Here is a 72,089-nt window from a genome sequence, read left to right on the forward strand (position 1 = left end):
TTGGGCACTCTCTCAACTTCTACAATTTTTTTCTTTTTTCTCTTTTAAGAAAAAAGTATTCTAACTTTTGTCTCTCCTTTTCTATGGTGAAATCGGTTCCTTCTCCGATTAGGTTTCACCGGCTCACGAAATTCGTGTCGAAGCTCACTAAACCCCAATTACCCACCGGAACGACACTGCAAAGAGAGTGAGCAGTTAGAGATGGAGAGAAGCAATAACAACAATAGTAGCAACTTGGTTGATGATGATGGAGCTTTTGGGTTTGTTGGTGTTACTGGTGGTGGGGTGTTGGTGCTGAGAAAGGAAGGAAGAAAGGAAAAGCAAAGGGGCGAAATGCAATGTGTAGTTTTGAAAGTTTTTGGTCTGATCCGACTGTTGCGGGTCGGTGATCAGCTTAAAATTTTGTCTTCCAAGCATAGAAGCTGTCAAAGTAATACAAGGATAAGCCCAGAATCGTATTCCACAGGGACAAAGGGTTATCAAAGTGTTTGTGAAATTTTCTTTGTGTAAACGATGTATCGATTATGAAAGGTGAAAATAAATGTGAATCTATGTTTCTGAAATTACCAAAACTAAGAAACTTAGAAAAAGTGTGTAGCAAATGAATTAAACTTGTAAGAAATAAAAGAACAAACACTTGGGATGCAAAAGAAGTCGCGAGGGACACAAACTAGAGAGAGAAGCTCTGCCCCCTCTCTAGAGAGAAAACAAATCGGTTCTCGCCCTTGAGAGAGGTGGGAGCCTCGGCTCCTCCCTCCCTCCCTCCCTCTTCCCTTTAGTTTTGTTCTTTAGTTTTTCTGTTTCTTTTCCCTGTTTTGTCTGTTGTTTTTTGGTTTTGTTTGGTTTTATCTCATTCGGCTCTTGCGGTTATGGTGGCTTAGCTCTTGGCCCCTAGTTATAGCGGCATCCTGAAGCGAGGACCACCTGTAAGGGTCCCGAGCAACCCTGCATGGTGGCTCTTTGCAGAGGAGACGTGCGGCGAGGGCATAACAGATAGGTGGATCTAGACGGGTAAGAAGCTAGCTACCCTATTTTGTTGATGCAAGGTTGACGACAATGGACTAAGGTGAGGCGAGGATACGGCGAGGTGGCTTGACGGCAAGAGGCTCGATGCTCTGTTTCGTAATAGAGCGATGGGGCTGCTGGTTTTTCTCTATTTGGTTTTGGCCGACGGTTTGACGGGCTTATCTAGGCATCGTGGGGCTTCCCATGCCTTGTGGTGTTGTTTGGCAGCGCAGCAGTTCACGCTATACAGTAACAGAGAAGGAAGAAGGGGGCAGCGGGTTGTAGAGAAGAAACCCTAGCCCGATCCAAGCCTAACCTAGTTTAGGCGCCTCCTTTTGTAATGGTTTGGGCCCCCACGAGAATGTTGGGTCCTTGGCTTGGGCTGGGCCTTTTGTTTGTACAGCCCATTTTTTTTTTTTTCTATATTTGTTTTTTTGTTTTGTTTTAGCTTTTATAAATAAAAAATTGTCTAGTGCCCCACTCCTTTTTTAAAGGAAGGTGGGTTTTTGTCCTACTCCTCTTTTGGAGGAAGGTAGGTGTTAGTACTCTTCCTCCTTAGGAGGAGAGAGTGTGGTTGTACTCCTCCTCCTTGGGAGGACGGAGCGTGGCTGTACCTCTCTTCTTCAGAAGAAAGGTCATTTTATCTCTGTTTTAATAGAGAGTTTTTTCTTTTGACTGCTGTCAAGAGAGGAGGTATAGAAGTTTAGACAATGTCTGTCACAAAGAAATTTGTTGACGGGGAAGCTTCTGAGCAGTTGCGTTAGTTGGCTTATAGTCTGGTTTTCCAGTATTGATAAGTCACAGTTGTAACTTCGTTTATGAATGAATGCAGTGAAGCATTTTCCTAAAAAAAAAAAAAAAAAAAAAAGACTTGGGATGCAATTTTCACCCACTGATTTGAAGATGGATTTGCTTCTCTTTTCACATTCTCTCAACCATAATTCTATTCCTAGAAGTCATGGTCGGATAATATAGCAATGAACCACCATTTTTGGCCTAATAAAACTACTTGACAGATTATATAACAATTGTAAAATAGTGAAAGAAAACCATCAAAGTCTTGTTACTTGTTCAAGTATTAATTGTGCCTTTACGTCTACAACTAATCTAAACCAAGAACAAAGAACTTCGATCCTTTCTAGATGTAAACTGAAATATCATCCAACAAGCTAATCCTTGAAATCAAATAACATTGAATAAAATCTACTCCAAAACAGTCATAGGTTACTCATTGAATCCCAAGCTCAAAATCTAGCCTATCACTAAATTAGTAAAATGTTAAAAAATGATGAATCCTAACATTTCAAGTTACTATATGAAAATAAATACAGAAGAACAAATAAAACAAGCTGAATGAACAACTAAGAAATAAAGCTAGAAAAACAAAAGAAAGGAAAATAAAATAAAATGAGAACCGACCGACCAAGTTCTAAACGACAAGAAATCTGAGAATTGAAAACTCCAAAAAAATAAAACAAGTCGATAGCAACTAATCCGGAGAACCCAAGAAAAAATAAATCCAGCACTAGCCGAAAAGTAAGAAACGCCGAAATCCCACGGCCTGCAAACAGAAACCAACACAAGCAGAAAAGAAAAGAAAAACTAAAAACAAGTTATTAAAAAAAAACAAACGACCAAAGTCTGGAAAGAAAACCACTGAAAAAGATAAATTAATCTGGCCAACTTCACTCAGGTTCCTTCAGCGAAAATGGAAAACGTAAAAGCAACAAATTCCAACTGACCGACTAAATGAAAACTAAAAGAAATGGAAAAAAAAAAAAAAAGTCCCAACCAAGAGAGAGAGTTCCCCCTCTTCTCCGTCTGTATGAAAAAAAAATAAAAAAATAAAACTCTGGATTCTGCTACCCCAATGAAAACAAAAAGTGAAAAAAAAGATATAACAAGTCGCCCCCGTCAGAACGAAAAGTAAGAAATAAAACTAAGGATTCTGCTATCGGTGAACGAAAATGAAACAACAAGAAGAAAAAAATAAAATCTGCCGCCCAGCGGTCTGAACGAAAGAAAATATCCTCTAAAAAAAACAAAACTCTACTCTCTACTCTGTTGCGCCTGTCTGTCTATGCGTGATGCTATCCTGTGAGGCCACAATCTGCTGTGCGTGAACTATTGTGAGGCCTTCTGCCAGCTGTGTTGAGTGAGTGCTTTGCTGCTTTTTGGCCTGGTCTGTGTGTGTGAATTCACACTTTTCATCTTTTGGATGATGTCTTTGCTGTGTATTGCCCAAACTACCCCTGTTATGAGAGGAATAAAATTGAAATATTTATTTTCATGTGAAACAATTACATTATAAATCTTTTTAAATACAAAAATACTAGAATTTATCAATTGATTCAAGTATTAGAATTTACCATATAATTAAGTACTTAAATCATTTTTGGTTAAACAATTTATTCACTTAAGTAACTTAATCATATAGTTTTAGCACTTCATCACACCCGCCAACTAGCTTATTGCTAGTTTCTAGCAAATAATGCGAATGAATTCATGCAAAGGTGAAATTACCAACTACAATTTCAAAAGAAAATCCAAGAAGCACATGCCATGAAATAGACTTGTTGAGTTTAAAAATACTAAAGATAGATTAATCTAAATTTTGTATCAACTGAAAGATTTATACACCATTTAGTTAATCAACCAATGGAATTACATGTAACAAAGCTTACTTCTTCAAATGCATGGGAATGATGTTAGAGTTCCAAGATCGACTACCAAGAGGCATTAACAATTTCAATCACAGCAGCTAATATGAGATAACCATAGGTCTTACTCTAGTCAAAACCATTGTAGTTACGGCTTTCATGCTATTACACTTTAAAAGGTGTCTACTTTCTTATTTAGTAAGGACCCCAGTAATAGGCAGCATTTTCCAATACACAAATGTAAATCTCTCTCTCTTTTTTTTTTAATTATTATTTTTATTTTGGTTATCCTAGTGGGGGAGTCAATTAAATGAATGTGCACCTACCCACACTTTCACAAGTCAGCCCTTACCACTAGTCTACCAAAAGAGATTTTTTTTTTTTCTTTGATCCCTGGCTTGTCCCTTTTCTCATTTAATTCATTCCAGATTTCTTCTTAAGCAATTAGGATATGGTTCATTAGAGTCCTAAACAACCGAAGTGTAGATCAACAAACAATAACCCAATGTAGTCTCTCTAGGCATTCTGGGCATGTGTTGTGTGTGTTTTAGCAAAACTTTTAACATTTTTCCCTTGGTTTAACAACTAAATAAAATGGATAAGTCCCTCTTTTGACATATACTCATATTTGCATTACATTCTACATGTTCTATGATCTCAACAAATCATTTTTTCAGTTCACTTTCTAGCATGTAAATTCAAGAATAAGGAATTTAATCTGCTTTCAACTCATTACCATCACTCCCCCAAGGTGGACCAAAATATGTCTAAGGCATGCAAACAGAAAAATAATTTCTCTTCCACCCCACAACTAGATTGTAGCATTGTCCTCAATGATGCAAGAGAAACGAAAGAATTTACACAAAGAGAGCAGTGAAGGAGCAAAACAGTTATAAGAAAAAACAAATAGGAAAAAAAAAATTGAAGGCAAAAGGAAGAGGAATTACCTGGGAAGCTTTGCAAGGAATGCAGCCAAAGTAAAAATAAAAACTGAAGAACAAAAGAAAACAATGAAAAGAAATGGATGGATCAAGAACCATCAATTAGGATCAAGCAAATGCCAAGTAGGTTCTTCAGGTGCAAAATTAGAAATAAAAGGCTTGAGCCTTTGACTATTAACCTTAAAAGCATTTCCATTTTGAGGATTGACAACCTCAAAAGCACCATGAGGGAAAATTGTTTTAACCAAATAAAACCCACTCCACCGAGATCTTAACTTACCAGGATCAAAAATCTTACTTTGGAGGTGTTTGTTGGGTATACATCTTTGAAAAATTTGATCAGAACAATATTTAAACAAGTAAAGGTCATCATAAAAAAAATAATTTAACCTTAGATTAGAACTTTCGAATGTCTCGAATGCTCCAATGAGATGGTGTTTGTCATCTGAAGATGGCTTTATGGGTGCTACCCAAGGTCGCAACTCATCAAACATTTGTTGGCAAAGCACCCCATGCCCAGTTCCTGCAAAAGAAACCTTAGAAGTATCATCAAGTATATTTACATCTATTAGAGCACTATCTAATGACAATTGTAAATTAGTGGAAGGAAGATTCAATTGAAAGTCCTCATCAAGGATATTTTCCAACAAATTAACTTCCTTGACTTCTTCTAAATCCTGAGGTTGCCTGCAAGTATTAAAGATATTCAGCTCCAATGTCATGTTTCCAAAACTCAATTTCAAAATTTCACTTCTACAATTAATTAATGCATTAGATGTAGCAAGAAATGGTCTACCAAGAATCACAGGAGTTTGAAAAGTAGATGGAATCGACAAGTTCATATCAAGCACCACAAAATCCACAGGATAGTAAAATTTATCAACTTGAACCAAAACATCCTCAACTATACCCCTAGGCATTTTTATAGATCTATCAGCAAGTTGCAAAATGATAGGTGTGGATTTCAGTTCACCTAAACCAAGTTGTTCATACACCGTGTAAGGTAATAAATTGACACTTGAACCAAGATCCAACAAAGCATGACCAATTTTTTAATTTCCTATCACACAAGGAATTGTAGGTGCTCCAGGGTCCTTGTATTTAGGTGGTGTATTACTTTGAATGATAGCATTAACCTGCTCAGTAAGAAAAGCTTTCTTATGCACATTTAATTTTCTTTTCACAGTGCATAATTCCTTTAAAAATTTTGCATAGGCAGGAATTTGCTGAATAGCATCTAACAAAGGGATGTTAATCCTAACTTGCCTAAAAACCTCAAGAATTTCAACAAGATGCTTATCTTTATGCAACGGAACTAATCGTTGAGGAAAAGGAGCAAGTATAGGACAATCAATTTTCTCATGCTCATCAGACACATGCTCTCCATCTTTATTAGAAGGGTTAGAAACCTTACCAGAATTGTATGGCTCATGTGCTGGAATATCTACCACCTTACCGCTTCTTAAAGTAGTCACCGCTTTGGCCGACTTTAAGTTAGGATCCTCACTTATTGCTTGCAATCGATGAGGCTGCCCTTGCGGATTTGGTTGTGACTGTGTAGGAAATTTACCCTTCTCTTGGGTACTTAAAGATGTAGTCAGCCTTGTGAGGGAACTCCTTATGTCATTAATTGCCAATGAATTCTGGTTGTTGAGTGCTGCTTGACCTTGCATGAATTGTTGAAGTGTCACACTCAGCTGCTGAACCATATCTTCAAGTCCCTTCTTTTGCATTGGAGGTGCTTGAATTGCGAGTTGAGAGGGCCCCAGAGCCAAGGTTGCTGGAGCTACATGCTGGTCACACCTCTCCAACTGAAATTTGGGTGAATCCTCCATCCTGGATGATAAGAATTAGAGTTAGGACCAGAATATGGTTTATGTATCATGTTTACACCATTAGATTGGTCCAACAATACTTATTTGAAAGCAGGGATCATGGGACATTCATTAGTTGAATGCCCATGATCCTCACATATGCCACACTTCTCAGAAAATTTAGTGATAGCATGCACTTCATTTACTTTCTTCAATTCCATGGCTTCCACTTTTCTAGACAGCAAGGTTAATTTAGCACGCAAATCATCATCTTCATTGATGTGAACCCCAATCGACTCGCTTTGAGACCCAACAACAATATTGGAAAAACAAACCCAAGAACGCCAAACTCAAGTCTATGGATGGAGAATTTAGACCTGTTAAGATCTCGTTTCAAGAACCTAGATTATATGAAAATCTAGACCCAATGAAATCCCGTCTCAAGAACCTAAATTACAAGGAGGAACGCCACAAAGGTTGTAATTTACCTTTGATAAGTTCAAGGGTTCAATTAAGAACAAGAGGAGAAAACTCACTGAATGAAAATTCAATAAAAAATGTTTTATCCTCTCAAATGAGGCTACAAGTAGTTTAAATAAAATCCCCAAAACCCTAAGCGAGCCGTGGGTACTGTAGCATGAACAGTGCCCAGGTTACAGTACTTCTAAAACCCTAGTTTACTTTAAATAATAACTTTCTAAATATGCCCTTGGTCAAAATACAAGGCCTTACCAAAAATCATAATTCATTAGAAATAAGACATATGTGTGGGCTGACATTCTTAAGCCCACTTATTCTAAACTAATAAAATAAGCTCTTTTAATGAAATAAATAAGTCCAAAACCTTCAAGAACAATAAGCCCAAGTCGTGTCTTTTGTAGTGTATCACGTGGATGAAAACTAGATCTCCTCCTCTCAAGCCCATCTTGAATGTTGGGCTCTTGCTAAACACTTCTCAAGTGGATTTCACCAATCCTTGCATAACTTTCTTCATCTTCCTAGCTCTTAATCTTGTAATTGCCCATTCTGAAAGTTGCAAAGGATCTTTACGACTTGGTCCACCTTGGGGCCAATCATTCCCCCTCTCCTCAAAAGGATTCATCCTCGAATCCCCACCTGGATCAAAGGGAAAAAGATCAGTAACATTAAAAATAGCAAATACATGATACTTACCTGGAAGATCCACTAGATATGAAGTATCATTAATTGTATCAAGAATTTGAAAATGTCCATCCAAGCTACTTCTATCATCAACAGGTAAAGGCATTAAATCAAAAGGAATAAGTGGATTAAAGCCAAAAACAACTTCAAAAGATGAATGAGAAATAGTAGTATGCATGGTCTTATTATATGAAAGCTCTAATAATGACAAATGATACTCTCGCAAACGTTCATGCAACAATTCAATGAATGGAAAATAATACTCGCACAAACATTCATGAAACACATCTAAAGTCTTCCTTACACCAAAATGATCACTCAAATTATATGCGACCTCAATGAAAGGTAAACCGTACTCCCAAAAGTGTTCATACAGTACGCCTAAACTCTTCTTTACACCAAAGTGACCACTCCAACTATATGCAAACTCAATGAATGAGAAACAATACTCCCACCATTGTTCATGCAATATGCCTAAAATATTCTTTATACCAAAGTGACCGCTCCAACCATATGCAAACTTAATGAATGGTAAGAAGTACTCCCACTAATAGTCATGCAACACGTTTAAAGTCCTCTTTATATCAAAATTTCCCAACAGACCACATCCATGTACAAGCAACTCACGCATAAGTCTAGTAGGCACACAAAATCTTTTCTCTCTAAACAAGTACCAATCTAGTCTATAGAAGTTACCAAACAATGTTTTCTCACATACTCTATATGCACTAGCCAAGCCATCATCAATGACATACAATTTCTTATCATATTCAAGTCTTAATAATTTTGTATCTAAAATGATGACAAGGACATACCTTCTTGCTAAAGCATCGAACACAAAATTTTTCTTATCATATTTGTACTGAATTACATGAGGAAAGGTCTCAATGAATTGAACCCACTTGGCATGATTTCTATTCAACTTACCTTGTCCCTTCAAGTGCATCAAGGACTTATGTTCTTCAAACAAAGGTCGGGTAGGGATTGTCGCACCTGGCACAAGATCAATGTATTGCTCTATCTCTCTAATAGGTGGTAATCCACTAAACATACCACTAGGAATCATGACCTCATATCCCTGTAATAAAGAGATAACAATATTAGGCAAAAATTCATTAAATCCATTAATAGTAAAATTCGCCTTAGCATAAAAACTCACTTCTCTCTTTGTTTTTCTCTCACTTTCTTCACTCCTGCTTTTCTTTTCACTCTCCTTTTTCTTTTCACTCTCTTTTTTTCTTTCACTCTCTTTTTCCTTTTCACTCTCTTTTTTTCTTTTCACTCTCTCTCTTTTCTTTAGTCTCTTTATTCTTTTCACTCTCTATTTTTTCTTCACTCTCTTTGTTCTTTTCACTCTCTCCTTCTCTTGAGGTTTTGGCCTCACTATTTCTTTTTTTCTCAATCTCACTTTCACTCTTTCTTTTTTGATCAATCTCACTTTCTCCCTCTCTTTTTTGATCAATCTCCCTTTCTCTCTTTCTTTTTTATCAACCTCACTTTTCAACTTTAGTTGGTCCTCCTGGACCTGTGTTGGAGTTAAAGGAGCAAGTTTCATTGTTTTTCCATCCTTTTCAAAACTTTACATGTTCCTAAACCCATCATAGATCATTCTCCTATCACACTGCCACGGCCTCCCCAACAAAATATGGCCAGCATGCATAGGCACTACATCACAAAGTACCTCATCCTTGTACCTCACAATTGAAAAAGAAACTAGCACTTGCTTATTTATCCTAACTTCCCCACAATCATTCAACCACTGCAACTTGTATGGTCTAGGGTGTTTCAAAGTAGGTAAATTCAATTTCTCAACTAAAGTAGTGCTAGCAACATTAGTACAACTCCCTCCATCAATAATCATACTACATACCTTGTTGTTGATGTGGCATCTAGTACGAAAAATGTTCTCTCTTTGCTGCTCTATACCATCCATCTTAAATTCTGTATTGGGAGCACGCCCAACAATAAGAGACTCGCCATACTCTTCATTCTTATGATACTTATTCTCAATACTAGGCTCATGTCTCTTCCTATCTCTCCCACTTTGCAAATTTCTAATCAATGCACCTTGTTGTTTCATCTTATCCATCACTTCACCCAACTTCAAATTTAACCTTTCAAACTTTTGTTGCATGGACTGCAACAAAAAGAATGAATTTTCTGACATCCCCTTTGGTTATGAGTCACTTTAATGAGACATCGTATGTGCTACACAAAAAAGAATGTTAGTGAAAAAAGACCTCACACGCTCTCCGTCACGTGTTTACACTCAAATAATGACACTCCACTCGTGTTTCACTCTTAATTGGCTTTTTCCCAATAATGATCTCACACTCTCTTACCTTTTACCACAAGAGTTTTCCCACTCAAGTTCTTTCAAAACTAATTGAACTCAATCAATACAAAGCAACCTTGTTTAATCCCAACTAGTAATTAGATCCAAGAAACAAGAACAAGAGAAACACGGAAGGAACAACAATGACACGAAAATCAAGGAAATTATACGAGGGAAAGAGTAATTACAAAACAAGACACCAACTAGAAAAAATGTATTCAGCCCCTTTAAAGATAACGCTCAATCAATGCCAAACCACTCAATTTCATATGGCAAAGTATTTCAAACAACTATACCCAAAATTATTTTCTTTCTCTTCTTCTTGTTTTTTTTTTTTTTTTTGGATTTTTTTTGCCTTTTTTTTCGATTTTTTTTCTTTCTTTTCCTTTCTTTTCTTTTCCTTTCTTTTCTTTTCTTTTCTTTTCCTTTTTTTTTTCTTTTCTTTTCTCAACAATTCAACCACTAACAGAAATATTCAATTGTGATAATCAAACAATTGAATTTAAACACATACAAATTGATAAGGAAATAGAAGGGAATCAATGAAACCCTAAAAATTTCAAACCCTAGATGGTGCAAATTTTGGCAGCTCTCAAACAAGGAAGTTAGCCACCATATGATGATGAACATGAAACCCAAAAGATAGAATAATTTGGTAGCCCTAGGAAATTCAAATTTCTGCACTTTTTTTTTTTTTTGTGCAACCCTAGAACAATGAAACTCTTGAATTAACGATACAATAAATAAAGATAGAATCAGACCTGATTAGAAACTTTGCTTTGATTACCAAATGATGTGAACCTCAATCGACTCGCTTTGAGACCCAACAACAATATTGGAAAAACAAATCTAAGAACGATAAACTCAAGTCTATGAATGGAGAATTTAGACCCGTTGAGATCTCATTTCAAGAATCTAGATTATATGAAAATCTAGACCCAATGAAATCCCGTCTCAAGAACCTAAATTACAAGGAGGAACGCAACAAAAGTTGTGATTTACCTTTGATAAGTTCAAGAGTTCAATTAAGAACAAGAGGAGAAACCTCACTCAATGAAAATTCAATAAAAAATGTCTTACCCTCTCAAATGAGGCTACAAGTGGTTTAAATAAAATCCCCAAAACCCTAAGTGAGCCGTGGGTACTGTAGCATGAACAGTGTCCAAGCTACAGTACTTCTAAAACCCTAGTTTACTTTAAATAATAACTTTTCAAATATGCCCTTCGTCAAAATACAAGGCATTCCCAAAAACCCTAGTTCATTAGAAATAAGACATATGTGTGGGCTGACATCCTCAAGCCCACTTATTCTAAACTAATAAAATAAGTTCTTTTAATGAAATAAATAAGTCCAAAACCTTCAATAACAATAAGCCCAAGTCGTGTCTTTTGTAGTGTATCACGTGGATGAAAACTAAATCTCCTCCTCTCAAGCCCATCTTGAATGTGGGCTCTTGCTAAATACGTCTCAATTGGATTTCACCAATCCTTGCATAACTTTCTTCATCTTCCTAGGTCTTGATTTTGTAATTGCCCATTCTGAAACTTGCAAAAGATCTTTACGACTTGGTCCACCTTGGGGCCCATCATGCATTTACAGTATATTTCCCATGACTAGACTCAACTTGCCTAGACCTATCATACACATTAGTTGTGTCCCAAGATTGGGCATTTTCAGCAAGATAATCAAAATATTCAAATGCCTCATCAGGCTCTTTGTCAAAAAATTCTCCATTACACATGGTTTGTTCAAATTGGCACATTTTAGGTGTCAAACTTTTATGAAAAAAAAACTAATCACACGCCAATGTTCATAACCATGGTGTGGGCATGAATCAAATAGATCTTTGAACCTTTCCCAGCATTGATAAAAAGTTTCAGAATCCTTGTGAGAATAATTCATGAATGTCTTTTCAAAGCATTTGTCCTATGTATTGGGAAGATTTTTTTCAAAAATCCTATTTGCATCTCTTGCCAAGTGCCTATGGTTTTGGGTCTTAATGAATTCAACCATGTTTTTGCAGGTCCGGTCCATGAATGTAGAACAAACCTCTTCAAACTCTTTGATATGCAAATAAGGGTTTTCAGATTCCACGCCATAAAAATGTGAAATTAATGGTATCATTCTAGGTTTACAATTGAAATTATGAGCATTCAAAGGTGTAATGATGCATGATGGAGTGGTGGTCCTAACAGGATACAAATATTCTCTAAGTGTCCTGTTGGGATTTGCCATTTTCCTATCATTGTGTCCTTCTTCTTCAGCCATGTTACTATGAGTATCAAATGATGATTCAAATGATGAATTAAGAAAAACAGATGATGCACTCGATGATGAGGTTGATGATTCAGTCCTAGCAAGTCTATATGTGCTATCTCTAGCCCAACCAGACATGCAAGTTCAGCACAAAACAAAATAAAAGTAAACAAGTAAAATGAGAGGTAAAGATATCACCCAGGCTGTGAAGAGGTTCATAACTCCACAAACGTCCTCTCATAAAAAAGAGAATGCTTTGAAAAATACCAATTGTCTCTGGCAACGGCGCCAAAAACTTGATCAGCTTAAAATTTTGTCTTCCAAGCGTAGAAGCTGTCAAAGTAATACAAGGATAAGTCCAGGATCGTATTCCACAGGGACAAATGGTTATCAAAGCGTTTGTGAAATTTTCTTTGCGTAAAAGATGTATCGATTATGAAAGATGAAAATAAATGTGAATCTATGTTTCTAAAATTACCAAAACTAAGAAACTTAGAGAAAGTGTGTAGTAAATGAATTAAACTTGTAAGAAATAAAAGAACAAACACTTGGGATGCAATTTTCACCCACTGATTTGGAGATGGATTTACTTCTCTTTTCACATTCTCTCAACCATGACCCTATTCCTAGAAGTCATGGTCACATAATATAGCAATGAACCACATTCTTGGCCTAATAAAACTACTTGACAGATTATATAACAATTGTAAAATAGTGAAAGAAAACCATCAAAGTCTTGTTACTTGTTCAAGTATTAATTGTGCCTTTACTTCTACAACTAATCTAAACCAAGAACAAAGAACTTCGATCCTTTCTAGATGTAAACTAAAGTATCATCCAACAAGCTAATCCTTGAAATCAAATAACATTGAAGAAAATCTAAAATAGTCATAGGTTACTCATTGAATCCCAAACTCAAAATCTAGTCTATCATCTCTAAATTAGTAAAATGCTAAAAAATGATGAATCCTAACATTTCAAGTTACTGTATGAAAATAAATACAGAAGAATAAATAAAACAAGCTGAATGAACAACTAAGAAATAAAGCTAGAAAAACAAAAGAAAGGAAAATAAAATAAAATGAGAACCGACCGACCAAGTTCTAAACGACAATAAATCTGAGAATTGAAAACCCCAAAAAAATAAAACAAGTCGACAGCAACTAATTGAGAGAACCCAAGAAAAAATAAATCTAGCACCAGCTGAAAAGTAAGAAACGCCGAAATCCCACGGTCTGTAAATAGAAAACCAACACAAGTAGAAAAGAAAAGAAAAACTAAAAACAAGTTATTAATAAAAAACAAACGACCAAAGTCTGGAAAGAAACCGACGAAAAAGATAAAATAATCTAGCCGACTTCACTCAGGTTCCTTTAGCAAAAATGGAAAACGTAAAAGCAACAAATTCCATCTGACCGACTAAATGAAAGCTAAAAGAAACGAAAAAAAAAAAAAAAAAAAAAAAAAAGTCCCAACCAAGAGAGAGAGTTCCCCATCTTCTCCGTCCGTACGAAAAAAAAAGAAAATAAAACTCTGGATTCTGCTACCCCAATGAAAACAAAAAGTGAAAAAAAAAGATATAACAAGCCGCCCCCGTTTGAACGAAAAGTAAGAAATAAAACTAAGGATTCTGCTACCGGCAAACGAAAATGAAACAACAAGAAGAAAAAAAATAAAATCTGCCACCCAGCGGTCTGAACGAAAGAAAATACTCTCTAAAAAAAACAAAACTCTGCTCTCTACTCTGCTGCGCCCATCTGTCTATGCGTGATGCTATCCTGTGAGGCCACGATCTGCTGTGCGTGAACTATTGTGAGGCCTTCTGCCAGCTGCGATGAGTGAGTGCTCTACTACTTTTTGGCCTGGTCTGCGTGTGTGAATTCACACTTTTGATCTTTTGGATGATGTCTTTGTTGTGTATTGCCCAAACTACCCCTATTATGAGAGGAATAAAATTGAAATATTTATTTTCATGTGAAACAATTACATTATAAATCTTTTTAACCACAAAAATACTAGAATTTATCAATTGATTCAAATATTATAATTTACCATATAATTTAGTACTTAAATCATTTTTGGTTAAACAATTTATTCACTTAAGTAACTTAATCATGTAGTTTTAGCACTTCATCAGTCGGGTCAGGTCAATTTCATTTTGGGTGCATTTTGGGTTTGGGTCGGGTCAGCCCCAAATATTCCTTCGGTGGATCGGGTTGCAAGCCTAGTACCCGCGGTACTATTCACTTTGGATTTTTTGGAATTGTTTATTTAAACCACTTGTAGCCTCATTTGAGAAGGGTCAAGGCCTAAGGTGATTTAAAGTGGAATGTTAGAAAATATATGATTTATTTAGGCTTTAAAAGTTCACATGTTAAAGAGAAGCTAGATACATTACGCTAATACCCGGTTTGGAGGTTTTGTGATGTTTTGGCATTAATCAATGCTTGAATGTTCATAGAAAATCATGTGAACTGAATCTAAGTTGTTAACTCATCCTTAGGACCAGATTTATTGTTTGCTACATGATGAAATTCGGTCACCCATGAATCCATAGAAGTTATATAGACTCGAAATCACATATGTCACAATGCATTGCCACAGTTTGGATGAAATTCACGTAGTAGCCATTTAATTCTTGTAATTCTAAGATCATATATGGATTTAGAACATGCAAAATATGAGGTTTGTGAAATTTAATGAAATTTAGGGTCAAAATGTAAATAGTGAAAGTTTAAGGCTTAAGTGGCAATTTTGGAGAAATATAGGGGCCATTTTGTAAACTGTTGATTCCCCCAGGTCACCTTAGAGCATCGGGACATGCAAGATATGGTTACATATCCCGTTCATGATAGTTAATATGCAATGCATCCTAGTATGCAATTAGCAGTATGTAATAATCACGGTGGAAAATAGGATGACTTATAAAAATTTATGCCAGAATGAACTAAAAATCCCAAGCATATAAATAACCATAAATAGATTGCCCAACATAATAAGGAATAGGTTCAAACAAAAGGATAGAATCTCTTTAATAGAAAAATACTAAATCCAAGTTCAATAGTTAGATCAACTCTCTCATACACTATAGTATGTAGAGTCAATGCTATAAATATTAACATTTAATCCAGCCTTTGCTCAAGATCTAGCTCCTCTTCAACCATCTATATCCAACGGTCCATCTTGATAGTCCTCTACGAGTCCGTACACAACTTCTACCATTCCTGAAGGGAATAGTAGTGAGACTACGACCATAGTAGATTCCTTGAAATTTCAGTAAGTTAAACAACCAACTTGGATAAAGATAAGTTATGCATGATAAACATAAGATGCATGCTATGCAGATAAGATTTTCGTATTTATCTCCAATCGAGATTTCCCAACACTTTTCAGAAAAATTTTGATGAACATTCTTTTATCGAGAATATTTCTCACATCATCTTTTCAAAACATAACATTTCAACATTTTTAAAGCCATTATTAAAACAAACATAAAAAGAAAAAAAAAAGAACATATTGTATGGTATCATCACAACTCCCCATTATGCATTGTGAGTACCTGCCAGTGATTGTAGTACAACTCATGTTGAAACTACATTGTTTACAGACTCATTCTCAATTTACTAATAACATAACATTTCATCATAACATTGCATCATAGTTCATTATATTTTTTTTAATTTCGAGTTATTGGTCCTAAACTGCAAGAAACATTTAGTCAAAATCAAGATTTAATTTTATTATTGTTACGAAAAGAATTAGAAGTGCATACAATTTTCTTACTCAAATATTTTCTATAATTTGGAGAAAAAAACTCTAACTAGGCTACAGTAGAAAATATTAAATTTATAAATTAAAGTCTCTTATACAAAACGTTGTACCTAGGCTTTCATGCTTTTTCCCTTGAGTCATGTTTGTCCTGACACGTCATGCTCATCTTATCCTTGGGAGGGCACATATAAAAACTAAAATGGGTCGATAACTCGTAAGTATTACTTTATACAGTTAAAATATAACAACATAGGTTTTTAGTCATACATTCATCACTCTCTACATATCATACATAGACATTCAATTCATTTTAAAATGTTGCGAGATGGAGTTTTCTTTAAAAAGGATTTTCTTCTCGTAAACAGTTTCTTATGGTTTGCTGCCTTCATTTCTTAATAAGTCTTAGCATACATGCATTCTTTTTGAATATGCATACATTCTTTCTTATCGCTTTCATTGGCCATTGCACACTATTAAGCTCTGTGTGTGAGGGTTAGCGGTCTTTTGGATCTAATTCCGCTCATGGCCACGAGTTAAGAATCCACTCCATTAGGGTGCAGCACTGGGTGTACTACCAGTACTACTTATTTGGTATTGCATTCTGCCTAGTCCAGTCCTTCGATACCATCATTTGCTCATTCAGTCATGGTCGTTACGTGTTTTCATTCATTAAACATTCAGTCCATTCAGCCATTTCAGTTCTTTACAGTTCTTTCAGTCATTCAATCCATTCATTCATAAAAGTCATTTAAAAAGTATGGGCTTAAACATTATCTTTCATATCATTTAAAACATCAATTCATTCATCCTTTAAAACATTAGTTCATAGGGGCATTTTAAAACACTTTCTTCATGTCGTTTAAAGTATAAGACATAAACATTGACATTTCTTTTCATTTCTTTTCGTGAAAACACATCCAGTACTTACTACGTATAACATCCATTCACATGCATACATTTACATACTTGGGGTGCATAAAAAAGAGGCTTTCAAGAAGGGTCGTTACATACTTATACCTGAAAACTTATACTTAGCGTTCTTTCGTAAAGTGATTTTCGTGTCATTTTGTAAAGCATCGTAAGGGAAAAGCATTTCGTTTTCATTTTTGTTTATTTAGAAAATTCTAGAAGAGTATGAACATAATACTTACCTGGACTCCATGCCATACTCATTTCACAGTCCCTTCATGTGCGTGTCAGATGGAAACCTACATGCATACAAAACCTCAATGTCATTCTCTATATAGTACATAAGCAACTATACTAGAAATAGACTACGATTCACTTGGAATGCTCTCCTCCATCCATCACTGAGTTCTTACGTGTTGTTTACTATGCTAAAACCTTTGGGGTCCATTTACCGTCACTGCCTCCATCATCTATGTCTTCCTCATCACGTTTCCTCTTTCTAGGACCCACTTAGGTCACTTAATTATGCCCAAAGAATAACGCGGTAATTGTAACACAGTTTTTAGGTATCAATTCCACAGGGAGACAATTTAAAAGAATAGCAGAAGGAACAAAGAAACTAAAAGAAAAGTATTAAATAAGTTATGGAGAACAAAGATTAATTTCAACTGCAAAATAATAGTGAAGCAAATTGATTAACGGAAAAAATACTCAAATTTAATGAATAGTAGAGTGTCACGAATCCATTGTACAAATCAAGTATTTTAATTATTAATAATTCATTAGATAACTCAATTAGGAACTTAATTTACCAAATTTCCAATCGGAAGGTATAAATTTATAAACCAAAATTAAATTAAATGTAACACTTTGAAAAATTATTCACCACTTTCAAAATACGTAAATTACTATCCCTATTAAAAAAATCCAATGACGACAATATACTAAGGGAGCGATATTGCAACAAAAAATTAAATCAATATAGATAAATAATTGATCCAAATATAATCAAAGAACTAATCCATTCAATAAAAAAAGCATGACTGAATCCATAAACAATATAAATTCTATAATTATTCGGAGAAAAAAAATCAACGATAAATTGAGAATGATAAAACAAAAGAATTTTAGCAATTGAAAATCAAATACATGAATTAAAAATAAATTAGAAATACCATCTAATGTGCAAGTTCATCCCTAACCATACTTGAGAATTTAGTTACCCATAAACATAATGGACGACAAAAATTTCCAGAGAAAACTGAAGTGAACGGCGGTCATGGAAGTGATTTTCTCATTTCTTCAAATCTACCTCTTATGACTCCTCCCCAGCTCCATTTCATGCTAATGATATGCTTATGTAGGGTAGGAAAGAAACCCTAATGTCTTCTTAATTTTCGCATAAAAAAACCGTCTGAATTTTAGGACTTATCTTGGCAGCTATGTACGCCCTTTAGGATTTCAAATTTGGAAATCCTTATTAGAGACAAAGTTATATCCCTTTAAGATAGCTTTCTAATGCATCAAGAACCGCATCTATCCGATATGTGAGTAAAGAGATACAGTCAAAAGACTAAAGTATGTCCAGACTGTCTCCTAGCGAATTTCAAACTTCTTGTGCTTTCATTTTGTGATTTTTTTTCTTTTTTTTTTTCTTCCAAATTTCTCTCGAACCCTATGAATTTCCTCTTTGAATTTGACTGGGCTTGACTTGCTCTTTTATAAAATCTGAAATTAAACATAAAAAACTACTTAGGAGTATCCCAACGTAAATAGAAACTCAATTTAAGAATTCACATTAATTCCTATGATTTCTATTCACATTTTATCATTTTAGTCTAATAATAGGGTATTTAGAGTGCATTTTCGCACACTCATCATCACCTTTTCTAAATCTAACATTCTATTTTGTGGTTTTATCTTTTAAAATGAACCTCCGGGATTCATCTTAGAGTCAAGACATTAAGACCTTCATCTTACTCTCCTAATAACCACATTCGTAAACATTTGAACAATTGATGTATATATGATTACAATTTGTGTAATATTTGTATGTTCTTTTTAATTAAATTTTGATCTATTTGACCAATACCATTCGAACGTTAAATAACCCATTCGAATGGTGAATTACCATTTATGCATCTATTGGAACAAAAATAGACTCATTTGAACAAAAACAACCCATTCAAACATATCGAGAAATATATTCTGTACGTTTGTTTGAACAATTAAATATTTATTCAAATTACGTTATTTTTCAAAACTCCGTTCGAAGAGAAGATTTCTGAAAATAGATTTTCTGTTCAAACGGTTAATATTTATCTTCAAACAAAAGTCATTTGAAAAATGTGTTGGTTTGAACGAACAGGATCAAATATGGTTATTGGTTTGAATTAACATTTTATATTGTTCGAACAAAAGTATAAGTTCGAGCAGAATTTTTTTCATTCGAACTTGATTTTGAGACGACATTTTTTTGTCTAAAAAAAATCCGTTCGAATGGTTTCGATTGGTTCCATCCAATTTTGTCCCTGAAAGTACTTTTTAGAGACAAAAATCAATTTGTATCTCCAAATACTTTCTAGGGAGGTCTTTCTGAGACAAAATAAAGACAAAAATTTTTTGTCTCTAAAAACTTTTAGGACCAAAATTTGGATTTTTTGAGACAAAATTTCCAATTCTTTTGTAGTGCCTAAAGCTTAAATAAATTGACCGGTCAAACTTCTGGCGGGATATTAATCCCTAACCAAGGAGGCAAAGCTCACCTTTTGATTTCAAGAACAAGTGCATCTTTCCAATCGACGCGAATGCGGTTATTGGTGTAATGCGGCTATTGGTGTACGAAACACCAAGATAACAATATGCATAAGTCGTCTTTAATTGGAACAAAGCCAGAACATCTTAGTAGAGGGAGCCACTAAAAACCAAAAGACGGAAAAATAGTGCCATATATAGTTTTTGATAAAAAAAATTCATCTTTTTTCAGATGAAACTATTATTTAGTTTTTCTTTACAATTTTCTGACCAAATGTAACCAAAATTTACATTTCATTAAAGAAAACATATAATGTGTGTATAAACATTTAATTATACGAAGATAACTTTTTATTTTAAGATCAGCACAAACCTAATATTGTTCTCGATTATAACAATATTTAATTATATCTAAAAATCATTTTATTTAAAAACTTAAATACCAGGGAAGGGCTACTGAGTCACTGACCCCCTTGGATTCATCGTTGCCTCTGCCCCTGTCCATGCTGGAAACCAAACTCAAGTTATCGATCATGAATGCCTAATATAAGAGAAATGCTACTATGCCGCCATAGTTATACTGTTCATGCCGCCATAGTTACAATATAAGAGATTGTAACAGCCCGCTAGAAATTCAATTGTGAAATTTCTATTAACTTTAGGAATCTCGTGAAAAACCCATAAGTTTTCACGAATCCATTAATCGTATAGGTTTTTGTCTAACTACATAGTTAATGTTATTATTTACTATGGTATTAGAAGTGTATTTTTGATTATTGGAGATAGTTAGAAGTGTCAAAATGTATTATGGTTTGTGCCATTAGACTCGGAGGGTTATTTAAAGTCTTATGGCGCAATAACATTTTTTCATATTTTCGGACAAAACGTCTGTTCAAAACTGTAAATATTATTGGATAAAAAGAAATATCTTGAGGTAATTTTCGTGAATATTATTGGGTAAAAATATTTTGAGTTGATTTTTATAGATATTATTAGATAAAAATATCTTAAGTTGATTTTTGTAGATATTATTGGATAGAATATTATGAGATAATCTTTTATAGATATTTTGGGTAGGAGAAAACCACACTTAACTCTCAACTCCAGCCTTATCACCTCCCTTATCTCGTCCATAAATGTGTCCAGCCAGCACCCATGAACTTATCTTCAATTACTCCTTCTAATAAAAGATTATCAAACACTCTCTCTCGGACAGATTTTAGGAGATCTTTTGCATGCCCATTTCGAAGCTGTTGTAAGTGTTTTATCATAAAGTCTCCTTCGTATAAGTTGTTCCTTTTTGAGTCTAGTTTACATGGATATCTTATTTGCCCCATTTGAAGATCATTTGGTCAGTCAAATATTGTGTAAACTATAGAAAGGTCATTCTGGGAGATAAACTGGAGAATATGTTATAGTTTGGAGTTTTTGACCAAGCTAATGGATAGATATTGGTCCGAAATTTTTATGGAGTATTGTTAACATGTATATGTGACTATTGGTTGAGGATTTTTGCATAATTAAAGGTTTTGATGAAAGATGTTCTTAGATTTAAAAACTTAGAAACTGGAAGAGGAAAAACAGTTTCTGTTTTGAGAAAGTTTAACTCTTTGGTGGTCTAAACCTATTCTAATGACTTTGATAATTTTATTGGAGGATCCTAAACATCTTATATACATGTTATATTATTATTTTGAAGATATTTGATGTTAGTTTCAAAGATATGAAATTTTATGCAAAGAGATATTCAAATAAGTCAAAGTGTGGATATTCTTAGCTAAATTTATGTTTTGGTTAATTTCTAACCATATGATCTTGAATTAGAAGCTTATATATGTTTTAGGACATCTTTTTAAACCATGTTATGGTTTGGTTTGAAGATCATATATTTATAAGTCATAGATCAAGAGATTTATCAAAACTAGTTGAGGGAAAAGTTTATGTTTTTGGACTAAGTGTAAAACCAAAAACTCCAAATGTTATTTTGTGATTTTGGTGACTTTAGTTTGATGATTTAAAGCATGGTTGATGTTAGGATGATATTATGAATATGTTAGAAGTAAGATTTGATTTTTGAAATTCTTGGAGATGTTTTGATTTAAGGTCAAAACTTGTGATTCAAGTGCTTGGATCTTTTTACAAAAAAAGTTTGGTGTTGATTATTAGCTTTTTCTAAATGGATGTTTTAAGTATGGTTTTGAACTTAGGATTGGAAGATGTTTGTTGCAAAATTTTGGTTTAAGCATGAGTTTTGAAGTTGGAAGGAATTGCAACAAAAATAAAGGGAAATGGCCTATGGATGTTTCGACCATAGTGTGTTCTTCATAGTTGTGTTTTGTTTTAAATTTTTCTGAGTTGATATTTAAGTTTAGGACAAGATTTACATGAGGAATGTAAATTTTGGAAACTTTTGGAGTTAGTATGCAAAATCCTTAAGTTATGGGTAAAACGGTCATTTTCCCACATGTAGAGAGTAAAATAAAAATTTTACTCTTTAAGTTAGTATTTTCCATATTTCAAATTATTAGTGATTTAGTTCTAACTTTTAGAATCACTAATTACAGTTCCTCGTGATCGCACTTGAAGTTTTATAAGAAACGAGGAGATCGAGGTAAGTTAGCTTTTAACTTACTAGAAGTCTACTGTTTATGTGTGCTAAGTAAAAGAATTACAGTGCATGTATGTATGTTATCATATATGTCATGCCATGCCAAGTTATCATGTAATTGTCTATTATACATAATTTATTCTGTCATCAATTTTTATCTGTTACACAATATATTCTGTCATGTATTACTATACATTACAAATATGTCATGCTAAATATGTTGTCTGTTATATGTTATGCCATGTTACGAAATGTTACTATCTCAAGTTGGTTATGTATTTCAAATTATGTTCAAGTCACGTTATGTTACGTCAGGGCTTCAGTCCTTTCATATTTCAGTCACGTTTCATCTTGAGTATATTCAGTTTATGTAGAATACATGGGGCCACAACAACTGTGGAGTATGTATTTAACTGCATAGTGATGTATAGAATACATGGGGCCACAACAACTGTGGAGTATGTATTTAACTGCATAGTGATGTATAGAATACATGGGGCCACAACAACTGTGGAGTATGTATTTACACATAGAATACATGGGGCCACAAGAACTGTGGAGTATGTATTTTTAATGTTAAGTCAAGTTTGTGTAGAATATATGGGGCCACAACAACTGTGGAGTATGTATTTACACGTAGAATACATGGGGCCACAACAACTATGGAGTATGTATTTTTCATGTTAATTCAAGTTTCAGAGCAAGTTCATGTTAAGTCAAGTTTCATATCAAGTTCATGTCAAGTCAAGTTCAGTTCATGATTCAATTTAAGCTATGTCAATTATGCTATGTTGTACGCTAAGTTATGCTTTAATTACTTATAAATTTGATTATGCATTTATGCTTTTACTGTCATACATGCATCATTAGTTTGTATGGAAGTTTTTTTGTTAACTTGCTGAGATTTGTAATCAAATCTCACTGTGGTAGTCCCAACTACCATTCCCCCCGAATGGTAGATCTTGTTACAGGACCTGAAGGAGGATCAGGAGCTGACCAACTAGACACAGTCGACTGAACGACGGTGCGTCGTTAATGTTAATATAGTAGTTAAATTACTACTTGTACGATGGAGTTGCATCTCCAGTACTTTTGGATCATAACTATTTTGGAATAGTGCTGTGATCTTAGTTATTCAATGGATCTTTATGTATGAAGTATGTTTTAAGTATTGGGATATTTTCAGTTTGGTGCATAGTATTGAAAAAAAAAAAATTATCCGCTGCGAATATTGCATAATGTTAGATGCATGTTAGGATTATTGCATCTTATATGTCATGAACGGGGGCAGGTAACCTTGTGTTGCATGTCTCGACGCTTCAAATGTCCGTCCGATCCCAAACGGAATTTGGGGGCGTCACAGGGTGGTATCAGAGCGATACGTCTCTGGGCAGTAAATCCACATGTCCTTAGGAAATGCACCAAATATTAGGTTTGAAATTTAGTTGTCATTAGGCTTGAATTTCTTAAAGGTATAGGAGGTATTATATGATTGTAATATGTATACTCGTGTGTTACAGGAAGAGACAAATGACTTATGGTAGAATACCTCAAAACCCTGAAGGTGGTATCAATCAGGAGAATCATGATTCCCCGATGGATGGAGGATTAGCTGAAGCTGTGCGTATGCTGACTGACGTGCTTAGACATCAGCAACAGCAACAAGTGAACGCACCTAGACCCGAAGTTAGGGGTTGTCCATATGAGAAGTTTATGCTTTACCGTTACTCAAATGTTTTTGGTAATGAAGGACCACTGAGAGCCGAGAAATGGATTATAGATCTCGAGAGAACGTACGAGATTTGTGGATGTCTTGAGGACCAAAAGGTTCTATTGCTGGATACCTATTCGAAGGAGAAGCTGGAATATGGTGGGATACACGTAGGCAACTTCTAGTTAGGGAACTAGTTAGTATGGCTGCATTGTCTTGGGAGAGGTTCAAGGAAGAGTTTGACAACAGATTCTTCCCAGACTCTGTCAAACAATTGAAAGCCCTGGAATTTGCGTCCTTAAAACAAGGTAGTTTGACTGTAGAGCAATATGCTGCTAAATTCATGGCATTGGGAAGGTTTGCACCACACTTGATTTCAACTCAAAAGATGCAGGCACAAAAGTTTCAAGCAGGACTTCTGCCTAGAATCCGAAGTCAAGTAGCTTGCCTTAGAATAGAGAATTACCAAGAGTTGGTAAATGTAGCGACAATAGCAGAGGCTGAGCAGAAGGAATTGGCAATCCAGAACATGACCGATCGAAAGAGGGCCATGCCATTTACTACAAGCAGTAGTGCTGAGAAAAAGAGGCCTTTTTCTAGTCCGGAGAAAGGCAAGGGAATAATGATTGGAGGACAGAAGCCGTCCTTTTATTCACCATGCCCTAAGTGTGGTAAGCTTCATTCTGGAGAATGTTACAAGGGATATGGAGTCTGTTACCGATGTGGAAAACCAGGACATATGATTAGAGATTGTCCTAACGCCAAACAAGGTAGTGGAGTTGGTGATCGCAAGCCAAGGCCCCACATCCCGGCACGAGTGTATGCAGTAACACCCGGTGATTTTGATGTTGATGCACCTGAAACTGATGAAGCTGGCGTCATGACTGGTATTTTTTTTATTTTATTTTTTTTTATATTTTTTTTTCTTTCCTTTTAGTATTTATGATGTTGCAGGTATTATGAATGTGTTAGAATTAGTATTAATATCGGTGTATATTTTTTTTAGGAAGGGTTAATTTGTTTAGGTTCTCGGCTTGTGCACTATTCGATTCAGGTGCGTCGCAGTCCTTTGTGTCTGCAGCGTTTGCACGAATTTGTAGTTTGCAGACTGAACTATTACCACGACGGGTTGTAGTATTAATTCCCGATGGGAATACAGTATCTTGTACCCGTTTAGTTAATGATTGTCCGTTAGAGCTAGAAGGAAGGACACTGAAGGCTAAATTGTTAGTATTCGGTCAGATGGAATTCGACCTGATTTTGGGGATGGACTGGCTTTTCAAGCACTACGCTAAGATAGACTGTCGGAAACGAGAGGTTGTGTTTGAACCTCCAATTGAAGACAGGATGAGTTACGCAGGAACATCAGTTAAGGCCACCCGACCTTTGATCTCGGCGTTGCAAGCTAGGAAGTGTATCGATGATGGAGCCTTAGCGTTTCTATTGATAACTGTAGAGGAGACAACCAAAACTATAGGAATCCAAGGGATACCTGTGGTTGAAGACTTTCCTGAAGTTTTCGTTGATGAGTTACCTGGTTTACCACCAGATAGAGAAGTAGAATTCCAAATAGAGTTGGAGCCGGCAACAACTCCGACTCACAAGGCGCCATATCGTATGGCCCCTACCGAGTTGAAAGAGCTCAAGCTACAATTGGAAGAACTTTTGGAGAAGGGTTTTATCCGCCCTAGTTCTTCGCCGTGGGGAGCACCTGTGTTATTTGTGAAGAAAAAAGATGGATCTATGAGGATGTGTATAGACTATAGAGAGTTGAATAAGGTGACGATTAAGAATAGATACCCATTACCCAGAATCGATGATTTGTTGGATCAGTTGCAAGGAGCAGCAGTGTTTTCAAAGATTGACCTGAGATCCGGGTATCATCAGCTAAAAGTCAAGGATCAAGATGTGCTGAAAACTGCCTTTAGGACAAGGTATGGCCACTTCGAGTTTTTAGTGATGCCTTTTGGGTTAACCAATGCTCCAGCCGCATTCATGGACATGATGAACAAAATATTCAGACCTTATTTGGATAATTTTGTTGTCGTATTCATTGATGACATCTTAATCTACTATAAGAACAAGGAGGAACACAGACATCATCTAAGCATGGCTTTAACTATACTTAAGGATCAGAAACTTTATGCCAAACTTAGTAAGTGTGAGTTCTGGCTGGAAGAAGTAAAATTTCTAGGTCATGTGATCTCTAGTAGAGGAGTAGCAGTAGACCCGAGCAAGATTGAAGCTGTAACGAACTGGCAGAGACCGACCAGTGTGCATGAGATCCGAAGTTTCTTAGGACTGGCTGGTTACTATAGGAGATTTGTGGAAGGATTCTCCCGTTTGTCTGGACCACTCACCGCCCTGACTAAGAAAAATGTGAAATTTACTTGGAATGATAAGTGCGAAACAAGTTTTCTTGAGTTGAAAAAAAGACTTACCACCGCACCGATACTTACACTGCCGGAACCTCTTAAATCTTTTGTAGTATATAGCGATGCATCTAAGGCAGGACTCGGATGTGTGCTAATGCAAGAAGGGAAAGTGGTTGCTTATGCTTCACGACAACTGAAGAATCACGAACAGAATTATCCTACTCATGATTTGGAATTAGCTGCAGTAGTTTTTGCTCTTAAAATTTGGAGACATTATTTGTATGGCGAGAAGTGTGAAGTCTTCACAGATCACAAAAGCCTAAAGTACCTGTTTGAGCAGAAGAATCTTAATATGAGGCAAAGAAGATGGCTGGAATTAATCAGCGACTATCAGTGCGACATCAAGTATCATCCTGGAAAGGCCAACGTGGTAGCTGATGCTTTAAGCCGCAAGAGCAAACAAGAAGCTTCATCAGTTCCTTCATCAGAAGTAAATTCCCTCTTATGTAGTATGAGAAAACTGTTGATTAGAAACCGTAGTCAGGAAACCATGTTGACTACAATCCAAGAATTCATTCCATTGGACTGGGAAGAACTGAAAGACCGTCAAAAGAAGGACAGTAAACTTGCAGAAGTTGTAAAAAAGATCGAAAAGTCAAAAGGACCAGTGGACTTTAGCCTCAGAGAGGATGGGACTCTGTATTACAAGGACCGAAGAGTCATTCCAGCAGATGAAGAGTTAAAGGAAAAAGTACTAAAGGAAGCTCATAACACACCTTACACTGCTCATCCTGGTAGTACAAAAATGTATCAGGATTTGAAACAGTCTTTTTGGTGGGAAGGAATGAAGAAGGACGTAGCAGAATTTGTGAACAAATGTTCTGTCTGTAGATTAGTAAAAGCAGAGCACCAAAAGCCAGCCGGTAAATTGCAGTCATTGCCAATCCCAGAATGGAAATAGGAGGATATTTCTATGGATTTTATAGTAGGCTTTCCAAGGACCTCAGCCGGAAATAATACTATCTGGGTAATAGTTGATCGTCTGACAAAAAGTGCTCACTTCATACCCATTAAGAATACAGATTCTCTAGAAAGATTAACGAGAATTTATATAACAGAGATTGTCAGATTGCATGGAGTGCCTAAGACGATCGTATCAAATAGAGACCCTCGTTTTACGTCACGCTTCTGGAAAAGTTTACAAGAATCGATGGGCTCTAGTCTGAGGTTTAGTAGTGCATACCACCCACAAACAGATGGACAGACAGAAAGGACGATTCAAACTTTGGAAGATATGCTAAGAGCCTGTGTTTTGGATTACGAAGGGAATTGGGAGAAACAATTACCTTTGGTAGAATTTGCTTATAACAATAGTTTCCAGGCCACTATTCAAATGGCACCATATGAAGCCTTGTATGGTAGAAAGTGTAGATCACCTCTGTATTGGGATGAAGTAGGGGAAAGCAAAGTAGTTGGACCAGAAGTCTTACAAGAGATTAAGGACCAAGTACACTTGATTAAAGAAAGGATGAAAACAGCACAGAGTCGACAGAAGAGCTACGCTGATAATCGAAGGAGGAGCATAGATTTTAAAGTTGGAGATTGGGTCTATGTGAAGGTATCTCCTATGAGAGGAGTAAGTCGTTTCGGAGTGAAAAACAAGTTAAGTCCGAGATATGTGGGACCCTATGAGATAGTGGAGAAAGTGGGAGTAGTTGCATATCGTTTGGAATTGCCAACTGAGTTCCATGGAATTCATAATGTTTTCCACGTGTCTTCTTTGAAAAAGAGTTTTGGGAATCAGACACCAATGATAGTGGATCCTGATAGCATACCTTTACAACCCAACTTGACCTATGAAGAGAAGCCAATGCAAATTCTTGACTGGAAAGATAAAGAGTTGCGGAACCGTAAGATCCCATTGGTCAAAGTACTTTGGCAAAATCATAATATTCAAGAGACGACTTGGGAGAAGGAAGTTGATATGCGAGCCAAGTACCCCCAGTTGTTTGACATCTAAATTCAGTCTTGCAGAGTTGTTTTGGGCTTTTGCTTAATTGATACTTTGTGGTTCACTTGTACGGGACTGACAATATCAGACGTTGTACTTCGTTATTCAAATATCAATAAAGTATATGTGTTTCCTTAACTTTTGAATTGTTATTTCTTACTTACTTCGATTTCGAGGACGAAATCTTTTTTTTTAGGAGGGGAGATTGTAACAGCCCGCTAGAAATTCAATTGTGAAATTTCTATTAACTTTAGGAATCTCGTGAAAAACCCATAAGTTTTCACGAATCCATTAATCATATAGGTTTTTTTCTAACTACATAGTTAGTGTTATTATTTACTATGGTATTAGAAGTGTATTTTTGATTATTGGAGATAGTTAGAAGTGTCAAAATGTATTATGGTTTGTGCCATTAGACTCGGAGGGTTATTTAAAGTCTTATGGCGCAATAACATTTTTTCATATTTTCGGACAAAATGTCTGTTCAAAACTGTAAATATTATTGGATAAAAAGAAATATCTTGAGGTAATTTTCGTGAATATTATTGGGTAAAAATATTTTGAGTTGATTTTTATAGATATTATTAGATAAAAATATCTTAAGTTGATTTTTGTAGATATTATTGGATAGAATATTATGAGATAATCTTTTATAGATATTTTGGGTAGGAGAAAACCACACTTAACTCTCAACTCCAGCCTTATCACCTCCCTTATCTCGTCCATAAATGTGTCCAGCCAGCACCCATGAACTTATCTTCAATTACTCCTTCTAATAAAAGATTATCAAACACTCTCTCTCGGATAGATTTTAGGAGATCTTTTGCATGCCCATTTCGAAGCTGTTGTAAGTGTTTTATCATAAAGTCTCCTTCATATAAGTTGTTCCTTTTTGAGTCTAGTTTACATGGATATCTTATTTGCCCCATTTGAAGATCATTTGGTCAATCAAATATTGTGTAAACTATAGAAAGGTCATTCTGGGAGATAAACTGGAGAATATGTTATAGTTTGGAGTTTTTGACCAAGCTAATGGATAGATATTGGTCCGAAATTTTTATGGAGTATTGTTAACATGTATATGTGACTATTGGTTGAGGATTTTTGCATGATTAAAGGTTTTGATGAAAGATGTTCTTAGATTTAGAAACTTAGAAACTGGAAGAGGAAAAACAGTTTCTGTTTTGAGAAAGTTTAACTCTTTGGTGGTCTAAACCTATTCTAATGACTTTGATAATTTTATTGGAGGATCCTAAACATCTTATATACATGTTATATTATTATTTTGAAGATATTTGATGTTAGTTTCAAAGATATGAAATTTTATGCAAAGAGATATTCAAATAAGTCAAAGTGTGGATATTGTTAGCTAAATTTATGTTTTGGTTAATTTCTAACCATATGATCTTGAATTAGAAGCTTATATATGTTTTAGGACATCTTTTTAAACCATGTGATGGTTTGGTTTGAAGATCATATATTTATAAGTCATAGATCAAGAGATTTATCAAAACTAGTTGAGGGAAAAGTTTATGTTTTTGGACTAAGTGTAAAACCAAAAACTCCAAATGTTATTTTGTGATTTTGGTGACTTTAGTTTGATGATTTAAAGCATGGTTGATGTTAGGATGATATTATGAATATGTTAGAAGTAAGATTTGATTTTTGAAATTCTTGGAGATGTTTTGATTTAAGGTCAAAACTTGTGATTCAAGTGCTTGGATCTTTTTACAAAAAAAGTTTGGTGTTGATTATTAGCTTTTTCTAAATGGATGTTTTAAGTATGGTTTTGAACTTAGGATTGGAAGATGTTTGTTGCAAAATTTTGGTTTAAGCATGAGTTTTGAAGTTGGAAGGAATTGCAACAAAAATAAAGGGAAATGGCCTATGGATGTTTCGACCATAGTGTGTTCTTCATAGTTGTGTTTTGTTTTAAATTTTTCTGAGTTGATATTTAAGTTTAGGACAAGATTTACATGAGGAATGTAAATTTTGGAAACTTTTGGAGTTAGTATGCAAAATCCTTAAGTTATGGGTAAAACGGTCATTTTCCCACATGTAGAGAGTAAAATAAAAATTTTACTCTTTAAGTTAGTATTTTCCATATTTCAAATTATTAGTGATTTAGTTCTAACTTTTAGAATCACTAATTACAGTTCCTCGTGATCGCACTTGAAGTTTTATAAGAAACGAGGAGATCGAGGTAAGTTAGCTTTTAACTTACTAGAAGTCTACTGTGTATGTGTGCTAAGTAAAAGAATTACAGTGCATGTATGTATGTTATCATATATGTCATGCCATGCCAAGTTATCATGTAATTGTCTATTATACAGAATTTATTCTGTCATCAATTTTTATCTGTTACACAATATATTCTGTCATGTATTACTATACATTACAAATATGTCATGCTAAATATGTTGTCTGTTATATGTTATGCCATGTTACGAAATGTTACTATCTCAAGTTGGTTATGTATTTCAAATTATGTTCAAGTCACGTTATGTTACGTCAGGGCTTCAGTCCTTTCATATTCCAGTCACGTTTCATCTTGAGTATATTCAGTTTATGTAGAATACATGGGGCCACAACAACTGTGGAGTATGTATTTAACTGCATAGTGATGTATAGAATACATGGAGCCACAACAACTGTGGAGTATGTATTTAACTGCATAGTGATGTATAGAATACATGGGGCCACAACAACTGTGGAGTATGTATTTACACATAGAATACATGGGGCCACAAGAACTGTGGAGTATGTATTTTTAATGTTAAGTCAAGTTTGTGTAGAATATATGGGGCCACAACAACTGTGGAGTATGTATTTACACGTAGAATACATGGGGCCACAACAACTGTGGAGTATATATTTTCCATGTTAATTCAAGTTTCAGAGCAAGTTCATGTTAAGTCAAATTTCAGATCAAGTTCATGTCAAGTCAAGTTCAGTTCATGATTCAATTTAAGCTATGTCAATTATGCTATGTTGTACGCTAAGTTATGCTTTAATTACTTATAAATTTGATTATGCATTTATGCTTTTACTGTCATACATGCATCATTAGTCTGTATGGAAGTTTTTTTGTTAACTTGCTGAGATTTGTAATCAAATCTCACTGTGGTAGTCCCAACTACCATTCCCCCCGAATGGTAGATCTTGTTACAGGACCTGAAGGAGGATCAGGAGCTGACCAACTAGACACAGTCGACTGAACGACGGTGCGTCGTTAATGTTAATATAATAGTTAAATTACTACTTGTACGATGGAGTTGCATCTCCAGTACTTTTGGATCATAACTATTTTGGAATAGTGTTGTGATCTTAGTTATTCAATAGATCTTTATGTATGAAGTATGTTTTAAGTATTGGGATATTTTCAGTTTGGTGCATAGTATTGAAAAAAAAAAAATTATCCGCTGCGAATATTGCATAATGTTAGATACATGTTAGGATTATTGCATCTTATATGTCATGAACGGGAACAGGTAACCTTGTGTTGCATATCTCGACGCTTCAAATGTCCGTCCGATCCCAAACGGAATTTGGGGGCGTCATACATACTGTTCACTTTGTTATATTGATGTGACAACGTGCTTATTAAAAAGTTAAAAATACAAACATAAAATGGCCGGATAGAGGAAACTTAGAGACATTGAAGTCTTTCTCTTGTATTTTCGGACGTCATTTTGTTTTTACTATAATTCTTTAATTATAAGCCATGTGATACTCCTTGATGTTGCCACATAAATAGGACAAAGTGAGCATTATAACTGGCGTACGTAGTAGCAATTGTCCTCATATAACATGTTTAAAGCCTTCCCCCTTCTTTGTAGGGATATGAGAGGCATGTGTAAAAATCAATAAATAAATAAAATGTGGAATCATTCTAGCTAGGAAACGTCGACAGCCAAAAATTTAAAAATAAAATTGCAAAAATAGGATGAGTTTGATTTAATTAAAAAATGTTATATTTTTAGTCTAAATTCCAAATAATCTTTACTTAAATTATTGGTATATATAGTTGTTATATGGATGTTTAGAAATATATATATATATATATATATATAAAGTACCTGTTGGCCGGAAAGGAAAAGTACTGATTCTGATTTCTCCAATTTAGAAAACAAAGATTTCACGAATTAATTCAAAGCACGTATATGATTCTATCATCCCTGTAAATGTCTCCTCCCTAAAATAAGCAATTACTCTCTCCCAGCCCTAGAGTACATTCCAAGCATTAATATCTCGCCCCCCTCGTCCGCTACAGAAAAGCCAGGGATGCAGGTTAGGGATGGGTCACTCCCACCCACTCATTCTCTCAATCATAAAACACACGTAACCCCACACCCTCTCTCCCATAAAACCACAATCCCACCCTTTCGTATAAAACATCTTTTCTTCACGATTAAAAAACCACTATCCCCACTCTCTCAGTCCCACTTCACTTGTTTTTCCCGACCAGACTAGTCCCACCTCACTAGTTGTACACTTCTGTCACACTCTCTCTCTCTCTAGCAAGCATTTTCTCCTCTTTGTCTTTGTAGCCAGCTCCGTCTTCTTGATCAGTATTCTCTTCTTGTTCACCTTCCATCGCGGAAGAATTCGTCTTGATCCGGGAAATTTTTTTATAGCCTGAGCAGGAAAATTATGTCGATGGACTTGATGGCATCCGAACGTGTTTGTTATGTTCACTGCAACTTCTGCAACACCATTTTAGCGGTAAAACCCTCAATTCTCTCTTATATGTTCTTTCTTCTTCTTCTTCTTCTTCTTCTTCTTCTGCTGCTGCTGCTGCTGCTTCTTTTTCTTTCCTTCCAAGCCTTTCTTTGTGCCGTGTCTTTCGACAGCTGAATTGACCATCGGCGCTCTCAGATTAGCTCAATTATAATTATCAAAAAAGCTTTTTTGGCTAGGGAAACTATAAAAGTCAAATTGAAGAACTCGCAAGAGTTTAGATAAAAGATATGTTTTGTATGATTACATTGTATCTTATATTATAAAATTTCCAGTTTTTAGTAAATTTCCATCGAATTGAAATCAATCATGGGTTTCTTGTTTGGAATCGAAGGTTCTCTTCTCATATGTGATATTTCATGAACAATTTCCACTGGAATGAGCCACAAAGCGTCCAAACACGCATCAAGATTATATTTGAAATAAGGTGGTATTCGTACGGGGCCGCTGAGACTTGTTTTGATTTTGGGATATAACACCCCTGTAGTTGAAGAAATGCAATTTACAGTCCAGACTCCCAGTTATGAAATTCTCGATGATAGATCTTCCGAACCGTAGCCAGATTTTGTTCGGTAGAAAAGGGTTCCACAGTAACAACAGATTGCATACAGCTTAAGGAATCAATCCATACGCCTTCCATATGTAGGGTTTTAAGCCTATGCGTAGGGTTGCAGCCAGAGCTAGGTATATATATTAACTTTGTAGCTAGAGATATGTTAGGTTCTTCCCAATGCCCCAAGGTTATGGTACAAGTTAAGATGGAGCTTCCAATCTCAAGCACCAGCTTTTCAGAACTTCACAGAATTTCATGTTACTCCACAGTAAACGGTACTAGTCGATTAGTGTTTCTATGGTAGTAAATAATCCTCTTTTTACGATTGTTTCTCCTGATGCACTGGTTCGTTTCTCTTTCTCCCTCGTTGGTTTACTCTCCGGAAGTTGGGTACTGTTCCCACTTGCAATGGCCCTGAATCATTATTATGATCTCATGTACGATCAGATTTTTGCAAAGTTTCTTGTTTGTTTTCCTCTTTCTTTTCTAGAACGTGTGGCGATCGAGAGTGCTAACAAAGAAAATTATGACCATCACCAATGCTTTTTTTTTTTTTTTCTTTTATCATAAGATGCCTCTTTTAAACCTCTTTTGAAAGCCATTAGGTGAAAATCTCTCCCCTATACATTTTTCTCTTTTTGAAAAGGAAACTGTGTGATCTTAAGCACTGTAAACATCAGTAAAATATAGTCTGCTTCAGGATAATGTGGTTAATGGTGGCCATGACCTTTATGGTTTCCGCTCCAGTCACGTCATTTTCGTCTCCCTCCGTCTCTCTCCCCCTCTGTAAATCAATTTTATATATTTTGTAATCTTGCTTGCGGGTGTCAGCGAGGCAGAAAAGTCAGGAGCCGCACCGAAAGGAAAAGAGATGATGCAAAAAAGAGGCAGCCTTTAAATAAAGACACGGCGCAAGTCCTTGACCATGTGAATTCTGGGAGCTCCGGGGGTCACAGCTGAGCAGTGGCTTCTCTCTACGTATATAATTTGTCAGCATATATTTCTTGCCCAGAAATAGATCCCAAAAGAATGAAAGAGATTCATGATTCAGTTGGGATAAATTCACGCATGCATTAGCTCTCCTCCCTTGCTTCTTCTTCTTCTTCTTCTTCTTCTTCTTCTTCTTCTGCTTCTCAGATTTTTCCCATGCTTCATGATTATTTTCCAGTTTCTGTTTTTCTGATAATCTGTATTTCTATCCTTTCGTTCTAGACTCCTAGATGGGAACTGTTAGATATGCTGTTCTAGTTTTTGTTCTTCCAATATGGTGGGGACTGTTTCTAGACTTCTAGTCAGTATATATGAGACTCGTGTGGGTTCCAGCATTTTCCTGAATTATGCACGAAATACTATTCTAGGTTTCGTGTTGGTGTCTGAAACGATTGAAAAAGGAGAAAATCTTTAGCAGTGTCAGTAAAACAATTTGGATCTCATATAGTCTGATTTTGTGTATGACTAGATGCAGTGAGAACCAGATCAGGGAGGTCACCGTAACGAGAGCAAAGTTCTAAAACATTATAGGAAAGATTGCAATTAGTTTTATTATGTTTGTTTTGTCTTTCAAAATGGCTTTTGTCAGGTTAGCGTCCCGTGCAGCAGCTTGTTAACCATGGTAACCGTTAGATGCGGACATTGTGCTAATTTGCTTTCAGTTAACATGGCAGCTTCGCTTCAAGCTGTTCCTCCACAAGATACTCAGGTAAATATATATATAAATCGCTCAGATTCTTTTGGCCTCCTTTCTCCGGGATATTTTCTACCTATATTGGGGGGACTCAATCTATATAATAATGGCCATAAATACAAGACAAAGAGATCGCTTGTTCTTTCCAGGAATGAGCTAGATTCCCCATATATCCTACATTGTGCTCCGAGTAAGATAATAATTAGCTTGTCTTTTTCGGATAGTAATATATATATATATTAATTACACTCTTAAACTAAATTTAGCAGTTTTTGTCTTATAATAATAAAATAAACTAAAAATTAGGGTTGTAATATGTAAATTTCATATATAATTAATTGCAAATATTGACATGTCACTTAAAGAGTGGAACACGTATTTTCTCTCTTTTCTTCTCAAACAAAAAGTACTTCCTTGCTTATGAAAATATCACAAGCTCAGATGGGTTTTGAGTTCAGTTTTCTTTGTTCTCGGTTTTAATATTATTGATTAGAATATTTCTCATCTTAATTTTTTCTAGGTTTGTCTGTTTTGATTAATGCTCCTAGCCAAGCTATTTATGAAGTAGTTTTCACTAATTAAAAAAGTTTCAGGCACATCTGCCTAGCCCAAAACCAAAAAAAGGATTAATATAGAGAACGACTCTGTCGTAATAGTTATATAAGTTTTTCCTTTTTCTTTTCTATTTTCTTTTTCTGTGTTTGCGCGTAACGAGATGGTCTAACTAGATCTCTCGCGTTTGAGCAGAAGCAGCACCTTATCAATTCTGAAGACTCCGGGTCATCTTCCAGATGTGGCAAGGTCGCAGCATTTGAGGCTGTTGAGCATGAACAACCTAGAACGCCTCCCATCCGCCGTGAGTCTCTCTCTCTCTCTCTCTCTCTCTCTCTCTCTCTCTCTCTCTCTCTCTCTCTCCATGTACAGAAAATTGCACACATACGTTAATATATATTTGGAAGACCATGATAATCCGTATATATAATACCCTACACTAAGCCAATATATACATGTGCATGTGAACATAACAATGTTTAAAACTTTATATGCATTATTACAATTTACCAAATTTAAGTGTATGGTGGACACAGGAACTTTGAACAAATTAAGCATGTATCCAACTGGCAGAAGCACTAAATAATTAATTAAGCAGCTGGAAATAACAGGAGAGTCCTACTCTAACCGGCCATCTCTAAATGCCCTTTGATACTTTTTCTTCCCAGTACTACTCTTGTATACAGTCCCTCTCAGATGGTGACTTTACATAGAAAAAAAAAACTACATCCAGTAATTCGTAGCAGAGGGAAAGAATCAAAGCACGTTTACCCTAACAATTCGTTGACTGTGTGGTATTCAGACTTTATTAAAAGGACCTGTACATTCACAAGATATAAATGATATGAGAAAATGCTAGGAAGTGCCGACAAAAGTTAGTAATATTGGACCACATCACGATAAGCTAGCAGATAGAATGTTAATTAAGACTCTATCGACGTACATATTTGTGCAAAAATCCATAACGTTTAATTCTTTTGCGCACGTTCGTTATACAGAGTTTGTAGTGCTATGTATTGCGGTTCGGGTTAATTTAATGAAATTGCTTTGTTTTGTAAGAGTAAACTTAGTTACATATTTTGTTGTTTGTTAATTTACATCACAGCCCCGGAGAAGAGACAACGGGTTCCTTCAGCCTATAACACGTTTATTAAGTAAGTCCTTTCATGAGCTCTTGTGCAAGAACTGACCCATACTTTGGTTTAATTAATTAATATATATAGGCCGTTTTAAATCTGTTTCCTTGTCTTAATTAATTTACTCGTAAACTGACTTGGTTGCGATCCATGGTTGGAATAATTAAAGTCGTTCAGCTAGAAACTGCAAAAAATAAAAATGTCTTTTTATGTCATTTAAATTGGATGCAAAAAATATAAAATGGTTGTACTATTTTGTATTTTTTGCATTTAATTTAAGTAAAGCAAAATGTCATTATTCTTGTAGTGAGCTGAAAGATTAATAATAAAGCTTGAGAATTTCTTGTTATTTGCTTTTTGTACTTTTCAGAGAGGAAATCCAAAGGATTAAGGCTGGTAATCCTGATATCAGCCACAGGGAAGCTTTTAGCACAGCAGCAAAAAATGTGAGTTTTTGTTGTAATTATGGAAAAAAATTGGATAGACTCTAATTAATTAATACACTGCATACATGCATGACAAATGAAAACAGTAGTAGCTAGTCTGTAGTTCCATTCATCTTTTCTAGTTTTTCTGTATTTTTTTTTTTTTAGCTTAATTTCCATTTTCTATGAATACAGTTCAGTCAGTCCTCAAAACTTTAGATAGATCCATACAGTTAGCATTTTCAACAAGAATAATATTACATATAGTCATAAAGTATATAAATATCATGCAGTCATTTTAAAAAAATGTAAAGTCCATTATTATTAAAAAATTATTATTTTTTTCATGTGGGTCTTGTATTTATTTATTTATTTTAAAGTAATTATGCGGTATTTACACACTCATATACAACTGCAATTATTATTTCTCTTTAAACAATAGGCCGTCACCTCTCTCAACCTACTTGGCCTCACGTTATTCTTGCAAGTTTATTATTTCTCTTTAAGCTGAGCCATTGATTCTACTAATTGAAGTAGTTGTCTGCAGCTTCCGTTCTTACCATTACTTTTATTTTTATCTCTATTTCTTCATGCTTACTGTTCATATGTTAGCTCTTAATTATATAGTATGTCCAAGTGATCGTGCTCGTCAAAAGGCATAACTCAGACTTTTTTACTTCTTAAATTCATTAACATTTCTTAAATACATTGGTTACAAAATTAAATTAAAAGGTAAAAGTTGAAAAAGGAAAAAACAAAACATAGCAGAAAGGAATGACATATCAGAAAGGAAACGCAGAAAGGAAAAGCATATTCCCAAGTATGTTTTAATGATTGTGAATGACAATATATGTAAAACAAAACACTCTAGGGATCATACTAAAATTTCAATATTTTTGCGGGTGCTACATATATATTATTTGTGGATTATGGTTATAAGTTGTGTGGATCGATTTGGTACTTTAGGTAGCCCTAGTAATTCAAATTTCTTTTCATAAGGTATAAATTGTATTAATATACAAGAAAATGGTAGATATACAAAGAGAATTACAAAGAGGAACCCTATAAACAGTTTACTTTGATACATGATCAAATATAGTTTAGTATAAAGAGTTTTACAATTTTCTGATCTATGACATCTTTGTGAAGTAGTATTTGTCATTATATTTGTGAGCCAATTATTTCTCTTGATAGAAATTTCATATCAACAGGACAATTATCAGTGAAAATCAAGACGGATCTCTAAATTCCAAACTATATATGGATCAGTTTCAGTTATTTTAATGGAATTGATTTTGTTTATCAAGATTTTATGACTTTCAAGTTCAAAATGAGTATGTCAAATATGATGAGTACTAATATACCAAGATAAATATAAACTTGAAAGTGACAATAAAATTATATCTAGTATTGTGTTTAAAAATTTCTAGCATTTTGTTTTAAAATAATGGTTGGAAATGATGGATGTAAGCCGGCTTTTATCAGTACTGGAGTTATTATAAAGAAAAAAGATATTGCAGTCGTGAGTGCGTAAGCAAGACATACATACAAAAAAATTATTTAATAAAGGAATAGATAGGTGCATGTAGCCTTAAGTTTGAATTTTCTTACTTAATTAGCGAATAAGCAAACTTCCAAAACCTCCAAAAAAAAAAAAAAAAGTCGCATATTAAATTTTTGCATAGTACTATTGTTAGTATGATGTTACTAATTACAAGCATATTTAATGTCCTTTGGATGGGCATCTTTTAAAATACTTAGATCGGATAACCCCATGACTTGCAGTTCGTTTAACCTAAATGCTTTGATCATTACCTCGAATAAGTTAGAAACTGAAATGTATTATTGGCAATTTCGTATGGTTCCTACTTTATAAAGGAGACACAGACTCTTTTCTTTTTTCCTTCCTCCCCTATTCATAATGATAGCAATTCAGAAAAAACTTACCACTTCTGCGAAATGCTTCTTGATCACAAAATAGCATACGTGGTCCCAACTCCCATCCCTAGGTCTGAGCCCGAGAGTTCAGGTCATTTGAGGAGTTAGAAGGAGATAAGGGCCGGCGAGGATATTAAGGGTATAATTTGATGTAATTAATGCATGTGCAGTTCTGTTGATAGAGATTTCTCTAATATTAGGCGTCATTCGTCTAACTCAGGGAATCCTACACACAATAACTTGATTTTTTATTTTTTTCTGGGTAGTACTCAAAGTACTTATCAGAACTCGTGAAAGATTTTATTGAAAGGATTTATCATCCTATAATGATTAGATTGGGTGGATGTGAAGTACTCATAAAGTTTTGTTGACTCGGATTCTATCTAAATCAACTAACAAGAAGGGCTCTAATTATCTTCATTGTACCTTGGATCGAGGGTTGCTTTTATTTTATATATGTATGAATGCCCTCTCATGATTTCATAAACACTGTAACAACTTAAAGGCGTATCTCTGCCAGGGATTTTTCAGGAATAATTCCCAGCAGTTAACAGTACACAACAGAGGTAGCACTGACAATCTCTGAGAATGGTATTTCTGATTCATAAAGAGACTATAACATCTAAAATAAAGAATCGATATTGCGAGTACTGCTTCAACCATGATCTTTGCTCTAAATTGTTCACAAGTGCCGCTTCTTTCATGTAGTAAGATCCCAAGAAAGTAACAGTTATCAGGTCGTTTAATGATTATGATTGCATCTTTTTCGTAAATTTCACGTCTACTTGATCGTTAATTTTTGCATATGATCTTATTCTAGTTTGTACTGTTGCTATTATTTATACTTCTCGTTGATGGTCTTCTTATTTTAATTTGATGGCGATTCTTTACTTTCCCATGATGCTGTTATATATGGTGGAAATATAAGAACTTTCCGATGATATTGCAGTTATATGTTGGGGGAATATTATAAAAACTTTGCTTTTTTCTATTTTAAAATCCTTTTCTTTTTCAGTGGGCACATTTCCCTCACATTCATTATGGACTAAAGTTGGATGGTAACAAGCAAGCAAAGTTGGACCAGACACTTGCGGGATCAGAGGCAAACGTCTAATGGATTCTGATCACAAAAAGAGAAAAGCGTACCCCTGTGATTAGCGCAGCAGCTAGTTTTCCTATATGCAAGTACTGAAAATATGAGAGGCTTGTGAATTTCTCTTTTACCTGATCGAACAGCAGGAAGAGTCTCTTTAGAAGCTCCCCCGTGTTAATTACGTGTGCTTACCTTTTCTAAATGTTCATTAAGCAGTCTCCCTCGCTGCTATATATTCTTGTTATTGCATTTGTTATCTTGAAGTAAACATCGCATATATAGTATTATCGAATAATGAGCGATTGTTTGGTTGACGACATAGTTATCTCTCTGATCTGTTCTATATCTTGTAATTTGCTGGTTACAGTCATGGTCCTCTGGATCTCACAATATCCTAGTTACGTGGTCCTCAGAGAGAGAGAGAGAGAGAGATCAGTTGTAACGTATAAATAGAAGTTTATACATGATCTTTGTTATTTATAAGATCCACACACCACATTTTATTTTATTATTTTTTAAATTTTTTTTAATTTTATTCTTCTTAAAATAACTGAATTATTCAACTTATTGTCTATATACTACATATTTAATGAGAGAAAAAATTAATTAATTAATTAAAAAGAATAATACTTAGTATATGAGTCTTTTCAAAAGAATTTTTCTCTTATATATAACGGATAATGGATACAAGTTCTTTGGTTTACCTGTCACGTTCCGAGCTGGTTCAGACAATATTATCATAATATTATTATTATCACTACTCTCTTGGGTCATAAGTACCACATGTGAATGAAGTTCCACGTACACCAAATTTTATGGCACCGAAAGGCATGCTGAGCAATAGACGACAAGGCCTAGGGAAAAATTATAGCCAGCCAAATTATAATAATTAAAATATATTAATTAAAATATTCCTTCGTAAAACATCACAGCTTTTGTTGACTGCGGATACCTTATCAAGTCGCTGCTTTTTGAAAAGATCAAAACCTATGTGGTTCTAGTCATGTACAGAAACAACAACAGCTAGCAAGGTACATGCGTCGTTAATCATAAAAAGGTCTTATATATATAGTCAGTTGTTACGTATGTACGTCGCACTTAATCAATTAGTAGAGGAAAACCACTTCTGGAAACAGGATCCTTCCATGAAAATATGTGTACTTTGTTTCGAGTTTAATCCGTCACACGTGTAAAACTAATTTTCTTGATAACCTAAGGGACTTTATACCCTAACAAAACTGTCTAAGTTGTGGTGGTTCAATTGAGTTTTATTGGAGATCTTTAAGTCTACTATGATCACCTAATAAACACTTGTGTGATGTAGGATTTTGTACCCATGCAATAATGTTTTAAATCTCCACCTAACTCGATGTAGGAATTAATGATTTACTGCAAAACTTTTTACATGCAACCTAGGATAACGTTGTTGTGAAAACCATGACAATTAAAGCGAAGTAAACACAAGTAAATCAATCACACGATATAAAATTAATGTGGTTTACCAATTTCCTTATGTCCACAAAACTGTAAATGATTTTATTATATTGAAAAATAAAAAAATACTTTTTGGGACGAAATAAATACTATTCACACTGTTATGTCTACCATATATAATATTCATAATAAGTATATTTATAGTGTCATATATACGATGGAAACCATAACTTCACTTTTTAGTATTATTCGCTCGAGCGTAGTGTCAAGCAAAACTCGAGCAAACTCTCTGTTCAATGTTTGCTTGAGCGACCTGTCAAGTCAATCTCGAGCGCTTCCTGAGTTAAAACAGTGTCCGAGCCTCATTGAAAATCTGCCAAAAAACTATAATGCATCCTTACCAAAGTCATTAAATCAGGCCAAGACACCAACAAACCAAGCTCTACAAACTCAACTAGTGTAATTACTAGGTTGGTTTACCCTTCACTATCATCAGGAGCACATGGCTTATATCTCTGCATTATATCCCAAATGTTCTGGACCAAATACCTGATGAACAAAATTAACAGCTCACGTCTATCATATCTCCAAAACTACTAGTTCAAGTTCCAATCGGAATTTCCATGAATTAAACTATGAATTTGATATCATCAAAATGCAGGTACTGAACTTCAACCCTAGTCTTGTTCTCACTATCTAAGGGGTTAAATGTTTTTCCAAAAAAGAAAAACTTTTATTTTGTCTTTTTTTTTTCACCTTATGTGGCCACCAGCTAGCCATCATGATTCAGATGATCATCATAGTTTTTCATTCTAATAATATAACACAACTTTAAATCTAAGAAACAGCTCATATAGGCCCTTTAGCTCATGTGTTTGTGGTTAATTATAGTTTGTTCTCATCAGTCCAAAATCATATCGGATCATGTATATATCAATTCAATTAATTCCATCAAACACCAAATTAAATAAGAGTTCTTTGAAATAGAAAAAGATTAATCAAGTTGACTTAAAATCTTTCCATCCCTCAAACTTTAGATTTGTAGGATCTGTCAAATACGCTTTAACCGGATTGTTTTTAACATTTTAGTTTACCCTTAAACGACTGCATATAGCTCCTGTCATGCTGACGCGTTGAAACCTGCTTACATACTGTGAAGGACGGTTACGTGACCATCTTCCACCGTGTAATTAAGCACCGCTTACACACTGCATATAGCTCCTGTCATGTCCAGTCGTTTCTTTAGAGATCCCAGCGTGTAAAGTGGACTCTCTTTTTTGTTTTATGTTTTTATTTTAAATACGAAAAGTGGACTTTGATATCTGCAATTTCTATCGAAATATTATTAGCCAGTTACATCGGGAGGTCGAATCCACAAGTATAGTAAAATGGCATGGAAATGATGTCCAGTGATAAAAAGTTAATAGGGTTACATCGGTTTGTTTTCTGGGAAAGGGTTAACAGTACAGAATCTGAAACGTCAAATCATGTTGTTTGGTTGTTTGGACGTATCCGTTGCGCTTTGCGAGTGGGTCTTGTCTAAAAATTGATGGATCATTTAACTTTCTGGCTTTTTTATAAAAACAACAAATGTCTTGAATCGCATTGTCACGTCACAATATATATTTTTATATGGAAACAGTACTGTAAAAAATTAAAGCTATTATCATTTAATTTTAAAAAAATCTAATTATAATCATAAATATATATTAATATATTCATCAATATAATATAATTAATTAAAAAATAAATTTTATTAAAAATAATATTAATATAAATTTTAAATATGAAAAAATTAAAATTAATACACAGATTAATATACGACTTTATTTATATATAATAAAACTCTTTAATTTTTTATAAAAATAATTTTTAAATCATTTTTATAAAAAATTAAATAATAATAACTGTCTAAACCTTTTTTTTTTTTTTTTTTTTTTTTTTTTTTTTTTTTTAATAATGAAGAGGCAGAGGCGCTGGCATATTAGAACCAGACACCGCTGGCAGCAAACGACAGAGAAGGTCAGCCAGGTGATTTAACCTTTTTCTTTTCCTTGTTGCGGCCTAACATCAACGGACACTGGCTTGAAATACTTTCCATTGATTCCCCACCCCGTGCGTGTAAGAATATATCGAAAATGTCTTACTGTTGAATTGATAACGTACCCTACCCCACTGCTGATTAGTGGCTCGCATTATTAGACACCATGCACATCGGCCTTCTCCAACTATGAGAAAAGGAGGCACACAATTTATTTGAAATTTATGCTTCATGACGTACAAATGCCATCTTTTTTTAAAAAGTTATGTTAACGAATTAGTAGTTGTGTAAATGAGTGTGTATATATATGTTGTAAAATTTATTGCAGTTATAACAAAATTAAATGTTAATATTTTATTATACTTGTTAATGTAGAAACTTTTTGCATTTTCGATGTCAACAATGTTTTAATAATCAAGTTTGCAAAATAAATTTTTACAAAATGGATATTGGGAGAAATTATAGTCTCGATATCTATGTTAAATCTTGATTATCCATTGATGTGATAATTTTTTAGATCAGATAGTCATTAGTTGGTCAGATAATATATTATAATGTGATGATAATGGAGATGTGTTTCCATACATATGAGAAAATAAATAAGACGCGATCTCGATTTCAATTACAGGGACATGGAAGTATTCCACTATGAAGATGTGTACATGTTAAGCTAGCTCTGTCTGCTATAAGGTAAAATGGGGGGAGGCCAGGGAAGTATATATGTTAGGAAAAAGCCGGCCCTTAGCCATTTTGCAGGGAGTTGCTAAAGTGTTCCCACATTCAAGTTATGTTCCCCACATTTTATTTCCCGGTTCTTATAGACGTTGAAGTGTTGCTCAAAATTGTGGTCTTTGCCTTCCACTATTATACACCTTTCTGGCTACTAATAGTCCTATTACGAATAGTCATGGCTTCATTTCATTATTAGTGTACAGTCTAATATCTATCGTACCCTATTAGCTGGTGGATGTTCTTTATTGAGGTTGTCTAGTCTATCGAATTGGGATTGTGGAAACCCTAGCAAGAGTGTTTCGAGTTGAGCAAAGAAGCAAAGAAGCAATGTAAGTATTGGTGCAACCCACTTGTGACGAGTCTAGCAAGAGCCTAACATTCAAGATATGCTTGAGAGAATGAGATCTAGTTTTAATCAACGTGATACAAGTCATGGAAGACATGACTTAGGATTTATTATTTCGGCCTATTATTATGTTTATGTGATTGAAGACCTTGGACTTGTTTAATTTATTTAAAGGACTTATTTTATTAGTTATGGGAATTATTCTAGAATAATTAGGCTTGGCGATATCCAATCCACACAAATGTTTTATGTTTTATGAACTAAGATTACAAGAGAAGTTTCTAAAGGTAGTTTAGGGCTTGCTTTAATTTTCAGCTAGAGTTTATTTTGGGAAAGCTTGGTATTTCGCCCAATGGCATTTTGGGAAAGAATTTTATGTTAGCCTAGGCTTTTTGGGGGATTGGGTATTTAAGGTAGTGTAGCCTCACTAATCAAAAGAGTTTATGAAATTTGATGAATTTTATTTATGATGAGTTGAATTTATATTCTCTTATTTTTAAATGAACTTTTGAACTTATAAAAGGTAAATCACAACTTTTGTAGCGTTCCTCCTTGCAATATTAGTTTTTGAGACAAGTTCTTGAAACGAGTTCCTCAATGGATTTATGTTTTTCCATTGACTTGATTTTGGCTTTCTTGAGTGAGTTTACAAGTTGACTGTGGGTTCAAGGGAATTCCATTCCTGCATGATCATATCATCTGGTATTCAGAGCTCGGTTTTCAATCAGGTATAATTCTATCTTTTAATTCTTGTATATTTAATTCTAGAGCTTCATTGCTCTAGAGTTGAAAAAAAAAAAGGGGCTTGCCAAAATTCCTTACGGTTTTTGTGTTGGTTGCCAATTTGTGTTTATTGTTAGGGTTTTATCAATTGTTTGTGTATTCTCTTGATTGTGATAAAATCAGTTAGCAAAAAGAAAAAAAAAAAGAAAAGAAAAATTTGGGAAAAAAAAAGGAAGGAAAGAAAAGAAAATGTATCATATTCAAATGTTGCTACATAGTTACAACAAATGAAAATGAAAGAAATTTGTTGATTGAGCACTATATTCAAAATGGCTGAATACATCATTCTAGTTAGTATCTTGTCTCATAATTGCTCTTTTCCTCATATGAATTCCTTGAATCTTGTGTTATTGTGAAGCCCCCAAATCCCCACATACAGACACGGGGTAATCGAGACGTCCAGATGATGACAACACTGGTCACCATCCTATTGACGAGTGCCAAGTGTGTATATAAGCAACACATGTGCATAAAAAAACACGCAGCGGATAGCAAAGTCATAAACTAAGTACCAGAATTTTTCTTAATTTAATACAAAACTGTTCAAGACATATATAATAAAACATTACAAACTACAAATATTGTTCAAACCAACAACAAAGCTTAAACTTCAACTCAATACTCCGGCAGAGCCGCATCCTCAGGCTCAGCCTCCTCCTCTTCCTCAATCTCTGCATCAAAATCTACGGTACCAAAAATGGTGCTGCAGGTAAGTAAGATCCAAACGCCATTAGATAAAAGCATATTAAAACTCAAACAATATGCATGATAGAATGCCAATGCACATAACCCGTAAAACCATATTTTTCCACACATGCCAAAAATCCCATTTGGCCCAAAAACATATTACTTTCCAAATCTCGCCAAAAGTCTTATTTGGCCTAAATCCAACTCATAATAATATCCAATTTATCCGAATGCACTATGACCTCGCAAACGTTAAAAACATAAAACGACTAAAATAAATTAAACACTACATCAAATAAAATAAAACCAATTTAAAATACAATAATTTAAAATAAAAGAACCAATATATTAATTAAATTAAAAACACTCATTCAGTTAAAATACACGTAAAAACAGGTCATCACATCCTCCCCTCCTTAAAAACAAATTTCGTACTCGAAATTTGCAAGATCAAACACCAACTTGAAGTAAGCCACATATTTCCACTGAGATCAAGATTAAAAAATGTACTGTAATTCACTCAAACAAGTAGGGGTACTGCTCCCTCATGTCAGCTACTCTCTCCCAAGAGAAATCTTGAGCTAACGGATCCCCCCATGCCACCTTTACCAGAGGTATCGTCTTGGATCTCAACTGTTGCTCTTTCTAATCCATGATCTGTGACAGAACAACCTCATAAGTAAGGTCCAGTTGCAACTAAATACGCTCTGGGTCGACAAAGCGCGGCTCTTGTTGTCCAAAACTCTTCTTCAAGGATAATACATGGAAGACATCATGAATATCCTCAAAATATTCTGGCAAAGCAACTCTATAAGCGACGGACCCTACCTTCTCCAAAATCTGAAAAGGGCCAATATACCTCAGATTCAGTTTCCTCTTCTTACCAAAATGCTTAACTCCTTTCATGGGAGAGACTTTGAGATAAACTCAATCACCTTCTTCAAAAGATAACTCTCTCCTCCTGGTATCAGCGTAGCTTTTCTGACGACTCTGAGTTGTCGCCATTTTATCCCTGATGATCCGAACTTGGCTTTGCATCTCTTGAATTATTTCGGGCCTAATTATCTTACTCTCCCCGACTTCATCCCAACACAAAGGCGATCTGCACTTCCTCCCATAAAGAGCTTCATAAGGAGCCATCTGAATGGTTGCATGGAAGCTATTATTATACGCAAATTTTATGAGCGGCAAGTGATTTTTCCAACTCTCTTAAAATTCCATGACACATGCTCGCAACATATCTTCAAGGGTCTGAATGGTGCCCTCTGATTGGCCATCTGTCTGCGGGTGATACGCAGTACTGAACTTCAACTTAGTACCCAATGCTGCCTGCAAACTTTTCCAAAACTGAGACGTGAACCTTGGGTCCCTATCCAACACAATACTCTTCAGTATGCCGTACAACCGCACTATCTCTTTCACGTACAAGCGAGTCAACTTACCCAAGGAATCAGTGTTATTAACAGGCAAGAAATGAGCAATCTTTGTTAACCGGTTAACAATCACCCAAACCAAATTTTTCTCACTAGGAGTCCTCGGCAAGCCCACTACAAAGTCCATCGTGATGTCATTCCACTTCCACTCAAGAATAAGGAGGGGTTGGAGCATACCGGCGGGTCTTTGATGCTCGGCCTTGACTTGACGGCATGTGTGGCATTTCTCAACATAAAAGGCAATATCCCTCTTCATTCCATCCCACCAATAATTTTTCTTCAAGTCCCGGTATATCTTCGTACTGCCAGGATGAACTGAATAAGGGGCCGCATGAGCTTCTGCCATGATCTGCTTCTTGAATTCTGAATCTTTGGGGACCACCCTATGATTTCAAAACTAAAGTATTCCATTCTTATCCATACTATAGTGCAATGGCCCTCGAGATTTTCTGACTCTTTTTCTGATATCCAACAGCTTCGGATCCTTCCTTCGAAGAGTCTTCAATTCTTCAAATCAGCCACTCGAATATCAAGAATTGAAGATAAAACTTCCTCTTGTTGTAAGCTTTCAATAAGGAACCTTCTCATCCTGCAAAGCAAAGAATCCAATCTTGACGACTCGGCCTCATCTTTCAAGTGCGATTTTTGACTCAAAGCATCAGCAACTAAATTTGCCTTCCCCGGATAATACTTGATTTTACACTGGTAGTCACTGATTAGCTTTAGCCATCGCCTTTGCCTCATGTTCAGATTCTTTTGGGAAAACAAGTGCTTCAAGCTCTTGTGATCGGTGTATACCTCACAAACTTTCCCATACAAAAAGTGTCGCCAGATCTTAAGGGCAAATACAATCGCACCCAATTCCAAATCGTGCGTCGGATAATTCTTCTCATGATCATTTAGCTGACGGGATGCATAAGGACACAACCCAATCCAAATTTAGATGCATCACTGAAGACTATAAATGGCTTATGCGATTCTAGAAGTGCCAACACTGGAGCAGCCGTCAACCTGTTCTTCAATTTTTTGAAGCTTCTCTCACACTTGTCTGATCAAATAAATTCTGCATTCTTTCTAGTCAAAGCTATGAGAGGTCCGAATAGGCGAGAAAATCCCTCCACAAATCTTCGGTAATACCCGGCAAGTCCTAAGACACTCCGAATCTCACACACTCGCTGCCACGACAAAATGGCTTCCACCTTACTAGGATCAATAGCCACTGTCTTAGAAAATCACATGCCCAAGAAATCTGACTTCCTCCAACTAGAATTCACACTTGCTGAGCTTGGCATACAACTGGTGTTCTCTTAATTTTCCAAGAACTAGACGAAGATGATAAACATGCTCTTCAACATCTTGGGGAATAAATTAAAATATCATCAATCAATACTACCACAAATGAATCTAAATAAGGTCGAAATACCCGATTCATTAAATCCATGAAAGCAGCAGGGGCATTGGCTAACCCAAACGGCATCACCTTAAATTCATAATGCCCATATATCGACCTAAAAGCAGTTTTGGGCACATCCTTGTCTCTTATCCTCCTCAACTGGTAGTATCCTGACCTCAGATCAATCTTCAAGAACATAGCTGCTCCTTGAAACTGATCAAATAAATCATCAATCCGTGGGAGAGGATATTTATTCTTGATAGTCACCTTATTTAATTCCCGATAATCAACGCACATAAGGAGGGTTCTATCTTTCTTTTTAACAAACAGCACCGATGCACCCCACGGCGAAGTACTTGGTTGAATGAACTCCTTATCTACCAGCTCTTGCAACTGAGTCTTCAACTCTTTTAATTCAGCCGGTGCCATGCGGTAAGGAGCTATATGTACAGGAGCCCATTTCAAGAACAGGGGGTAGCCCAGGCAAGTCATCCACAAACACGTCGGGAAATTCTTCCACAACTAGAATATCTACCAACTTCTTCTTCTCAGACGGCGTAGACACCATCTGGACTAAGAAGGCATCCGCTCCCCATACAATCTCTCTTCTTGCTTAAATTGCCAATATAATTATCGGCTTTTCTTTTAGCTTACTCCCCGCAAATTCCAGACAATCACCATCTGGAAGCTGAAAGCTAATTACCCGACTTCTGCAATTAATACTCGCAGAATATCAGTATAGCCAATCCATCCCAAGGATGATATCAAAACCCAACAGCTTAAACACAACCAAATCAGCATCCAAGAACCTTTCATCAAAATTTAAAGGGCAACCCAAAGCAACTTTAGAACACCATACCACTTCACCATTTGGTAGAGCCACTACCAATGACTTTGGCAAAGGTTCCGTAACCAAATTACACATTCGAGTAAAAGTGGAAGATACAAACGATTGTGATTCACCCGAATCAAACAAAGTGCAAGCATAGAATTCATATAAACAGACTCTCCCTGAACCAAACACATTAACCCATGTAATCCAAAAACTAGGAAGAAACCAAAGCACACCAAAAAAATCAAATGCAACATTAAATTAAATTAGATCCATACTTGTAATTACTCCAACATCATGGGTCGCTGGTGCCTCATTATCAACATCTCCGGGTGTAATAGCATAAACCCGAGCTTACACTGGTTGCCTTGGATTTGTTCTTCCACCGCGTCTACCTCCTTGGCTTCCTTGAACTCTAACGGGGCACTCACAAGCGAAATGCCCCACTTGGCCGCATCAGTAACAATGGGTTCCACCACTTAGCCGACACTCACCCTCATGAGCTCTATTACAAATTCTGCAAATTGGCACCCGTCCTCCCATACGTACACCTGAGGCCGCTTGTGGTCAGGTCCTGGTCTGCTGAACAAACTTCTGAGGCGAACCAGAACTACTTCCTTCACCAGAAAAACTCCGCCTCTTATGTCCTAGAGGGTAGCCAATACTCAAATTATTCTCTCGCTCCGCAAGAGTGGCCAAGTCCACTAAATCTTAAAAAGTGGATATCCGGTGGTAGACCACCATTCTGCGTATATCAAGACGTAGACCCTCCTGGAAACGCTCGGCCTGCATCTTCTCCGAGGCGATGAGGTGAGGAGCAAATCGCCCAAACTCTATAAATCTTCGGGCGTACTGTTCCACGGTCATACTCCCCTGGACCAAGCTTGAGAATTCTCTTGCTTTTTGCCGTCTCACAGAAGCGGGAAAGAATCGATCATTAAATTTTTTCTTGAAGCGTTGCCAGGTCACAGCGGCAAAAGACCCCAATTCTAACTCTAGCATCACTCTTTTTGTATCCCACCACTCAGAAGTGGTGCCTTTTAACAGTTAGCTAGCGTAGAGTACTTGTTGAGCCTTAGTACAACCACATACTTCAAAGGTTCTCTCTAAATCTCTGACCCACCTTCCAGCCCGTAGTGGATCCTCTTCTCTCGTGAAGGGTGGAGTTCTATGCGCCAGAAGCGCTCATAGGTGCATCCAGCTTGCACCACGCCACTAGGCCCTCCTGGGTATAGCCAAGGCCCGCCCTGTTGTGGCCAAAGCCCTCCTTGTTGTGGCCAAGACCCTCCTTGTTGTGGCCAAGGCTCTTCTTGTTGTGGCCAAGGACCTCTTTGTTGTGGTCTAAAATTCTGTTGCATGAACTCAGCATCTGTCGTATTGCTTGGGCTATGAAATCATCTCTCGGTGTATCGTCCCGAGGCCCTTGAGTAGATTTTCTTGGTCTCACCATCTTCCTGCCACAACACAACGTTTGACCCCCTTTAAGAAAACAAATAAAAACCAACAACATAAAACCAAAAACCAAAAACCAAAATCACATAACAAGAAACAAAAAGAAACCAGCATGCAATAACATAACTAAAGAAATAAAAAAAAGCAAACAAGCTCAAATAAATAAAACAAATAAAACATGTCAAATAGCAACTTTACTTAAAATAAATTTTTAAAACACAACTTTAAAAATATTCTGGTACTCCCTACGGGACATGTGGTTTTACCCAGAGCCAAATCGTTCTGATACCACCTGTAACACCCCCAAATCTCCACATACAGACACGGAGAAATCGAGATGTTCGGATGATGACAACACGGGTCATCACCCTATCGACGAGTGCCAATTGTGTGTATAAGCAACAAATGTGCACGAAGAAACACGCAGCGGATAGCAAAGTCATAAACTAAGTACCAGAATTTTTCTTAGCTTAATACAAAGCTGTTCAAAATATACATAATAAAATATTACAAACTACAAATATTGTTCAAACCAACAATAAAGCTTAAACTTCAACTCAATACTCCGGCGGAGCCGCATCCTCGGGCTCAGCCTCCTTCTCTTCCTCGATTTCTGCATCAAAATCTACGGTATCAAAAATGGTGTCGCAAGTAAGTAAGATCCAAATGATACTAGATAAAAGCATATTAAAGCTCAAACAATATGCATGATGGAATGCCAATGCACATAACCCGTAAAACCATATTTTTTCACGCACGCCCAAAATCCCATTTGGCCCAAAAACATATTACTTTCCAAATCTCACCAAAAGTCTCATTTGGCCCAAATCCAACACATAATAATATCCAATTTATCCGAATGCACTATGACCTCCCCTAGGGGTCATCCGCACACCCTAGCTCCTGTGCCACACCTAGGGTAACGACCACGTGTATGACACCTAAACGAGCGATGCCTAGTTTCGCGCCCCCACATTCGTAGCTAAGCATCCTCTAGCCCTCACCAGTGAAGGGCCACGGAGTCAGTGCAAGAGCGTTACCATCTCACCCGCTCTCGTTGTCACCCAGCGACAACTCAGGGGACGTCACTCAGTATATTATGCTTCCGAATGATTAAAGCAGCTCCACCGAGATAATACCCCATCCCGGCTTGGGGTCATGATACACACGCACCCGAAAATCCATTTATGCCAATAAAATGGGATTTTTCTCAATTAAATAAAATGCACGTGCATGCACCATGTAAATGAAATCTCAAGGCACAAAACACCCAACCAATCACAAATCAACAAACTAAGCAACTCCGTCCTCAATTCATCCGACCTCCGAACTCTTCGAATTTAGTCCGGAATCAACCAACCAACCAGATAATTTATTGTAAGAGTAAAATATATTTAAATCTAAAAGTAGAGTTTGGAAAATACTTATAGCGCTATACGGTATTTTTTGAAAACTCGCGACGTTGCAAACGGCGGAGAAAAAGGAACGTAACAGTGTATTTTACACTGTAGCCGTGGGTAGGAAATTACCCACTTTCGAACGGGGAAAAAGCAAGACACAAAATTGATAGGGAATGGTCTTGAGATGTTTATGAAGCTAAATGAAGTGAGCTTTGGCCGTAGGTGGTGGTGGAAATGGCGGTGGAAGCGCCAAAAGGGGTTGAATGGAGTTGAGCTTGTGGAAGCTGCTTCGGCAACAGATCGGGGCCGAAATTAGGTGGGTTAGGTTGGCAAGGGGTAGAGGAAGAATTTGTGAAGAGATGGTGGCCGGAGGTGGAGCGACGGCACCGGAATCGGCAAAAATCAGTGCGGAAAGAAAGGACTCTAGGTGGTGATTCGCGACTTGGATGGTGGTGATATTTTGTGGGAGTGATCACCGGCCAGAGGGGAAGATTTTGATGGGGGTGGTGTTGGCCACGCCGGCCGGACGGCAGTGGTCTGAGTGGAGAAGGCTGATGGCAACGGGAGGGAGAAAGGGGGCTGTTGCGTGCGGGGAGAGAGAGAGGAAGAAGAAAGAAAAAAAAGAAGAAAAAAGAAAGAAAAGCAAAATAAAAAGAAAATAAAAAAAGAAAAAAAGGAAAAAAGAAAAGATGAGGGAAAAGAAATGAGGTCCAGTCCTCACTCCGAAAATAAAAAAAAAATGATCCGCCGAAAATGACTTTAAAAACATAAAACAACTAAAATAAATTAAACACTACATCAAATAAAATAAAATCAATTTAAAATACAATAATTTAAAATAAAAGAACCAATATATTAATTAAATTAAAAGCACTCCTTCAGTGAAAATACACTTAAAAACGGGTCATCACAGTTATTTTATTCATTCATTATTTCTTATTCTTATTTTTTGGATCTAGTACTGGTTGGAATAATACAAGGTTGTATTGTATTGATTTAGTTTAACTAGTTCTTAAAGAACTTGAGTGGAAAACCTCTTGAGGTAAGAGGCAAGAGAGTGTGAGACAATTATCAAGAAAAGTCAATTTAAGAGTGAAATAAGAGTGGAGTGCTACTATTTGAGTGTAAACACGTAAGAGAGTGTGTGAGGTTTTAACTACTAACATTATTTTTATGCAGCACATTATGATGTCTCATAATAGCGACTCAATACCAAAAGGGTAGCAGACAATTCAATCTTTGGATTGCAGTCCATGCAACAAAAGTTTGAATGATTGAATTTGGTGTTGGAGGAAGTAAGGGAAAGGATGAATCAGTGAGGTGCAGTGATTAGAAATCTACAAGGTGGGAGAGATAGGAGGAGACGTAAGCCTAGTATTGAGAATGGTTATGAGTATGAAGAGTATGGTGAGTCTTTTGTTGTCAGGCATGCTCTTAATACACAAATTAAGATGGATGATACAGAGTAGTAGAGATAGAACATTTTTCATATAGATGCCACATCAATAACAAGGTATGTAGTATGATCATTGATGGGGGAAGTTATACTAATGTGGTTAACACTACTTTAGTTAAGAAATTGAATTCACCTAACTTGAAACTGATAGGCACCAAGATGGACCTAGTCTTAAAGATCTGTTGCAAGTTCCAGATGGACCAATTACAAGATCAATAGCAAAGAAAATCAAAGAGTCAATGCAATGATTGGTATAATCCACTTGGGATGAAGCTAGTAAGAGCCCAACATTCAAGATGGACTTGAAGAAAAGAGAGCAACAGAGCAACATGACTTGAAGGCTTTCAACTTAGTTAATTCATTTAAAGGGCTTATTTTATTAGTTTAGAATAATTAGATTCATTATGAGAATATCTTAAGGGCATGTTGGGAAATGTTGAAGTAGGGTTTCAAGGAATTACTGTAGTGCAGTACTGTTCCTAGTACTATTATAATAGTTTGCTAGAAATTTAATGGTAAAATTTTTATTGATTTTAGGAACCTCGTGAAGATCCCATAAGTTATTACAAATCAACCAATCGCATATGTTTTAGTCTCACCATATAGTTAGTGTTATTACTCACTATGGTGTCAGAAGTGTGATTTTAATTATTTGAGATAGTTAGAAGTGTCAGGATGCATTATGTTCTGTGCTATTAGACTCGGTGGATTGTTTAGGATTTTAAGGTACAATAACTCATTTTCATATTTTCGGATGAAATGCCTGTTAGAAACTGTGAATTTATTTTTAGGGATACTTTAGGGCTGAATTTTGATAAACTATTTTCACTATTGATTCATATGAATATTTAGGATTTTTCTGTACTAAGTTTATCATGCACTTTTTCGGAGTGAATAGCTATCTCGATAAGTGTACTAAGTGCAATATTTTCAAAATCACAATGTAAAATATCCAAATTAAGTTAGAGAAGGTTTATTTGGACACTTGGCAAGATCTTAGCCACATATGATGAATAGTATTAGACATTTGGACATTTGGTACCATGGGAAACATTTGATGGATTTGAAGGAATCAAGATGTGAGATCATGCCAACTAAAAAAAAACCCTATTCCACCCGACCCATCAAATTGTGCGAAACCAAAAAGGATTTACACCCTAATAAAACCCTATATGGTTAGAATCGAATTGAGAACCCAAAAGCATAGGTAAAACTGTAATCCTAAATGGTTTTATCCAAAATCCTAAAGTTGACCTCAAAATCGTAACTGAATCGGTTTCTAGCATTATGTTTAATCGCTTGATAAAATTACTTTTACATGCTATTAATCCTTCAAATTTATGTTAGAAAGTTATTATCTGATAAAGTATTAGAATTGCATAATTAAGTTGCTTAAATGAACGATTTATTTTATCAAATGAGAATTGAGCACTTAACTATGTATCAAATTCTAGTACTTGATGTTAAACTAATTGATGCTAATATTTTATACATAAAATTCTATAATTGTTGCAGGACATTTGTGAAAATAATAAAAGAGCAGAAAAGTGAAAACACATGCAGCAACTAGACCATTCAGACCAACATGCAGAAAAATACATGCAGAAAAACAGATGCAGAAAAACAGATGCAGAAAAAACAGATGCAGAAAAACAGATGCAGAAAAACAGATGCAGAAAAAACAGATGCAGAAAAAAACAGATGCAGAACCAACAAATGTAGACATGCAGAAAATTCAACCATGCAGCAGACTAACAAATGTAGACATGCAGAAAATTCAACCATGCAGCAGACCAACAAATGTAGACGTGCAGAAAAATGCAAACATACAGACCAAACTCACATGGACAGCACACCAATGCAGAAAAAATGTTGCTGGAAGGCAAGCTTTTCTTGCTTCTGCACATGGAAGAAAAATACACACATGCAGGAGCACATCACAAGGACGCTAGTGAGTGAAAAGAGGCTGGAAATTAATAAGCTGAAAGTCATACAAAGCTGCTGCCTCTCCACTGAAATTGACATTAAAGAAATAGGCTGCCTCTCCACCGAATTTGACATGGAAGTCATTAAAGGCTGCTGCCTTTCCACCTAATTGGACAATATTGGAGAAGGAAGACAGCTGGGTGGTTGAGACACATGGCTATAAAAAGACCTTAGAGAACAAAGAGAGGACACACGGTTCAGGAGCTAAACTTTGTTTTCTTTGTTTCTTTGTTTATTTATTCGGCTACAGCAGTAGCTAAACTTTGTTTTCATTGTTTCTTCCAGTTTATTTATTCGGCTACAACAGTAGCTTAGTTGGAGTTTTTTTTCTTCTTCCTTTCATTTCCTTTGGGCAGCGTTAAGTTTCATTTAATTTTCTTAAGTTTTATTCATTTAGTTAGTTTTGATTTGTTTTATCTCTTTGAGCTTTGACCGTTTGAATTGTTTTTTTTTATAGATCATCTATTTTGCATTTTAAAATTTATTCTATGTTAGTAATTTCTTTAATTTTTAATATGAGTTTACTTAGATTACTTTTTATTGCTAGAAATATTATGCGTAGCTAATTTCTTAAGCTTGGGTTGCGGAATGGGACGTGATTTGTTTTGGATTTTAGATCGATGCAATATTTTGTTGATAATGTTGATTTCACTAAGTTACTAGTTGGATTTAAATTGAAAATAGATTGAAGCTCTTGCTCTTGTTTTGTTGTTGACGTAAGGCACATCAAAAGCTTGAAAATTATCAAGGCTTCTTTCGTTTGTTTGTTATTGTGTATTCGGCTAGTAAAAATAGAAAATTCCTTAGGAAAATCTTGCAAAACTTGAGCTTAACCTTTTTATCTTCCGATTATCAATGCCTTGATTGGGTTGTTAATCGAGAAAATTATCTAGAATCCAAAATAAAGAGTCCCAAACCCAACCCAAGTGTTCGTTAATTTGTTTTTTTAGAAACTCTAATTTCAATTTCGATTATCTTTTTGCATTGTATTTTAATTTTATTTTCATCTGTCATACTCGATTCACTTGTTACTCACAAATCTCTTATACGCTTTGATAACCCTTTGTCCCTGTGGAATACGATCCTGGACTTATCCTTGATACAACTTGACACCTCTACACTTGGAAGCACATTCGAAACCGAGTCATTATCCAACCTTTTTAACCTTGTATATTTGATTGGACCAAGAGAAATTAGATTTGGGCTTGATAGCAACTCAAACCCTCTTAACACCCCAAATTGAGGCCCTTTCGGTTTAGGCTCATTAAGGCCCATGAAATTGGACACCTTAGCATTGATTTTGGCCAAGGAATTTCATCCTCCCCATGGTTGATTAGATGTCTTCAAGAGGGCCCAGAAGGTTCCATAAGGAAAAAATCAAAAAGCCACCTCACTTTTCCAAGTCTACACTCCACCTTTAGAAAATATCTTGCACTGATTTTTGTGTATTTTATTGGATAAGAAAGGCCAACACTCAAATCTCTCTTCAATCTCATCCTCTTCCATATCTTGTGCAAAAATATCTCCAACCCACTCCCTACGAATTTATCTTCCTTTATACTTTTCATTGAAAGAACACAAACACTCTCTCGGACAGCTTTTAGATGTTCTTTTGCATGCCCATTGCGAAGCTTTTGTAAATATTTCATCATAAAGTTTTCTTCATACAAGTTGTTCTTTTTTTAGTCTAGTTTATGTGGATATCTTATTTGTTCCATTTGAAGATCATCTAGGTAGTCAAATAGTGTTTAAACTCTAGAAAGGTCATTCTAGGCGATAAACTAGAGAGTATGTTATATTTTGGAGTTTTTGACCAAGCTAATGGATAGATCTTGGTCCAAAATTTTTCTGGAGTACTTTTAACATGTGTATATAACTATTGGTTGAGGTTTTTTTGCATGATTAAAGGTTTTGATGAAATATTTTCTTAAATCTAGAAACTTAGAAACTGGAAGAGGAAAAACAGTTTCTATTTTGCTAAAGTTTAAATCTTTGGTGATTTAAATCTATTCCAATAGCTTTAATAATTTTATTGGAGGATCCTAAGGTTCAGTTTGGTCCATCAAAATTTTCATCCCAAATTCAAAATTCTCATCTCATTATTACAACTTTTCCAAATCTCTATATAAAATATAAAATAATTCAACTTTTTCATAACTTTTTCAAATTCCAAAACAATAATATTATTAAAATATAATATTTTAATATTTTATCTTAAAAATCAAAATTCTCATCCTACTACCAAACCATACCTAAGCCTCTTATATACATTTTAGAATATTATTTTGAAGTTATTTGATATTAGTTTTAAAAATATGAAATTTTATGCAGAGAGACATTCAGATAGGCCAAAGTGTTGATGTTCTTGGCTAAATTTATGTTTTGGCTGATTTTTTAACCATGTGATCTTGAATTAAAAGCTTATATATGTTTTAGGACATATTTTTAAATTATGTGATGGTTTGGTTTGAAGATCATATCTTTATAAGTCATAGATGAAAATGTTGATCAAAACTAGTTAGAAACAAAAATCAATGGAAATAAATATGGGGATTTCAGCCCTACAGATTTCTTATAGTTGAGATTAGTTTTAAGTTTTCTAAATTTATATTTGAGTTTAGGATAAAATTTACATGAGGCATGTAAATTTTGGTGACTTTTGGAGTTAGCATGCAAAATTCTTAAGTTATGGGTAAAATTGTCATTTTTCCACATTTAGAGGGTAAAATGAAAATTTTACTCTAAGTTAGTATTTTTTCATGTTTCAAAATTGTTAGTGATTAAGTTTTAACTTTTAGAATCACTATTTACAGTTTCTCGTGATCGCGCTTGAGCTTTCATAAGAAATGCGGAGATTGAGGTAAGTTAGTTTTTTACTTACTAGCAGTTTACTATGTATGTGTGCTAAGTAAAGGAACTACAATGTATGTATTTGTGTTATCATATATGCCATGTCAAGTCATCACATATTTGCCTATTACACATAATTTATTCTGTGATGAGTTATTCATTTGTTACACAAGATATTCTGTTGTATATTACTATACATTGCAAGTACATCATATTATGTATGCCATTTATTACATGTATGTCATGTCATGTTAAGTATGTTGCCCGTTACATGTGATACCATGTTATGAAATATTGTCTGTTACAATTTATGTCATATTACAAAATATTTCTATATCAAGTTAGTTATGTCTAGGATACTCATGATGTAATCATTATGATTGTCCGAGCATCTCTATTTGTAATTCATGCGAGGTACTTTTGGCAAAATCATTTTGATTGACAAAATTCAGTTCAAGTTTAGTTATGTGGATACTCATGGCGTAATCATTCTGATTGTTAGGATATCTTATTTGAAATACATGTGATGGAATGAGTATTACTAGGTACTACTAGTGTAATCATTCTAATTGTTAGGATACGTGATTTAAAATACTCATAATGGAATCATTCTGATTGTCTGAATATTTTTGATGGAATATCTTGGGCAGAATAATTTTGATTGTTCACAATTCCTGACAGAACGACAGATAGAATCATTTTGATTGTCAGAATTCAAGTCTAAGTTCGTGTTAAGTAAAGAAAGATCAAGTTATGTTCAAGTCACATTATGTTACGTCAGGGCTTCTGTCCTTTCGTATTCCAGTCACATTTTATCTTGAGTATAGTGTGTCTATTTCAAGAACAGTTAAGTCAAATTTTTCGTGTCAATCATGACCCTAAGTGCTAGGATGGGATAATATCCTAGTGAAACTCATTTGTTCAAGATGGAGTTTTTAAATAGGTGTGAAATTCCTTGCATTGATAAAATACTGTCAACGGGTAGCGGGCAGGGACCTAACTAGTTGGTCACTAGAGTGCGCCAGGCACTAATGCTGATGGAGCCACATTCAGTTTCAAGGGATCCACAACAACTGTGGCACACGAAGTATGGGGTCACAATAATTGTGACGGATACACTACGTGATACACAACAATTGTGACATGTAGAATACATTGGGCCAAAACTGGTTCAGATACCTATGTTATGATGCGGTAATTGGCAGGGACACATGACTCTAGGGGACCTATGTAGCACCCAAGAAGTTGAGTTTAAGCAGTTAAAAAATAAATTTTAGATCAAGTTCAAGTTAAGTCAAGTTTCAGAGCAAGTTCATGTTAAGTCAAGTTTTAGAGCAAGTCCATGTTAGGTCAAATTTTAGAGCAAGTTCATGTTAAGTCAAGTTTTAGATCAAGTTCATGTCAAGTCAAGTTCAGTTCACATTTCAATTTTAGTTATGTCAGTTATGCTATGTTATATGTCAAGTTATGCTATGATTGCTTATGAATTTGTTTATGCATTCATGCTTTTACTGTCATGCATGCATCATTAGCCTATGTGGAGATTTTTTGTTAACTTGCTGAGGTTTGTAATCAAATCTCACTGTGGTAGTCCCAACTATCATCCGCCCTGAATGGTAGATCTTGTTACAGGACTTGAAGGAGAATCGGGAGCTGATCAACTAGACACAGTTGACTGAGCAACAGTGCAAAATTAATGTTAATATAGTAGTTAACTTAAATTACTATTTGTACTATGGAGTTGCATCTCCAGTACTCTTTTGGATCATAGCCATTTTGGACTAATGTTGTGATCTTAGTTGTTCAATGGGTCTTTAGGTATGAAGTATGTTTTAAGCATTTGGGATATTTTTAGTTTGGTGCATAGTATTGTTAAATGGGTCTTTATCCATTGTGAATGTTGCATAATGTTAGATGCATATTAGGAATATTTCATCTTATATGTTATGAACGGGGCAGGTAATCCTATGTTGCATGTCTCGATGCTGCAAATGTCCGTTTGATCCCAAGCAAAATTTAGGGGCATCACAACTATAGCATAGAACTTTTCACTTAAGGGTATTTTTGGAAAGGGGGCCTTATTTTTGGTCTAGGATTACTTTTGTTGGGGGAGTATTTAAACATCTTGTGGCTACCCACTTCAAACTAGACAATATTGAATTTTCATTATGAGTTGAGTTATCTCCTCTTGTTTTTCTTGAACTTTTGAACTTATTAAAGGTAAACCACAACCTTTGTGGCGTTCCTTCTTTGTAATTTGGGTTCTTGAGACAGGTTCTTCAATGGATCTAGATTTTAATATAATCCAGGTTCTTAAAACGAGTTCTCAACGTATCTAGATTCTCCATCCATTGACTTGATTTGGTTTTCTTGGGTGAGTTTTAAAATTGATTGTGGGTTCAAGAGATTCCAATTTTGTAGATTCACATCAGAAACACCCTAGATCATACAAGTTGCAATGGTTGAATAATTATAGGAAGGTTTGGGTAAATAAGCAAGTACTAATTTCTTTGACAATTGGTAAGTACAAGGATGAGGTGCTTTGTGATGTAGTGCCTATGCATGCTCGCTATATTTTGTTAGGGAGGCCATGGCAGTAAGATAAGAGGGTAAGCCATGATGGAGTCAATAACATATACAGTTTTGTAAAGGATGGCAAAACAATCAAACTTGCTCTTTTAACCACAAAACAAATCCATGAGAACTAACTGAAGTTGAAAAGTGAGGTTGATCAAAACAGAAAGAGTAAAAGTGAGGTTGATAAAAATGGAGCAAGCTTCAAATGGAGCAATTACAAGATCAAGAGCCAAGAAGAGCAAAGAAGCAATGCAAGGATTGGTGCAATTCACTTGGGATAAGTCCAGCAAGAGCCCAATATTCTAAATGGGCTTGAGAGAAGGAGATCCAGTTCTCATCCACTTGATACAAGCTATGGAAGAGTGGAACAGAAATTGGGCCTATTATTATGTTTATGTGATTGAAGGCCTTGAACTTGTTCATTTTCTTAAAAATGCTTATTTTATTAGTTTAGAATAATTAGGTTTATTATGAGAAGGACTTAAGGGTATCTTGGGAAAGTAATTATTTTATTGAACTAGGGTTTCAATAGGGTTACTATAGCCGAGTTATTGTAGTGCTGTACTGAAGCTACAACACTATTCACTTAGGACGTTTTTGGAAGATGGGGGCTTTATCTTACCTAGGGTTTGTGAGGTTTTAGTTTAAATACTCTTTATTGCCTCATTTTGAATAGAGATGAAAGTTTATAAAATTTGATGAATTTTTATTTATTGTAAGTTGAGTTTATCTTATCTTGTTCTTCATTGAACTTTTGAACTTATTAAAGGTAAATCACAATCTTTGTGGCGTTACTCTTTTGAAATCTGGGTTCTTAGACAGGTTCTTCAACAAGTCTAAATTTTAATATAATTTATGTTCTTGAAACGAGTTTCTCAACAGGTCTGGATTTTCCATCTATTGACTTGATTTTGGCTTTCTTGGGGTGAGTTTTCCAATTGATTGTGGGTTCAAGGAATTTCGATTCCGAGGGTTCATATTATTTGGTATTCAGAGCAAGGTTTCTAATCAGGTCTAAATCTATCTTTTATTTATTGCATCTTTAATTCTACGGCTTCATTGTTCTAGGGTTGCCCAAAAAAGGAAAAAAAAAAAAAGAAGAAGAAGAAGCAAAGGGGCTGCGAATTTCTCATTATTTTCTAGGGTTTGACTAAATTGCTTATCCTAGGGCTTGTATGGCCAAATTACATCATCTTGAGGCTGCCAAGATTATCTTGTTCATTAGGGTTTTTAACCTTTTGTGTTGGCCAAATTTCCATCTTATTAGGGTTGCCATGTTCTTCATCATCTTAGGGTTTCAATTATTCCCTTCAAATTCCTCTAAATTCTTGTGTGTTGAATTCAATTGTTTAATTTTCACAATTGAAACAATTGTTTGTGATTGGATTGGTGAGAAAAGAAAAGAAAAGAAAAGAAAAGAAAAGAAAAAGGGAAAGGAAAAGAAAAGGAAGGAAAAGAAAAAAAAAAAAAAAAAAAAAGGAAAGGAAAAGAAAGAGAAAAGAAAAGAAAATTTGAAAAACAAAAAATGATTGAGCCTTATCATCAAAGGGGGTGCATATATCATTATAGTTGATATCTTGTTTTGTAATTACTGTTTTCCTCGTATAATTTCTTTGATTCTCGTGTCATTTTATTCCTTCTATGTTTTCTCCTATTCTTTTTTCTTGGACCTAATTAATAATTGGAATAAAACAAGGTTGTATTGTCTTGAGAAGTAGAGAAAGAATATTTTTCAAACTAGATGTCATATTAGCAACAAGGTATGTAGTATGATCATTGATTGAGGGAGTTGTTCTAATGTAGCTAGCACTACTCTAGTTGAAAAATTGAATTTACTTACCTTGAAACACCCTAGACCATATAAATTGTAGTGGTTGAATGATTGTGGGGAGGTTATGGTGAATAAGCAAGTGATAGTTTCTTTTTCAATTGGGAAGTACAAGGATGAGGTGCTTTGTGATATAGTGCCAGGCATGATGGACATATTTTGTTGGGGAGGTCGTGGCAGTGTGATAGGAGAGTGATCTATGATGGATTAAGGAACATGTACTATTTTGAAAATGATGGAAAAACAATCAAACTTACTCTTTTAATTCCAACATAGGTCTATGAGGACCATCTGAAATTAAAAAGTAAGGTTAATAAAAAAAGAAAGAGTAAAAGTGAGGTTGATCAAAAAAGGAAGAAAAAAACTGAGATTGATCAAAAAAGAAAGAGTGAAAGTGAGGTTAATCAAAAAAGAAAGAGAGAAACTAAGATTGATCAAAAAAGAGAGAGTAAAAGTGAGGTTGAGCGAAAAAGAAAGAGTATGAGTGAGGTTGAGAAAGAAAGAAATTGTGAGACCGAAAATGAGACAGAAAAGAAATGAGGGTGAGGCTAAAATCTCAAGAAAAAAAGAGAGTGAAAAGAAAGAGGAGAGTGAAAAGAAAAGCGAGAGTGAAGAAAGTGAGCGAAAAACAAAGAGAGAAGTGAGTTTTTATGCTAAGGCAAATTGTAATACTAACGAACTTAACAAATCTTTGCCTAGTGTTGTTATCTTTTTGTTGTAGGGTTATGAGGCCGTGCTACCTAGCGATGTTCTTAGTGGATTGTCACTTATTAGAGGAATAAAGTATCAAATTGATTTTTTGCCAGGTGCGACAATCCCTATCCAACCTCTCTTTGAAGAACTAGGGTGCATGCGACAAGGTAAGTTGACTAGGGTGCATGCGAAGTAGAAGGAATGTATTGAGACTTTTCCTCATGCAATCAAGTATACACATGGTAAGGAAAATTTTGTGGTTGATGCATTAGCAAGAATGTATAACCTTATCTTTATTTTAGATGCAAAGTTATTGAGATTTGAATATGATAAGAAATTACATGTTAATGATGATGGCTTGGCTAGTGTGTATAGAGTACATGAGAAAGCATCGTTTGGCCAGTTCTATAGACTAGATTGGTGTTTGTTTAGAGAGAATAAACTTTGTGAGCCTACTAGTCATATATGTGTGAGTTGCTTGTGCATGGATGTGATTTGTTGGGACATTTTTGTGTAAAGAGGATTTTAGACGTGTTGCATGACATTGGTGGGAGTATTGTTTCCTATTCATTGAGTTTGCATATAGTTGGAGTGGTTACTTTGGTGTAAAGAATGATGGGCCCTAAGGTAGACCGAGCCTTAGAGATCATTTCTAAGTTTCAGATGAGATAATCGCAAGATCGAGAGCTAAAAAGAGCAAGGAAACAATGTAATGATTGGTACAATCCACTCGAAACGTGTCTAGCAAGAGCCCAACAATCAAGATAGGCTTGAAGGATGAAAATTCAGTTTTGATTCATTTGATATAAGCTATGGAAGAGGGCAACAACATGACTTAAAGGCTTTAGGTACTTGAAGTTTTCAACTTATTCAATTCATTTAAAGGGCTTATTCTTATTAGTTTAAAATAATTATGTTTATTATGTAAAGGACTTAAGTGCATGTTAGGAAAGTTATTATTTTGTTGAGCTATGGTTTTAAAAAGGTTACTGTAGCCAAGTTACTATAGTGTGGTACTATAGCCGTGACACTATTCACTCATGGGCATTTTTGGAAGATGGGGCTTTATTTTAACTAAGGTTTTGTGAAGTTTTAGTTTAAATACTCTCTTTCTTGTCTCATTTTGAGAGGATGTGAAAGTTTATGACATTTGATGAATTTTATTCATTGTGAGTTGAGTTTATCTTCTCTTGTTCTTGAATGAATTTTAAACTTATCAAAGGTAAATCGCAACCTTTGTGGCGTTCCTCCTTATAATCTTGGTTCGTGAGACAGGTTTTTCAACGGGTCTAGATTTTGATATAATCTAGATTCTTGAAATGGGTTTCTCAACGGGTCTAGGCTCTTCCATCTATTGACTTGATTTTGGCTTTCTTGGGTGAGTTTTCAAATTGATTGTGGGTTTATGGGATTCTAATTCCGCGGGTTCATATCATATAAATCTATGTTCTTGAAACGAGTTCATCAACAGGTCTAGGTTCTTCCATTGACTTGATTTTGGCTTTCTTAGGTAAGCTTTCAAATTAATTGTGGGTTCAAGGGATTCCAATTCTGTGGGTTCATATCATAGTGTGTATGGATTGTGTGAAAAGGCATCATTTGATAATTTTTATAGACTAGATGGGTACTTGTTTAAAGAGAATAGACTTTATGTACCTAATAGTTCTATGCGTGAGTTGCTAGTGCGTAAAACACATGGAGGTGGTTTGTTGGGTCATTGTGGTATGTGGAAGACTTTAAAGGTGTTGCATGAACATTTTTTGGAGTGTTGTTTGTCATTCATTGAGTTTTCATATAATCAGAGTATTCATTCTACTACTTTTTATTCTCATTTTGAAATTGTTTGTGGCTTTAATCTAGTTAGTCCTTTAGATTTGAAATTGTTATGCCATTCCTTGTTCAAATTGCCCAAAAGAATGAAAAGTTTGCTTTCCAAGCCAATACAGGGCGAAGGCATGTCATGTTTGAACCAGGAGATTTGGTTTGGGTTCACATGCACAAAGAAAGATTCCTAGCCCATAGAAGGACTAAATTACAGCCTTGAGAAGATAGAACTTTCCAAATCCTTGAACAAATTAATGATAATGCTTATAAAGTGGATCTTCCAAGTGAGTATAATGTTTCTACTACTTTCAATGTTGCTGATCTTTCTCTCTTTGATATAGGTGAAGATTCGAGGTCGAATCATTTTGAGGAAAGGGGGAATGGTGGGCCCCAAGATGGACCGAGTCTTAAAGATCCCTTGCAAGTTCTAGATGGACCAATCACAAGGTCAAGAGCTAGGAAGATCCAGGAAGCAATGCAAGGATTGGTATAATCTACTTGGGACGAAGCTAGCAAGACTCTAACATTCAAGATGAGCTTGAAAGAAGGAGAATTAGTTTTGATCCATGTGATACAAGCCATGGAAGGGTGCAACATGACTACATATTTCTTATTTGGGCCTATTGTTCTTGAATGCGCACCTTGCAAGGTTAGACAATTAATGAATATTTTTATAGTGAGTTGAGTTTTACTTCTCTTATTCTTAAATAAACTTTTGAACTTATCAAATGCACAAACCTTTGTGGCATTCACCCTTCAATTTAAAGTCTTGAAACAAGATTTCAACTGGTCTAAATCAATGGCATCTAGGTTCTTGAAACGGTATTTCAATAGGTCTAGATCTCCTTGACTTGATTATTAGCTTTCTTGGATTGATTTTCAAATTGATTGTGGGTTCAGGGGATTTGAATCCCACGGGTTCATATCAATTGAGGTTCTCCATTATTCACTAAAAGACCTAGCAAGAATCAATGGTACCAAGGGTGCCAATCGGCAACACCCAAGGTTTAAATCAGATTATGCATGCAATATTCACTAGGAAATGCACCATATGTCTAAACATTAAGTACCATAAGTCTATAAATCATAAATACATTCTCACAATATCCACAAGTCACTTCGTTCCTTAAATAACTATACTTATTATAACGGTTTGCCAGAAATTCAGTGGATGGATTTGGGGTTCTCGAGAAGATTTAATGAACGAGCGACCGATTAGGCTTTAGTTTGTCAGTATAGTCAGTTTCCTATCTACTATAGTGATAGATGTGCCTTTTTTTAATTATTTGAGGCATTTAGGAGTATGAGAAATGAATTGCACTATTAGTCTCAGATGATTTTGGGACTTAAGGTGCAATAATACATTTTTTGCTCTCCAGATGAAAGCTGTTCAGGAATAACTTTTCATTTATTTAGGCATTTAGGACTTGGTTTTTGCTAAAGAAATTGCACCACTAGACTTGTATGATTACTTATTTTTTTTTTTTTTGAAATAGACTTCATTCCATCCAATGAAACCAAAGTTACAACTGTGACTAATCAATACAGGAAAATCCAGATTACTAGCCAAACTGCTCAACTGTGAGGGACTCCTCCGCCCATAAATTTCTTTATGACGGACATTGTCTTAACTTCTATATACTCTCAATTGACAACAGTCAATTGAGAAAATGCTCTGTTAAAAAACAGAACTGAAACGACCTCTCTTCCGAAAAGAGAGGTACTAACACGCTCCACCCTCCCTAGGAGGAGGAGTACAAACACTCACCTTCCTGCAAAGGAGGAGTGAGACAGCCACCCACCTTCCTCCAAAAGAGGAGTGGGACTTCACTGCTATGGACCTCAAGTCCAATAGCCTATTTCTTATTATTATAAAATAAACCAAATAAAACACCTAATAACAAAATACATAACCCAGTCTAAAATAAAACATATGGGCCCAGTTTAAGCACATGGGCCCATTAGACAACTAAGCCCACGGACCATGTCTGATTGCAAGAGGGATCTAGGGTTTCATCGTAAACTTTGCCGCCGCCTCCCCTTCTTCAAACCGGCTCACCAGCTCATGGACACCGGCATCAGACGGTTTACTGGAGCTGCATTTCGGCAAGGGCACCGGCTTCAGCACATCCACGAGACAACCTTTTCCACACCTATCCAGGTCACCCCCCCGACCGAGATCCAATACCACCCAGCAAACGCATGTCGCCACCTATCCCTCACGCAGCCACCGTGGGGTTGCCGTGTGCTGGGCAGGCCAGCCACATCTACAACCAAAGCATTTTCAAGAAAACTACTCTGTTATATGCTCTGTTTTAAGCTCTGGAACCAGAGCGTTTTCAAGAAACCCGACCGGGAGCAACCGACCGAGAACCTCCGTCACTTTCTTTCTTTCTCCGTTGACTCCTCCGACCACTTCTCGTGCGTGGCCATCACTACTTTTCAACTCTTTCATCAGCCGGAAAAAGAGGGAGAGAGGGGAATGAGCCACCGGGAGTTTGGCCTATGCGCAGAGCCACCGTATCACCACAGTCCCTCACCAAGCAAACTTATTCTAAGAACCAGGAAACCAGAGAAAAACTAGCTAGCAAAACAGAAAGATAAAGCAGAAAAAAGAGAGGGGAGGAGGGGGGGGGAGGGGAGGAGGGAGCCGAGGCTCCCACCTCCCTGTTGGACGGCGCTTCTTTAGGAGGTTTTCTCAAGCCTCTAGAGAGAAGAAGCGGGAGATAGTCAGGGTTGGAAGTTGGTTTATTGGACTCAATCTGACTTGTATGATTACTTAGGGCTTTATGGTACAAAGTAAAATTTTGCAATTTTTTGGATGAATAGTAACACTTGAGATAGTGCAATGTGACGTCTAGTTCAAAAGATTTTTAAATCATGTGGATTGGCCAAAAAAGCCTTAGGGAGTATTTAGTGGACACTTAGTGCAATGAGAATTCATGAGATAGAAATGTGAATGAATGGAAAGCAAATCAAACCAACTGATCATGCTAGGGCTGAAAACTAATGCATCGGCATTGGTTTCAGTGCCAAAACCAAAACCCCACCGACGTGGGAGAGGGTTGCTTACAACTGACCGAAACCGATCGACTAGAGGAGAGAAAACCGATGCCATCGGTCTCAACTACGTCGGCACAGTGTTCGGTCTACTGTCAGTGTCTCTATGACTAAGGAGGCAAGCTTGGGCGTCATCTGCCATGAATCTAGAAGGCAGTTGTAGAGGAGAGAAAACAGGAAGAAGAAGAAGAGGATGGGGACGATGAAGAATCGCGTTTTGGAACGACGCCATTTCTTTATATTTTTTTCTATTTCCTGGATGTAAAACGACGTCGTTTCAATGTTTCATGAGTGAAATGACGTCGTTTCTATATGTATAAAAGAAAAAAAAATATAAGAACAGATCAGCCGGTTCAGCAGTTTTTTGCATAGGAGAATCGATACCAAACCGGCCGACATCGGTTTCTATATATTTGACTCGACTGCCGACTGGTTCTTCTCTGGTTTTGGCCTGTTCTGGCGTCTGGCGGCCGGTTTCCGTCAGTGAAGGTCAGTTTCTCGGTTTGGTGTACAGCCCTAGATCATGCTACCTAAGCCAAACACTTTTTCTTCCAACCAAATACTTTGTGACCAATGATTGAGTTGAAATATTGCATATTTCATACATTTAAAACCAATATTTTTTAATTATTTCATGACATTATTATTGATTTTAGATGAAAAAATAGTTAATAGGCATAAATCTGAGTTGTGATTTAAATGAATTAATATCATAATTTATGCTTAACTTTATAAACTGTGATTTAATTGGATAATATTTCCTCATATGCACAACACAACGGTGCTATTCTATACTTTATTTTCATTTACTTTTGAGGTTTTTTATTTTGTGTGATATTTACTTTTCTTTTTTTTTTTAGAATGCTTTTAAGTAAGAGCCGAGCCTCTTGCTTTTACTCTAAAATCTACGAGTTGACCATTGCATAGAAATTTTTAGGTTTGGAATTTTACCACCATGCCTCATTCGGATACAAGCTGCACACTGACAGACTTTTTCCTTTAGACTACACTTCAGCTTTTGAGAGGAGAAAGACATGGAATGTAGGACTCTAAAGAGGAAAATGAGAGTAGAATGCCTGGAGAGTAACTTTCTAGAGCTAGAACTGAGGAACACAAATGAAAAAGGAAAAAAGGGGATAGAGAGAAAGGCTGGAGGGCTTTCTTCCTTGCAGAGAGGTATGGAGCTATGGTAGGACTTTTGTTGTGAAGCTAGCTGGCTTTTCGAAGCGGAGAGAGACGGAGATGGGGCTGTGCTTTGCTTAGGAACTGAAAGGCAGGAACGGTGGGGATTTTTCTAGCACTTTACAGAAAGGGAGAGAGACTTTTTTGAGAGGCAAACGACATTTTGGGGAGTGATTTACAAAGAAATAGAAAAAGAAGGACTTAAGGGAGTTTAAGGAAGGGACTTACCGGAGGCTTGAAGAGAAAAAAGGGTGATTTACAGAGAGAGGGGGGGAACTGAGCGCTTTGGACAAGGAGTGAATCACTGAGCTACAGGGCAGCTTTGGAGGGACTTACAGGGGCTTGCCGAATTTCCTGGAGGGAGAAAGACATGAAACGGAAAGAGAGGGTGAGGTTTGGTTTTTGGTGAGAGAACTGGACTGGGTAGTTGGAAGCAGAGCTTTTCTTTCGTTTGAGCAAGGGACTTACAAAATTGAGAGAGGAAGAGCTTTTGACATTGAAGAGAATCAAAGAGAAGCTCTGGTTTTTCAACGAGTGGGATGCTGAAAGTACGGGAGCTACTTCTTGGATAGCAGGCAGAGCGACACTTTTTTTGAAGCACACGAAACAAAGAGAGATGAGAGCATGGGTGAGAGATCTTCTGGAGAGAACTGGAGGGCTGAAACTTTTGGAGAGAGAGATTGGGCTGGATAAAAAGGAACATGACACGAACGATGGAAATGAGAAAGGGAGAGCTCTGCTTTTTTGGAAAGGAAGTTATTAGACGGATCCTCGAAACCTTAGTCATTCTCTATATCATTTATTTTATTTTTTTAGTTTTATTCTGTTACTTTAAAAATCGTCATCTTAGTAATTCTCTTTTATTTGATTGCACGTTCCTTTTAGTAAGTTATTTTCATTATTTGAGTTTATTTTCCTTATCATATAAGTCAATCCCTGTGGATTTAACCATGTTAAGTACTATAACACCTATACACTTGCAGGTAAAATTGTCCTGAATTTTTAGTTCACTAGTTTGAGTCAAAGTTTAGGCGTAATAAGTTTTTGGCACCATTGCTAGATATTGCAACGTGTGATAATATTTTTTTAGAAAAGAAAAAAAAAATTAATAGTAATCTTTTACTAACTTTTTCTTATTTTTCCAGATACGATTTTTGTTATTTTGTTGGAAAATGGATTAAGTAGCATTGCTTTATTCATAACAATCTCGTTCCATTCTTTTTGATTTTCTTTGCTTGTTTTGCATTTAGTTTTTAGAATAGAAAACTTTAAATGGTGCATGCATTAATTAATTTTGAGACTTGTCTATATCCTTTAGTCTTTTTGAATGTACTTAAGCCTATATGATGAATGATCTCATTGCAACGTGATCAAACTAGTAGATTGAGGAAAGAGGAAGTTGTTTTAGAAGAATTGGTTGATAAGTTGTGACACCCCCAAATTCTATTTGGGATTAGACAGACATTTGAAATGTCGAGACATGCAACACAAGGTTACCTGCCCCCGTTCATGACATATAAGATGTAATGTTCCTAACATGCATCTAACATTATGCAACATTCGCAACGGATAAATTTTTTCTTTAGCAATACTATGCACCAAACTAAAAATATCCCAAATGCTTAAAACATACTTCATACATAAAGACCTATTGAACAACTAAAATC

General features: G+C 35.6%; 3 protein-coding genes across 5 annotated transcripts; 2 read left to right on the plus strand and 1 right to left on the minus strand.

Annotated features, from left to right (window-relative positions):
* Window positions 1-2,647: 2,647 nt before the first annotated feature.
* Window positions 2,648-7,326, minus strand: LOC122293238. 3 transcript variants are annotated; one of them, XM_043101761.1, is made up of 4 exons: window positions 7,265-7,326; window positions 4,997-6,442; window positions 4,613-4,655; window positions 2,648-3,257 (listed from the first exon to the last, which is right to left on the minus strand). In XM_043101761.1, exons 2-4 carry the CDS (start codon window positions 5,524-5,526, stop codon window positions 3,252-3,254), a joined length of 579 nt encoding a protein of 192 aa, XP_042957695.1. In that variant the 5' UTR covers window positions 5,527-6,442; window positions 7,265-7,326; the 3' UTR covers window positions 2,648-3,251. The 3 variants fall into 3 exon arrangements, 2 of the variants coding, with proteins under 2 accessions (XP_042957695.1, XP_042957694.1); XR_006237218.1 differs by lacking the exon at window positions 4,613-4,655; XM_043101760.1 differs by having other exon boundaries at window positions 2,648-6,442.
* A 17,129-nt stretch (window positions 7,327-24,455) lies between these two features.
* On the plus strand, window positions 24,456-27,262 carry LOC122293683. Its single transcript, XM_043102195.1, has 3 exons — window positions 24,456-24,762; window positions 25,122-25,541; window positions 27,144-27,262. The coding sequence occupies exons 1-3, from the start codon at window positions 24,456-24,458 to the stop codon at window positions 27,260-27,262; spliced, it is 846 nt and encodes a 281-aa protein (XP_042958129.1).
* A 5,286-nt stretch (window positions 27,263-32,548) lies between these two features.
* Window positions 32,549-40,750, plus strand: LOC122294572 (putative axial regulator YABBY 2). Its single transcript, XM_043103439.1, has 6 exons — window positions 32,549-33,037; window positions 35,185-35,304; window positions 36,037-36,145; window positions 36,947-36,995; window positions 37,348-37,423; window positions 40,356-40,750. The coding sequence occupies exons 1-6, from the start codon at window positions 32,966-32,968 to the stop codon at window positions 40,452-40,454; spliced, it is 525 nt and encodes a 174-aa protein (XP_042959373.1). The 5' UTR covers window positions 32,549-32,965; the 3' UTR covers window positions 40,455-40,750.
* The last annotated feature ends 31,339 nt before the right edge of the window (window positions 40,751-72,089 follow it).

Source organism: Carya illinoinensis, chromosome 14 (assembly GCF_018687715.1).
Source record: "Carya illinoinensis cultivar Pawnee chromosome 14, C.illinoinensisPawnee_v1, whole genome shotgun sequence".
In the NCBI taxonomy this organism is placed as follows: domain Eukaryota; kingdom Viridiplantae; phylum Streptophyta; class Magnoliopsida; order Fagales; family Juglandaceae; genus Carya; species Carya illinoinensis.

Coding starts and splice junctions, on each gene's coding strand:
- LOC122293238 (XM_043101760.1), bottom strand. CDS start 6,441: ATGGAGGATTCACCCAAATTTCAGTTGGAGAGGTGTGACCAGCATGTA.
- LOC122293683 (XM_043102195.1), top strand. CDS start 24,456: ATGACCGATCGAAAGAGGGCCATGCCATTTACTACAAGCAGTAGTGCT. Junction 24,763..25,121: donor AGTGTATGCAGTAACACCCG/GTGATTTTGATG, acceptor ATTGTCCGTTAG/AGCTAGAAGGAAGGACACTG. Junction 25,542..27,143: donor GACTCACAAGGCGCCATATC/GTATGGCCCCTA, acceptor TTTGGTGGGAAG/GAATGAAGAAGGACGTAGCA.
- LOC122294572 (XM_043103439.1), top strand. CDS start 32,966: ATGTCGATGGACTTGATGGCATCCGAACGTGTTTGTTATGTTCACTGC. Junction 33,038..35,184: donor TCTGCAACACCATTTTAGCG/GTAAAACCCTCA, acceptor GGCTTTTGTCAG/GTTAGCGTCCCGTGCAGCAG. Junction 36,996..37,347: donor GCCTATAACACGTTTATTAA/GTAAGTCCTTTC, acceptor TGTACTTTTCAG/AGAGGAAATCCAAAGGATTA.